Raw genomic sequence first — 72,089 nt, 5'->3', positions numbered from 1 at the left:
ACCTGACATGACTGTCCTACCCCCAACCCGCAATATGTCCGAAATTTTAGATGGGGGGAAAGTTTGTAACTTTCCCCAAATTTCAAACAAGCGCGTCTCAAACCGAAACATTGTTCCTCCTTAGTTCCCTGCCTCCCTCCGTTTCCCCATTCATACTCCGTGGGCGCGAAAACGCCCTCTCCACCAGCCACGAAACCCCAGCCTCCTCCGTCCTCCACCCTATAGTGGCCAATCCACCGCCGCCCTCCTCCATCACACCGGATCCGGTACCCCGACGTCGTCGTCCAACGCAACTGCAACCGCAACACCCGCAGAGCTGCCTCCACGACGCCGACGCCGACGTGCGCCGTATCAGAACCCCTCCGACCACGCTGTCCTGCGCCTCACTGCTGCGGCTCCACTATCGCAACCGTCCACCGCACCGGAGATGTTCCCGCTATGCCATCGTTCGCTGCCTCGGATCTGCTTCCCCGCCGCCGACAGACGGCCACCGCACCACACTCAATAACTTGGCCATGGGTTCGTCCAAGGCTGCACCGTCCTCCACAACTTCTGGTTTCCGGCAAACAACAAGAAGATCATCGGAAAAACAGAAGGAGGATACAACACTGCCAGCAGAAAGAGGTACTCCTCTTCCCTTATTCGTGCAAATCTTATGTCTCCGCTCACCCCGTATTCATCCCGAAAGAAACTAGTTGAGCACTTCTTACTACATCTTCTTTGTGATACTAAATGCACAAGGTTTCCTCCCTTTTACTATTTCACCTTTGCTAGAGGTCAGTAGCCCACCTGGATTTCAATTCAGGGTCAGTCAAACCGCAATTAAAAGAAGAAGCACCCGGTTAGGCACGCGGAGCACCTAGTCCGCCTGTTCCTCGGGGAAGTGGCGCATCGGTGTCTATCATAGGGGTGTGGGGCGCAGGAGCTGCTTGCGCCCGATCTGGAGGTCGGCGGGGCTTGAATGGATGGCCAGGGGGGCAGTGCCAAGCACGGCGGTGCGGTGAGGTCGAGGGGAGGGCGCAGGCAGGGGAGGAATACTGGGCTAGTGGTCGCTGGCATTTCGAGGAAGATCGTCAACACTAACTCGCTGGAGGTAGATGAAGGCGATCTGCCCGTTCTTTGTACATCGGACGGTGCAGAAAAAATGGACTGACCTATTTTCTTTCAATCGACTGTTATTTTCATAGAATCCTGTAGTAATTTAGTGTGCCATGCATGTTGTAGAGCTATCATATGTCTCCCTTCATTTATTTCTCACCGACCTGCTATCTGCTACGTTTACACTGTACTAATTGTGCACACATTTCACCCATCACACTATTGTTTTTTTATGCATGGGTATTTCAGACTCTAACGCAGTGTTGATGAATGCAGAAAAGAAAAGACAGAAGTCGCTCCAGTGTAATTCGAAGATAAGCACTAAGCATTCCAGCGCTCTAACGGGTGCAGTGCCAGCAGTTGGAGACAGTAACGTAGCTCTGCAGTTGATGGGCTCAATTTCCACACACAATCATCCCAGGGGCTTGCTTTAACTTCGCGATGTCAAATGTGGTTGCATGTTGCATACGGTGTCTAGCTTGTATTGCTTCCAATTTGGTTAAATTGCATCTGCTTACTTTACACATTATACCTTTGATAATGACATGCCTTCCTGTTTTTGATACATACTACATATGTCTATTAACCATGTTCGTACATCAAACTAATGCTCTTTTGTATCCCTCGTCAATCACTTATGATGAGACAGTCACCCGGGTGGGTTTCTGTGAGATGCCATACTCGTTTAAAGAGTGTAGTGTCATCCTCCCCACATGATTCTCAAGAAACAACAAGGCTAAATGAAGATAGTCAATGTAGCTCTCTAGTTGACCACCGCAATTCCCCCACACCACCATCGCAGGTGCTTGCTCTTACTTGGCAGTGTGATATGTAGTGTTCGTCTTACATGAAAGTAGTGTTCGTCAGTATCATGCATCAATGAGTTCTGAAGAGCAAATTTTATTCCTTTTTCTTGTGGGTTTGACTTGACAAGGCAAAATCAAGAAAGGGGAAGGAAAAGAGTAAGGAATGCGATGATGGTGGTCCTCTGCAGCAACGTAAACGGAGCATCTGTATCGATTCTCCTTGTACTGATAGTGCATTACAAGGTCCAAGTCTCCGGTCCCCTACTCCACCATCCAAGGTGCTTGCTCTAACTTGGCAGTGTGATATCTGGTTGCATGTTGCATATGGTGTCTAGCTCGTACTGCTCCTAATTAGTGTAAACTGAATCTACTTAGCTTACACATGATACATGTGAATATGACACGCTTTCCTGTTTTTGGTACATAATATATCTTATGATAAGGCGCCTTTAAGTCGCCACTGTGATGTTGGTTGTGTCTCGCATATGATTTCTAGCATGTACTGCTTCTAATTTGTTGAAACACCATACAGTTTGAACTTGGCAGAGTGATATTGGTTGCATCTTTCATATGGTGTCTAGCTTGGAGTGAAATGCCTTCTGCTTAGTTACCACATCATCGGTGTGAATATGTCACACCATCCTGTTTTTCATACATATTCCATCCTCGCATCATGTGTTTGCCTTTCATCCGAGTAGAGTTCATCAGTATCATGCATGAATGAGTTCTGAAGAGCGAATTTCATTCCTTTTTCTTATCGGTTTGACTTCACAATGCAAAATCTTTACAACTGAAGGAAATTAGTCCGGCAGTGGATTATGGTGGTCCTTCGGATCAACTCAAACAGGGGGTCTCTATAGATTCTACTCCGCCATCCTCCCAACAAGATTCGCAAGACAACACAAGGCTGGACAGTCAACGTAGCTGTGTAGATGATGAGCACATCTCCCCTACTCCACCATCACAGGTGCTTGCTCTAACTTGACACTATTATATGTGGTTGCATGTTGTGTATGATGTCTAGCTTGTATTGCTTCTAACTTGAATTGCATCTGCTTACTTTACACATAATGCCTGTGAATATGACACGTGTTCCTGTTTCTAGAACATACATGTACATGATGAGCACATCTCCCCTACTCCACCATCAGGTGCTTGCTCTTACTTGGAACTGTTATACGTGGTTGCGTTTTCCGTATGATGTCTAGTTTGTATTGCTTCTGATTATGTTGAATTGCATCTGCGTAGCTTACAACTTATACCTGCAACGATCACTTACCCATAAGACACATTTAACTTGGGCCTGTGATGTAGGTTGCATCTTGCATTGTCTTCTAGCTTGTACTGCTTATAATTTCTTGAAATGGCACTTACGATGAGACACTTTTTACCTGATAGAGTGATATTTGTTGCATGTTCATATGGTGCCTAGCTTTCATTTATTCTAATTTTGTTGAAATGCCTTCCGCTTACTGTTTTTTCATACATATTCCATCCTCCTATCGTATGTGTGAATATGAAACACTGTCTTTTTTTGTATATATTCCATCCTCCTATCCTGCGCTTGCCTTACATCAAAGTAGTGTTCGTCTGTATCATGCATCAACCAGTTATGCAGAGCTAATTTTATTCATCTTCTTGTGGTTTTGACTTCATAAGGCAATATCAGAAAATAGGAAGGAAAAGAGTAAGTTAGGGGATGTTGGTGGTCCTCCGCATCGACGCAAACAGAGACTCTCTAGATTTGCCACAGCTACTGCTAATGAAGTTGAAGTCCCAAGTCTACATGATGAGTTCATCTCCCGTACTCCACCATCGCAGGTGCTTGCTCTAAGTTGACATTGTGATAATTGGTTTCATGTTGCATATGTTGTCTAGCCTGTATTTCTTCTATTTTGATTAAATTGCACCTGCTAAGTTTATACGTTATACACGTGCATATGACATGGCTTTTTGTGTCTAGAATACACTTCATCTATCTATCATACCATGTTCTTACATCAAAGTACTTCTGTTGTGTATCCCGCATCAGTCACTCATGATTGGACGCTTTTAACATGGCAGTTTGATAGTGGTTGCATCTTGCATTGATTTCTACGTTGTACTGCTTCTAATTTTTCGAATTGCCACTTATAATAAGACACTTTTAACTTGGCAGAGTAATATTGGTTGTATCTTTCATATGGTGTCTAGCTTGCATTACTTCTATTTTCTTGAAAATCATTCTGCTTAGTTTGCACATCGTAGCTGTGAATATGTCATGCCATCCTGTTTTTCTTACATATTCCATCCTCATACGGTTGTCTTACATCAAAGTATTGCTTTTCTGTATCATGCATCAATGAGTTCTAAAGAGTGATTTTATTCTTTTGTGTTGTGGGTACAACTTGACATGGCAAAGTCAAAAAAGAGCAAGGAAAATAATATAGTAGGGAGTGTTGTTACTCGTCGGGTGAAATGGAAAATGTTCTGCCATCGAGATTCTGCTGGTACTTATAGTGTAGTAGAAGGTCCAGGTCCACTGGCTAAATCTACAAACACAGTATCACTTGCTCCACCAGCTGCAGCATCCGCTTCAATTGTACCAACATCTCAACCAGTTACTCGTTCGTTTGCTCCCGAACTGGCGAGTTCCCAAGGTGCCTTCACACCTAACACTACTTTCGAAGCACTGCTGACACAACAGGACTTGGCAAGATCAGATGAACCTCATGAGCATCAACACCAAGACGGTACCTGACCGAGTCAAGTTGTAGTTGCATGCTCCTTTATATGTACTCTCACAGTTTGATGTACACTCACACTTTCCATATTCGTTGTTGACCTAGCACCACGGCGCAAGCCGAAGCAGACATCAGGGATAATGCTTGACAGATTAACAAAATCTAAAGGAGGAAGAATGGAGATCCATTTTGAGGCAGGTTTAAAAAGGCCACGTGATGCTACAGAGTCAGCCAAGTTAGTATCAGAGGCAGCCGTTGTCGTTAGGTGTCATGCACGTATCCTCCCAACGTGGATCCAGTACAGGAATGAGAAAGACAATACCCAGTTTAACACCTTCCTTGACCATTTATCCGTTAGTAATGTTATTCATCGCAATTAGTAATATTGTCTTCCTTTGTCCCATACTTTCTAGCTTCCCCTAATAAGACTCACATTCTTTTTTCAATAGATGAGGTTCAAGTTGGATCCGAAAGATGATGCAACTAGACAAGCATGCACTCATGTTTTTCCGTCTGCTCTGTGACAGTATTGGTACCACCTTAGAAAATCTCACTTTGAAGGCAAGGCTAATAATGAAATCGCCCAAACATCTCCAGTGGAATATATTACAGATGAGGACTGGACAACCCTCGTTAAACACTGGTCTGATCCAAAGTATCAGGTAGGCTATATGTATTTGATCAGACCACATATTGAACTTGTATTTATGTATGTGCCTTACAAGTGTATCTTCTTCAAGCCTAACTGTTTGAAGAACAAAACCAACCATTATAAAGTGAAATTCCAACAGACCACAAGATCTCATAGCTATATTGCACACTGCGAGGCTGTTGTAAATAGCTGCTACTTCGTTCTTTTTTGTGCCATATTATCGTATCTAGATTGAATTGTTCCAAATACATAGGAAATCTCATGCGGACCAAAAAGAACCTGAACCGAATGCAGTGCAAATCTTCAAGGATTGCCACACCAGCAAGTTGAAGGGCATGAGCACACCAGTTCAAGCCGATGTTGTAAGTCCTTACTCCTCCTTCCTTGAACTGATTGGTATTGTGATGTGTTCATTTAACTACTTGGTTTTGCAGCCAATGTCAGTTACTCTGTTCACTTTTATTCATAGTTGTCTTAACGTATCATTTCACCTTACATGGTTTAAAAGAGATGAATGATATTCATAGTTGCCTGTTTGTTTTATATCTGTTTGCCCATGATACGAATGATGTCATACTATGTTCATCCTACTTTAAACCATGTCTCTTTATCCTTAGATGTCAACGAATGTGAGGAAATAGACAATACAGTAGGCATGCTACATGGACATATGTTCCGAAAGTGATTTTATTATGTAGTTGGCACTACAATACATGCTAATGTATTACAGTAGTTCACCAAAATAAGTTATGTATAAACGTTTAACCTATGTTGTTTGTTTTTGTCTCATTAGTAACTTATCTGGTACACTAATCTACAAGTTCAAACTTTCAGGAAGCTATGGAACAAATGATTGAACAACCACAACCACCTGAAGGTGACGAGGCTACTACAGTCACAATGTCACCTCTTACTAAAGTGCGTCAGTATCTCTCCACTAACAGTGCAAAAAGCACCTTCCTGCGCAATTTTGGGTTGGTTGTCAAGGTAACCTCGTCGAAATCGCCTACTGAACAAAATCTTCCTGCTAGACAGAGTGATATATCTGTGCTCCAGACACAAGTCCAATCCCTAATGGGCGTTGTTTCGGAAACAAGAATAGTGGTTGATAAATGTCGTCAAGATATGAATGGTTTTGAAACCAGACTATCAGACATTCGCTTCGTTGTTCAAGAGCAATGGCAGAAAAAAGGTGGAGATCGTGCTGCTCCATCAGATTCTACAGCCTGAAACATTAGCACTCAGGTCAAATGATCTATGCTTCTATACATCTTATGGTGCTTTTATCTGGAAGGACTGTAAAATTTATGCCAACAGGCCTTTTGTTGTATGGTTGGAATTTATTTTGTTGTGATCCAACATTTATGATGCTGCCTCAGGCTGCAGTAATTACGACGCTATTTTTGTATAGTGTAGGTTTATCTTAGTAATGTTTTCGGCCGAAAGCTTCATAGGAGCCCAATATGCCAACATTTGTCGGGCCCATTCCAATTGGGCTAAAAACGATTACGGGCCAAAATTGGCATGTAGCCCACTAAAAATATCTGGGCCTAAATCAGCATAAGCTTTCATATTTTTCTGGTAGGCCTGTGCCCATAGTGGGCCTTTAATAGGCCTAAGCATAATTTGGGCCCTTAGTAAAAATAGGCCGTTTACAGGTGTAAATATCTCGAGCCCATAAAATACATGGGCCTTTAATAGACCGAAAGTGAGATTGGGCCCTGATTGTGCCAAATAACCCACTGGACTTTAACAGGCCGAAATTCGGACGGGCCGTAAATGCGCTGACCTAATACACGGGCCTTTAACAGGCCGGAACTTCGGTCGGGCTAGATTATTGTCATTTTCATATGGGCCGTTAATGGGCCCGATATGACGTTTGGCCACATATGGCCCATGGTTTACGTCCGGCGTTAACAGGCCGAAAATGACAACAGACCGAAAGTGGCCCAAAGCTATAGTGGGCCTCTAACAGGCCGATTGTCAGACATGGCCGAATATGACCCAAATCTTTCATGGTCGTTTATGGGCCGAAAGTTTTGATGGCCTGTAAATGGGCCCAAATGAAGCGGGACCTTTAACAGGCCGGAAATACACCGGGCCATAATTCGGCCCAATTACTTAGCGGACTGTTAACGGGCTAGAAGTGACCATGGGCCGCGTTGATGACAAGTTTAGGACAGGCCGTTGACAGAGAATGTTGGGCCTTTAGCTGGGTCGACCCATTATGGTCGGCAGAATCTTGTGGGCCTTTAGCTAGGCCGGCCCATTGTGGTATGCAAAATCTTGTGGGCCTTTAGCTGGGCCGGCCCATTATGTTCTGCAAAATCGTGTGGGCCTTTAGCTGGGCCGGCCCATTATGGTCCGCTAAATTTTGTGGGCCTTTAGCTGGGCCGGCCCATTATGGTCGGCTAAATCTTATGGGCCTTCGGTTGGGCCGGACCATTTAATCTTTGTGGGCCACTTTTGGGCAGGTCCACGTGTCAACATATCATAGGCCCATCTCGACCGTTGGATGAGTGACAACTGTGCCAACGCAGAGCTGACGCGTGGATCCGTCAGCCAATGAGAATTTTACACGTGGATAATCGGCATTGGTCATGGATATTAACGGGTTATCGGATCCAAAGTCTGACCCGATAGCTTAACGGCGTTCCGTTATGGTGGATGCCACGTGTCGGTCACCCTTGATGAAAGCACTTCTGTGACGCGCGATTTATCGTCGTGGAAGTGGATACTTCCGTGATGATAATTTTGGCAATGTCATGGAACACTTATATGACAGCACAGGTATGACTATCTTGATTCTGTCATAAATTTGTCATGGATGTACATGCATGACAGAAAACGTGACCTACTGTGACAAACATGTATCATCACGGAAGTGTATTTTTTTGTAGTGATGACAGTATATTCATAAGAACCATAGGTTTTTCTGAATGCTGTCTTGGGGATATCTTGCTCACGAATGCGAATCTGATGATAACCCATACAGAGGTCAAGCTTGGAGAATACTTTGGCCCCCTTTCAGTTGCTCGAATAGCTCATTGATGTTGGGAAGTGGATACTTGTTCTTTATTGTCTTCTTGTTCAATGGGCGGTAGTCGACACAAAGTCGGTTCATGCCATCCTTCTTCTGGACAAAAAGAACACCACAACCCCATGGAGATGAACTCAATCTGATCAGACCCAGACGCTCGTGTTCATCAAGTTGTTTCTTCAATTCCTTCAATTCCTTTGGTCCAACCTTGTAAGGAAGCTTGCAAACAGGTTCCGTGCCAGGATCAAGATCAATAACGAATTCAACTGGCCGGTGAGGAGGCATTCCCGGAAGCTCTTCTGGAAAGACGTCTTGATATTCACAAACGACTAGAATCTGAGAGATGGCATCCAACTCGCCCTTCTCATTGAGAGAAAATAGTCAAATGGTTTCGTCCCGAGTGGCATAGATGATCAACTCCTCAGAAGAGTGTGTCAATTGAATTTCTCTGGCAGCACAATCAAGCAGAGCCTTGTGCTTAGAAAGCCAGTCCATGCCAAGAATTAGCTCAATATCTGAGTCACCAAGAACAATTGGAGAAGCCAGAAATTTATAGTCGCCCATCTCGATACTGACATTCGGAACCATCATGCTAGAGCTCAAACGCTTAGCCGGAGAAACAACTTGCAATGATTTAGGTAATGCCTTAGTGCCAAAATTGTGATTCGATGCAAAAGGATATGACATGAAAGAATGCGATGCACCGGTATCAAATAAGACTTTTGCAGGAATATCTTTAACTGGAATATTACCCATGATCACTTCTGAAGAATCCTCTGCCTGAGCTGCATTCATCATGTTCAGCTTAGCATGCTTGGGATTATGCTTGACCACTGTATTGCTGGTAGATCTCACAGGAGGAGGAGGCGGAAGGAGCCTTTGGTTGAAGCACTTGTTTGCATAGTGCCCTTTCTGCTGACACTTGTTAGAAGTAACCTCTGAGAGCGGACGGTGATAAGGAGCACTTGACCTTGGAGTCTGAGACTAAGCTTTGTTCTGATAGCCTAGGTTGGTTGGGTTGGAAGATCCATTGCCACCTTTGCTCTTCTACTGGTAGGGCTGATGAAATGGAGGAGGAGGAGGCAACCATAACTTCTGTTGCTTAGCTGCCACTTGTGATGAAGAAGAAGATTGAACTGCGTCCCTCACTCTCTTCTTAGATGCCTCACACTTGAGCTGAGCAGCTTCTTGCTTTACTGCCATGTTATACAATTGATCGAACTAGGTCGACTCAAGAAGCACGAGAGCTAACTTCAGATCCTCTCTGAGGCCACCTCTGAATTGATAGATCATACTCTTTTCATCAGGAACATCTTGTTTAGTGAAGCGAGCAAGTTTCTGAAACTGGATATTGTATTGATACACCGACGTGCTACCTTGCTTGAGATTGTGGAACTCCTCACGCTTGCTCTCAGCTACACTTGGAAGAATGTGATGAGATTTCAAGTCTCAACAGAAATCATCCCAAGTAATCACACGACCTCCTTTGGAATCTCTGTATTGTTGATACCACTCAGCAGCTTGGTCCTTGAGTTGAAATGAAGCAAACTTGACAAAGTCCTCAGGCCTGACATTGCTACATTCGAAATGTTTGCAGATATCCACGAGCCAGTCGTCGGTGTCTGTGGCCTCAACATAGTTGCTGAAGGACTTTGGCTAGTGTCGTGGGTTTGTCACGGCAGATGTCCTCGTGAAAGGACTTAGTCGTGGAGCCATCGCAACGGGTTAGCTTAAAGGGGTTAAACCGGACAAGGGGACACGAGAGTTTATACTAGTTTGGCCCCTTCGATGAAGGAAAAAGCCTATGTCTAGTTGTGATTGGTATTGCTAGGGTTTCGAAGGCCAAGGAGAGAATCCGCTTTGTCTGGCTCTCGAGTTGTTGTTGTCTGTCCCTAAACCGCGGCTAGGTCGTCCCTTTATATACATAGGTTGACACCCGCCGGGCTACAGAGTCCCGAGGCCGGTTTATAAACGTATCTGGTTCGGCCTCTCTCTTTCTATATTACTATACAAGTTACATGACTAGGCCGGTTTACATTTACATACTGTAACTCGCCTTTGGGCGCTCCGTAAAGCGCCAGCATCTTTACATCTTCATGGGCTTCTAATCTTCAAAGAGTCAACCCAGCTACAGGAGGCCGGTTTACCTCTAGTAGTAATATCCCCAACATTAGGCCCCAGATTGGTTCGAACTTGTTCATGTCAATCTTCCACACTTTAGAAAAATCTTCTCTCTTGTCTTCATTTTTGATCTTGTAAACCGTTGTGACGTCATACTTCAAAATTACGATAAACCGTCCTGACGTCATCCATCCGCTGATATCGGAGATTTCCTTCATTTAATATATATCCAGTTATCAAGGCGACACCTTTATTAACTTATCCATTTTTTGGACTCCTCGATTCCCGCACTTGCCATTTTTCACTTCGCCTTATAAATAGGACCAAGGGGTTATTTTCACCGTTTCCCCCGGTGCCTCTTCGCATCGTCTTCCTCGCGCCGCTCAGCCTCTAGAACTCCGCCGCCACCATCGACCATCGTCTCTGCTCCGACCTCGGCCGCTGCATCGCCCTGAACGCACCAGAGAACTACGGCGCCCTTCCGCTTCCTCACCAACTCCGGTAAGTTCTCTTCTTTTTTCACCAAGATCTGTTCTAGGGTTTCAATATTCCTCGCAGTTCTTCCGAAGTTCATCAGTGCTATTCTTCCCTATTCTTCCTTTAATAGATGAACACTTCATGCTTGATGCATCTCTTACCGTAGCTTACCTACCATGGTCCTCACAAATCTTTAGGTGCAAATAACTGATCTATCTGTCAATAATTGCTTCAGTTCTGCACCCCTTCAAGATCCAGTTATTTTTGCTTTTCTGTCTTATGTCTATATCCAAAAGTTTTATACATCACTGTGAGATCTGTTTCTCCTCGCACCAACACCTGCGATTTGACATTGGATAAATAGTCTATGCCATTAGCCCTTTGATAAACTGGAAGAGCATATTACCTTCATAATTACGCTCCGGTTTAACAGTGTCTGATCAATCCTGCGCTAGCATTACCTTTCTTTCTCATTATACTAGTCTCCGGGTTGTACCATTTATTATATCAGTATGTTTCGTAGTCCCTTGTCTCTTGTGTATGATCATGCATAATTTATAAATCGGCTTTTCATTTTCAGTTTGTTCGCTTTGCAATGGCCAAACAATTCATTGCCTGCAACTGGGCTCGTTCCCGGGTTACTGAGGCTCAACTGGATGAGATGGTTAGCATCGGCTCTCTTCCTAATAAAACTGAGATCAAATGGCGAGCTCCAGGAACTGAGAATCCTCCAACCCTAAGACAAGGCGAAGTGGTAATCTTTGTTGACCATATAAGCCATGGTTTCAAACCGCCAGGGTCAAAATTTTATCGAGATTAGCTTCCAGCTTCCAACTGCATCCACAAGATATTGGTCCCAACTCAGTCTCCAACTTATGCGATTTCCAAGTCTTTTGTGAAGTCTATTTACAAGAAGAACCAACTGCAGAACTGTTCCGGGATTTCTTTCACTTAAACCGGCGCACAGAGTTTGTGAATGGCCCAAACACAGAGCTTGGTGGTGTCTCGATTCAAAAGCGGAAAGAAGTAGAATTTCCTCATGCCAAACATCATAGCCACCCAAAGGAATGGAATCAAACATGGTTCTATTGCAGAGACACTTCACCTGAGGATGAAAATCCCCTCCCCGGCTTCCGTGATCATAGATTATCCAATACTCACCCAATGCCACAACGCCTGAGCTCTTCAGAAAGGGAAAAATACGCTCCTCAAATAGTCAAGCTCCGGGCCTTTATGGCAAATGGTTTAACATGTGTGGATTTTGTGCGTTGTTGGGTATCCTGGAGTATCTTGCCGCTAAGCCAGCGTCCCAGTTTGATGTGCGAATATAACGATGAAGTTGACGATCATCAACGCCACTGCAACATCCAGTTATCTGAGGAAGAAGTTACTAAAGGGGTGAAGAAAATTCTGAATGAATCGGAACTGGTCTGTAGTCAAACCGGCCTGAATCCCTTCTACACCAAGAACAAACCGCCTGCTGTAAGCATTATACTTCCTCTTCATCTCTAATATCTTTGACTTATACAAGCTGTAACCCTTCTTCTTTATATGTATAGGGTGATGACCCTTTCTGGAAACGAAAATCCATAGAGAAAGCGGCAAAGACAACTGGAGATAAAGTGGTCAAACCAACCCGCCCGAAGACCAAAGCCGTAAAATGGACATCAAAGCGGAAAACAGCTGACCGGATCACTATGGAACTTGATGATGATACTGATGACCCGGAAGTTGAGGTAGAACTTGACTCACTTGGCTCTCTTTTTATGCATCTTGTTAACAATGATCTTCCTCAGGAGGAGGCAAAAGCTAGTTAGGCTGAGGACGTAGAGGTAATTACCCTTTCCTCCGGTTCAGACTCTATGCCAGCACAAAAAACTCGCCAAACAATCCGGAAAGTAAGCTTTTCTCATCCTCTTGCTCACTTGGATCCAACATTTATTTTGAAGACTCAACAGCATGAAGCTCACCGGACTACCCGGCACAGTGGCCAACAGGTCACCTCTACCGGTTTACCTGATACTCCGGTTCGGAAGCGCCGGTCTGAGGTCTCTCCTACTTCTGACCATTCTTACCCCAAGGCAGGTTATTTCAGACAGCCTCTTAATCTGTCCGATTCAAATTATCAGGTGACACCTCCTTCCTCTTCTGGTGAATCGATAGCAACTCAACTCCCCCCTTTGAAAACTGTGGCCGGGTGAGTTACGAGAAACCTTTCATTTCAATGCGCCCTATATATTTTGAACAGGGTATTAATCCTTTTTATTCTATTTGCAGGGCCAAAGCCAGACCCAGCAAGAAAGCTCGGGTCACCAATCCGCCAGAAGACCCTGTTGCCGAAGAAGAAGCACCAAGAGGTGAACCGGAGCAAACTAGTGAATCGAAAGACCTCCATCCCGAAACAACTTTTGATAATCCGCCTCTTGACGGCCAACATACTGACGAACCAACAGATGTTGTGCCTGCCGCCCCTGATACTGATCCAGCAGAACAAAACCGGGCTAATCCAGTGAAAGACACTGCAATTCCGTCATCATCCACCAAAAATCCTGAAGGCCAAGGTGATGACATTATTATTACTGGAGCAGGCCCTAGCTCTCCTGGTCATCCCGTCATTTTGGCTCAGCATAGTGCCAAAGAAGAGCAAATTGACAGGGATAAAGGTAATGGAGCAGCGACTTATCAAACTATGCTCATCTTAACGCCGATGAACTTCATTCCAGCTTCTTGAACCGTCTGCACTCAAACAGGGATTACGAAGCAGGTTTGGTGAATTTGATGAAAGAACGATATGAGGTAAACTCTTCTCACTTGCACATTGATTTACAGCTGAAATACTATTCCAAGTAGCCCCCAAGAGTTGTTTTATGATTATCAATCATAAACTGGGTCTTTGCAACACTCTAAATATCCCCTCATTAATCCGTGCCAAGGCGTGTCCTCAATCATAGAGAAGACTCATGTTTGAAAAATTAGATAACGTTCTGCAGCATAGTCCCCAAAGGCCAGTTTAACATGGCAAGTTAATCTGGTTTTTAATCCACACCGCTGGTTTAGAACAGACGTACATTAGCCCCCAAGTGTCTAGGATAATGCTTGCATTGTTCTGGACACTTGCATACAGGGTAGTATTTGAGAGCAAATAGGCATTAGCCCCCAAGTATGAAGTGGATAACTTGTTATATGTTTTATACTTAGTGCATAAATATGTTGTTTTGTTGAATATACCTTCAATGTTGTAGGCTGAACCGAGAAGCAAAGATACCCAAAACTCTGACTTGCAAGAAAATGTGAAGTCTCAACAGGCCAAAGCTGCAAAGGCCAAAGAGGAGCTGACCCAGGCCCTGGCCGGAATGGAAAAATTGAAAGAATCCTTCAATCAAGCTCGTGCTGACTGGGAAACCGAAAAAGCCGGTTTGGCCAAAAGAGTTGTAGATGCCGAGGAAGCCCTGAAACCGGTGGCTGAAGAACTAGCCAGTTTGAAGCGCCAAATCAATGCTATCACCTCTGCTATTTTTGGTAAGTATCTGCTTATGTATGTTGCACCAGTCAATGAATCTTAAAACTGACCAAGATGTTGATAAAATCTTTGAAGGAACTCGGATCACTCATCTTGGTGCAGATATGCGGATGAAGCTCAAAGCGGCATATACATTGGTTGAGCAGCTATACTCTGGATCTCAGCGAGCCATTAGTACAGCGGCTTATAACAAACCGGCGCCAACGTTGATTAAGGAAACCCTTGAGAAACTGGGCATGTTACCGGCGCGTATTGCCGAGTTGAAAAGAGCCGCTGCGAGGGCAGGAGCATTAACCGCCCTTATTCGAGCCAAGGCCTGGATTCCAGACCTTGAAGTGGAGGATATCATTAAAGGATATCCAGGTGTTAAAGAAGACACTTCAAACTTTGACAATGATGATCTTCGGCGGCTAACCAAACAAATGCGGCCAGCGGCTAGCAAATTGGCTAAGGACACCGATTTGTCCCATTTTCAACCGTTTTATGATGCGGAAGGGAAAAGACAGCCGACCGATATCCATGAAGTCGAAGAACTTGTGCCTCCGATTCGTAAGCACACTTATGCCCCTGATATTAACCCTTCTGATCTTATCCATGAGGGGGCAGTGTTCCAAGCTTTAACCGGAATCGACTGGTCAACATCTGATTTCCAGCGGCTGGGGAGGGATGAAGAAGTGCCAACACCAACTGATCCGCAACCGTCAAACCGTCGTGATGAAGAGTCTTGATCCGGTCGCCGGTTTATATGGCTACTGTTAAAAACAATGGCACTGTTTGAACCGCTTTGAAGCTTCATGTAATAGGATAGCTAAAACTTTGTTTATCTGTCATGCCATCGAGCATGTTTCATAACGCTTTGTGACAATCTATGCCGCCCTTCAGGGTATATTTTATGCATAGTCTATGATGACTTGCCTTCCTGGGTACAAAAAACTTAAAAGTGTCTAGCGTTTTAACGGTAAACATGTCATAATATCCAAGAAGTATATAGTACTTGAGCTGAATAATCAAGTGTTTGTACCAAAAATAATGTACAGAACATACCTCATTGAGTGAGCAAACGTATATAGCAAAGGTGTTTAACACCAACCCGATACGTTTGATAATCTCATCTTCATAATGCTCGTCTATCTATTAAACCGGACCGGTACATATACCTATCGGATTTTCATCATAACACTGGTGATTTAGTCAAACCAGACCGGGTCAGTGACCACCGGTTTATAATTGATCATGAGCCAACAACTGGTGTTTGGAAATCAAACCAGATCAAGGATGCCGGTTTATCAAAAAATACTTATGATTGTCAACAAACAAAATTCAAATAGGAAAATATGCGAGGCTTTTTACGAGCTGCCAGGCTCCAAATCAAGGCTTTTCATGGGCTGCCAGGCCTCTGAGTTAAACCATTTAACAAAGCCTTTTAAGATGGGCCTCCAATTAACCAATCACCGTTTTAACTATGACATGTTCAGGGTCTGTAAAAGATTGGCTTGTCAAACGTTCGATGGGTCATACCAGGATTACCTGGATAGGAGTGGCTTACTTGATGAAGGAAGGTTAACCCGGGGTTTTAGGTGAATACACCAGGCTTCCAAGCTGTGGCTTGATAGCCAATTACGAGGGTCCTTTCAAACTCTTTGTTGCTTTGCAAAAAAGAGCCCCCAAGTAACTTTGTGAGCGATGCTCAGCGTGTGCCTATGTTTGAGTTTGTACGGTGTACAATACTCTCTTTGGCTCCACAAATTTTTCCTTGTGTGGCTGAAATGCCTATCAAGAGGTGTAGCTGTGGTTCAAACATGACCAAGCCCCCTAGTGATTTTCTTTATCTTTATGCAGCTGCTAAATCCGGTTTAACAAAGACTCCGCTTTGACCGTTAACTTGTAAAAGCACACATATGATATAAAAAAGAACAGATACCCCACTTATAACGGAGGCTCCGGTTTATTATATGGTATATACACTGTCATAAATATGTACAGGTGAAAAAGCCTATGGCTTCAAGTATAGTAAGGCCGAAGGAGAGCTATGTTCCATGGCTGCTTTGTCTCCTCCTTCGATTGACGTGAGTCTTCATGCTCTCGAACATCAATGAGGTATTAGGATCCATTGTGCAGATTTTTGCTGACCACAAAGGGTCCTTCCCAAGGGGGGTATAACTTGTGCATATCAGTCTGATCCTGGATGAGTCAGAGCACCAAACCACCTTCTTGAAAGGTTCTGGTTTTAACCCGGCGGCTGTGATAACGTCGAAGATCTTGTTGATAAATTGCCGAACACGCTGCTGCAAGATCCCTCTCTTCATCCAACAGGTCCAGAGAATCCTGACATGCCTTCTCATTATCGGCTTCAACATAAGCTGCCACACGGGGCGAATCGTGACGGATGTCACTAGGAAGAACCGCCTCTGCTCCATAAATCATGAAGAAAGGCGTGTAACCCGTCGACCTATTGGTGTGGTGTTGATGCTCCATAACACAGAAGGTAGCTCCTCCACCCAACAACCCGGCGCCCGCTTTAAGGGAACCATAAGCCTTGGTTTGATACCCCGTAGAATTTCTTGATTCGCCCTTTCCGCTTGACCGTTAGATTTGGGGTGAGCCACTGATGCTAGATCAAGCCGGATGTGCTCACGTTGACAGAATTCTTCCATCTCTCCCTTTGACAAGTTAGTGCCATTATCTGTTATAATGCTATGTGGAAAGCCAAACCGGAATATCACCTTTTTGATGAATTGAACCGTGGCTGCATCACACTTGCTGACTGGCTCTGCCTCTACCCATTTAGTGAATTTATCAACTGCCACTAATAGATGGGTCTTCTTGTCCTTGGAGCGCTTGAAGGGCCCAACCATATCCAGCCCCCAAGTGGCCAATGGCCACGTAATTGGGATCATCCACAACTCTTGAGCCGGAACGTGCACACGGAGGGCAAACTTTTGACATCCATCACATCTTTTGACTAAATCCTCCGCATCAGTATGCGCCATAAACCAGTAAAAACCGTGGCGAAAGGCTTTAGCAACCAACGACTTTGAACTGGCGTGGTGACTGCAATCCCCTTCATGAATTTCTCGCAAAATCTCACAACCTTCTTGAGGAGAAACGCATCATTGAATTGCTCCTGAAACACTGTAACGATGTAACTCCCCGTTGAGTATGGTCATGGACTTGGAACGCTGGATTATCTGTCGAGCCAATGTTTCCTCAGCTGGTAACTCGCCCCAGTTCATGTAATCCAGATATGGGATCGTCCAATCCGGTATGGCATGCAGAGCTGCCACCAACTGAGCCTCCGGATCAGGAACAGCCAAATCCTCTTTGGTTGGTATTTTGACTAACGGATTGTGCAACACATCAAGAAAGACATTGTGCGGAACCGGTTTACGTTGGGAACCAAGACGACTTAAAGCGTCCTCCGCTTCATTCTTCCGCCGGTCTATATGGTCCACCTGATAACCTTTAAAGTGACCAGCCACTATGTCCACCTCTCGCCGATATGCATCCATGAGTGGGTCCTTAGAATCCCAAGTGCCAGACACTTGCTGAGCCACTAGGTTTGAATCGCCGAAGCACTTAACCCGGCTCAAATTCATCTCTTTAGCCATCCGAAGACCATGGAGTAAAGCCTCATATTCAGCTGCATTGTTAGTACAAGGGAATATTAAACGGAGGACATAACAAAACTTATCACCTCGTGGGGAAGTTAATACAACTCTAGCCCCCGAACCCACTAGCTGTCTGGACCCATCAAAATGAATAGTCCAATATGTATTATCTGGTTTCTCCTCAGGTGCCTGTAACTCCGTCCAATTGTTGATGAAATCTACGAGTGCCTAGGACTTGATCGCCGTGCGGGGTATATATTTGAGACCGTGGGGTCCAAGCTCAATAGCCCACTTGGCAATCCGGTCGGTTGCCTCTCTGTTTTGAATGATGTCGCCCAGAGGATCTGAACTGACTACTATGATAGGATGGCCCTGAAAATAGTGTTTGAGCTTCCGGCTTGCCATAAACACCCCATACACCAGTTTCTGTCAATGTGGATACCTCTGTTTTGACTCAATGAGCACCTCACTGATATAATAAACCGGCCGTTGAACTAGATACTCTTTGCCAGGCTCCTTGCGCTCTACCACAATGGCTACGCTGATAGCCCGGGCATTAGCAGCCACATATAATAATAATGGCTCTTTATCGATCGGTGCTGCCAGCACAGGCGGTTCCACGAGCTGTTTCTTCAGATCTTCAAACGCCTTATCAGCTGCTTCACTCCAGACAAAATTATCCGTTTTCTTGAGCATCTGATATAAGGGGATGGCCTTCTCTCCAAGGCGGCTGATAAACCGGCTCAAGGCTGTAATCCGGCCGGCTATACGTTGCACATCGTTAATACACGCCGGTTTAGCCAAGGACGTAATCGCTGCAATCTTTTCCGGATTAGCCTCAATGCCTCTGTTTGAAACCAGAAAGCCTAAGAGCTTGCCTGCCGGGACACCGAAAACACACTTCTCCGGATTGAGCATCATCTTGTAAACCCGGAGATTGTCAAAGGTTTCCTGTAGATCATTTATCAAAGTCTCCTCCTTTCTGGATTTGACCACAATATCATCTACATACGCATGAACATTGCGCCCAATTTTATTATGAAGGCAATTCTGAACACATCGCTGGTAAGTTGCCTGGGCGCTCTTGAGTCCAAAGGGCATGGAAACATAGCAGAAGGTTCCAAAGGGAGTTATAAAGGATGTCTTCTCCTGGTCCTTAACTGCCATTTTGATCTGATGATAACCAGAGTAAGCATCCAAAAAACACAAACGGTCACAATCCATCGTAGCATCAATTATCTGATCAATGCGAGGGAGAGCAAAGGGGTCTGCAGGGCAAGCCTTGTTTAAATCTTTGTAGTCCACACACATGTGCCAAGTGCCGTTTTTCTTAAGAACCAGCACCGGATTGGCTAACCAGTCTGGATGAAAAACTTCAACAATAAACCCGGCAGCCAACAAACAGGCGACCTCTTCACCTATAGCCTTGCGCCTTTCCTCGTTGAAGCAGCGGAGGAACTGTCGGATCGGTTTGAATTTCGGATCAATGTTGAGTGTGTGCTCAGCGAGTTCTCTCGGTACACCTGGCATGTCAGAAGGTTTCCATGCAAAGATGTCCCGATTCTCACGGATGAACTCGATGAGCGCGCTTTCCTATTTGGGATCCAGGTTAGCGCTGATGCTGAACTGTTTGGATGAATCGCCAGGGACAAAGTCAACCATCTTAGTGTCTGTAGCTGATTTGAACTTCAATGCTGGATCATGTCCGTGGTTGGCTTTTTTAAGGAGGTCATATCTGCCGGATCAACTTGCTCCTTATAGAATTTTAACTCCTCCGTGGCACAAACCGACTCAGCATAAGCCACATCGCCTTCTTCACACTCCAAAGCAATCTTTCTACTTCCATGTACTGTGATAGTCCCCTTATGACCTGGCATTTTAAGCTGCAGGTAAACATAACATGGCCTTGCCATAAACTTAGCATAAACCGGCCGCCCAAACAAGGCGTGGTACGGACTTTTGATCTTCACCACCTCAAATGTCACTGTTTCTAACCTTGAATTGTAGTCATCTCCAAAAGCTACCTCCAAAGCTATCTTACCAACATGATATGCAGACTTACCAGGCACCACACCATGAAATACCGTATTCGACGGTTTAAGATCCTTATCTATCAACCCCATGCGGCGGAATGTATCATAATACAAAATATTGATACTACTTCCCCCATCCATGAGCACTTTAGTGAACTTGTATCCCCCAACTTGAGGGGCTACCACCAGGGCCAAATGACCTAGATTATCAACCCGGGGCGGGTGATCCTCTCTCCTCCACAGAATAGGTTGGTCCGACCAGCGTAAATATTGAGGTACTGCCGGCTCAACAGAGTTGACTACCCTTTTGTGAAGCTTCTGATCACGTTTGCACAAAATAGTAGTGAAGACATGATATTGCCCGTTGTTCAGCTGTTTGGGATTGCTCTGATAACCCGACTGCTGCTGCTGACTCCCCTGATGGTTGTAACCTCCCTGGTTGCCTTGGTGTCCTTGATTGACGTGTCCGGTTTGATTGCCTGGAAACCCTGAACCGGAACCACCGCCTCCGTAACCCGGCCCGTGGAAACGTCCTCCTGAACCGCCGGGCGGGCTGTTGTCATATGGGAACATATTGGAATTCTTGAAGTCCCGCATGATATAACAATCTTTCCAAAGATGTGATGCCGGTTTCTCCTTCGATCCATGCTTTGGACAGGGCTGATTTAACAAATGCTCCAAATTGTTGCCTGGACCTCCACCCCTCTGGGGCTGCTTGCCTTTACGGCGCTGGCCATTCTCCTGCGCGTTGGTATTTGTGACAAAGTCCAAACCACTGTCGGCCTTGCGCTTACCAGCGTTTCCATGGCCTGCCGGATTGTGTTGTTGGACTTTGGCATTGCCGGTCTTCTTACCCTTCTCCGGTTTGTCCTCCTCTGAATCCGGATCCTTGGTATTATCTGAATCGGCGTATTTAACCAAAGCGGCCATGAGTGTTGACATGTCGTTGAAGTGACGTTTGAGCCTTCCCAACTTTTGTTTCAACGGTTTGAAACGGCAATTACCCTCTAATGTTAACACTGCGGTGTCTACGTTGATATGATCTGACGAATGCAAAATCGCCGAGACCCGTTTGACCCAATGGGTCGTGGATTCCCCTTCCTCTTGGACACAAGCGGCCAGATCTACAATTGACATCGGCTTCTTACACGTATCCTTGAAGTTCTGGATAAACCGGTGCTTCAGTTCGTCCCATGATCCAATAGAGTTGGTCGGCAAGCTCTTCAACCAAGTACGAGCTGTTCCTTCCAACATCATGGTGAAATATTTAGCACACACCGCCTCGTCCACATCTAACATATCCATTGCCATCTCATAGCTCTCCACCCATGCCTCTCGCTGCAAATCGGCGGTATAATTTGGTACCTTACGAGGTCCCTTGAAATCCTTGGGTACTCACACATTACGCAAAGCAGGAGATAAGCACGGTACCCCTAAGGAACTAAACATCGCCCCTGGCTCCACGGAGGCAGTGGGGTGAACCGGAGTATGCTGTCGTGCCTCGTGTCGAGCTGTCAGCTCGGCCTCTCGACGTGCGCGGACATGGTCCACAACATCTTGCACATTAGCACCTCCCCCGGACAGGTTGTTCCCTCGTGGCGAATTTCGGTGGCGTGCACTACTGGACACGGTCGGTTCGTCTTCCACGTGTCTGCTATAACTCCGGCTTGGACGGGGAGTGGAGTGAATCCTTTCACGGCTGTGTGAATATGCTTGCTGTTGATTTAGTGCTGTCTGAAGGAGATCCCTGGCCTGACGTGCCTCCACTGCAACTGGTGACTCGCTGTCGGTTGGGAGGGCCGCCAGGTGTGACGCGGCGGCCACAATGTTGTCCAACGGGTTGGAACAATGCCCGGGCAGCATTGATGGTACAATGTTGTTCTGGCGAGGCAGGTCCGTTGTGCGTGGCTGAACCGGCGCTCCTGCTCCCGGCGCCCCTGCCTGGTTTAGTGTGGGTTGGTTACCAGCTCTTGCACCTGGCGTGTTGAAAAGATTCTGCGGCTCATAAACCAACGGGAGACGTGATCGGTACCTTCTTCTCGTGACTTCCTCTAAAGCATTCTGATCTCGTCTAATCCGGTAAGCCTGTGCTTCCAACTTGGCCCGCTCCGTAGCCATCCTGGCATTCTCTGCTGCTAGGTCCACTTTTGTAACACCCTCGATGCGACTATAGCTCCCACGTGTCGAGGCACGACTTAGAGATATAATCGCATTGAAGGCATATGTCGCAAGTTAGGCAATCTTGACAAACATCCCATGTAATATGATAATAAAAGGGGAGAAACATAGTTGTCTTACACTCGCCACGTCAATCAAGTACATAAATAACATTACATCATTCAAACACTCATGGCCCGACTACGGCGCCAAAATGAATGAGAACCCAACATGCGACACGGTCCCAATCACCCCCAACTGGGCACCACTACTGATCATCGGGAAAGGAAACATAGTATCATTGAGAGTCTTCGTCGAACTCCCACTTGAGCTCATACGCGTCTCCTGGAGCGGAATCATCAGGCCCTGCATCTGGTGTAATAGTAATCTGTGAGCCACAGGGACTCAGCAATCTCGCACCCTCGCGATCAAGACTATTCAAGCTTATAGGGATGGCAAGGTAAAATATGAGTGGAGCTGCAGCAAGCGACTAGCAAGTGTGGTGGCTAACTTATTCGCAAAATAGAGCGAGAAGAGGAGGCAAAGCACGAGCGAGAAACTAGAGAGCAACCTGCGCAAACATTACTCCAACACCGTGTCCACTTCCCGGACTCCGCCGAGAAGAGGCCATCACGGTAACACACTCGGTTGATTCATTTTAATTAAGTTAAGGTTCAAGTTATCTACAACCGGACATTAACAAATTCCCATCTGCCCATAACCGCGGGCACGGCTTTCGAAAGTTCAATCCCTGCAGGGGAGTCCCAACTTAGCCCATGACAAGCTCTCACGGTCAACGAAGGAATAGACCTCCTCCCAAGACATTCCGATCAGACTCGGTATCTCGGTAATTCAAGACACTTCGACAGGTTAAAACAAGACCAGCAACACCGCCCGAATGTGCCGACAAATCCCGATAGGAGCTGCACATATCTCGTTCTCAGGGCACACTCAGATAGGTCAAGCTACGAGTAAAACCAACCCTCAAGTTTCCCCGAGGTGGCCCCGTAGGCTGCCCGGTTCGGACCAACACTCAGAGGGAGCACTGGCCCGGGGGGGTTAAAATAAGATGACCCTTGGGCTCCGGTAACCCAAGGGAAAAAGAGGCTACGTGGCGAATGGTAAAACCAAGGTTGGGCATTGCTGGTAAAGCTTTAATCAAGGCGAACTATCAAGGGGTTCCCATTATAACCCAACCGCGTAAGGAACGCAAAATCCGGGAACATAACACCGATATGACGGAAACTAGGGTGGCAAGAGTGGAACAAAACACTAGGCGAGAGGCCGAGCCTTCCACCCTTTACCAAGTATATAGATGCATTAAGATAACATGGCAACATAATGATATCCCAACAAGTAAATAAAAGATGTTCCAACAAGGAACGGCCTCCAATCTTCACCTGCAACTAGCAACGCTATAAGAGGGGCTGAGCAAAGCGGTAACATAGCCAATCAACGATTTGCTAGGACAATGGTGGGTTAGAGGTTTGACATGGCAATTTGGGAGGCTTGTAAGCAAGTGGTAGGCATCGTAGCAGTGGCATAGCAAAAGTGCGAGCAAACTAGCATAGCAAAGATAGTAGTGATTTCAAGGGTATGATCATCTTGCCTGCACAGTTGTCAAAGTTGACTGGATCCTCAAGAGCAAACTCAATGGGCTCCTCATTAGCGAACTCGTCTCCCGGCTCTACCCAAACAAGACAAACAAGCAACAAGGATATAATCAACCACATGCAAACTCCAAAAACACAATGCAAAGATGATATGCTATGCAGGATGCGATGCGGGATGCCAAATGCAAGATATCACAGGTAACGCATGAAGTTGGCCTCAACTTGGAACTCCAAGGATGCCCCTAGTAAGATGAGATGAAATCGCTTGAAAACGATATAAAGAACGCCGGAATCGGATTTACGGTTTGGAAATGGCAAGCGATTCAAAAATGACACCGGTCTGTGATTTACAGCAAGTAGGCATCTAAATGCAATGAGATGAACGTGCTACAGCACCCAAACATGACAAAAAAATACATGGCAGGGATGCAGACAAGATGCTTAACAAAAGTCTAGCACTGAGCTATGGCCAAATCATCCATTAACAGGTTCAAACAAGCATGGCAAAAACGCAAATGGTAAATAGATTTCAGACTTAGTGAAATTAACACTTGTCTGGAATTTCAGATCATATAGCCCTCTTTGGAGCAACAAAACAACATGCTACAGGACCTGAACATGACAAAGAAATACATGGCATGGAGCTACTCAACAAGCTTAACAAAAGTCCCTTAGTGACCTTGAGCCAAAAGGGATCACAAAATATAATAACAAGCACACGAACATAGCAAAAACATAATCAGTTTTCAGACTTAGTGAAAACTGGGACATGCTGAAACATAACTCACGGAGGCATGTTTACGAGCTCGATGCACTCACCACGGTGCAAGTCATGGCAAGACAATCATACACCCATAAAGAAGGCACAAAATACAAGCTATACATGGCAAGAACAATAGCATAGCATGCACGGATCAACTACTATAACATCGGCAAAATCGCAAACAAGTTGACGATCTGCCCAGATTCACAACGAAGCAAAAGTAGAGCTCGATTGACTCAAGCTAGCTTGCTCCATAATTGCAAGTAAAGGCGTGGATGGATAGATAATAACAAGATTAACAAAACTCCTTTACTGATCATCCTCAAAAGAGGCACGGATCACTAGGAAATAGCATGAACATATGGCATCATGAACTAAATAATCCCAGACTTAGTGAAAACTACTAAGTCCCTGAAAACAGATTTACCGGGTGCCTCACTTTGCAAGCTTGCACAAGTCACCACACACATCACAAAAATGCATGGGTTGCACCTCTGGAAATATAACAAAATCCTTAACAAAACATATGAAGGACTCATAGGCATATCATGCACACAATAATCATGGCAAAAATGACAAAAGTCTAAGATGAACTAGCAGATCTGACAATTAACTCACGAAACCTCCTTCTAACAGCATTTCGGGCATCAAGATGAGCTCAACTGAAAACGATGCAATGGAATGAAATGATGTACTCTCTGAGATGAACATTTTGATATGCTATATGCATGAATCAGAGCTACGGATGCAAAGTTACGGGGCCTCGAACAGGAGCATATGAAGTAAAAATTCTGGGACTTACTGAAAAAAAAACTACCCCGGATCAGATCAAGGGTTTCGGGGCACTGTAGCTCCGGATCGGGCACTGTAGCTGTCCGAGGACCGCCGGAAGAAAAGAGCCGTGGCGGCCGGAGCTCTCGCCGGAGAGGCCGCCGGCGACGAGGAGGCGGGGCAGCGGAGCTCACGGAGGCGGGGCGGCGGCCGCGGGGCCCGGGGCGGCCCGGCGACGATCTTGGCGACGGGGTGGCGAGTGGCGAGGCGGCGGTCGCCGGCCAGTGCGGCGGGATGCGGCGGGCGGCACGCGGCGGCGGCTGGAGGCGGCGGGCGGCGCACGGTGGCGCTGGGCGGCGTGGGAGGCGGCGGGCGTGGGCCGGGGAGGCAGGCGGCGGCGGAGGCCTTCGGGCCGCGGGGGCCTGCCCCGGGCCGCGCGGGCTTCGGCGGGAGGCGGCGGCTGCGTGCCACGTGGCGGCGTGGGAGTGGCGGCGGCGGTGCTTCCGGCCCGGGCGGACAATGTCCGGCGCGCGGAGCTGCAGTTTTTAGGGTTTCGGGGAGGAAGAAGATCCGAAAACGGAGGGGGTGTATATATAGGCCTAGAGGGAGCTAGGAGAGTCCAAATGAGGTGCGGTTTTCGGCCACACGATCGTGATTGAACGCTCTAGGACATGGAGCAGAGTTAGGTGGGTTTTGGGCCAAATTGGAGGGGTGTTGGGCTGCAACACACACGAGGCCTTTTCGGTCCCTCGGTTAACCGTTGGAGTACCAAACGAAGTCCAAATGGTACGAAACTTGACAGGCGGTCTACCGGTAGTAAACCAAGGCCGCTTGGAAAGTCTCGGTCCAATCCGGAAATGTTTAATCCCCACACACGAAAGAAAGCTAGAAATGACCACCGGAGGAGAACAAAGCGCCGGAAAGCAAAACGGACAACGGGGAAAATGCTCGAATGCATGAGACGAACACGTATGCACATGCAATGCACATGATGACATGATATGATATGCATGACAACGATAACAACACACGGAGACATAGACCCGAACCCGAGAAAATAAATATAACTTAACGCCGGAAACGGCAAGAGTTGGAGTACAAATAGGGAAAGTTACATCCGGGGTGTTACAGCTTTGGCCTGGGTTATCTGATCTTTCACCTTTGCAATATCCGCATCGTGTTGATCCCTGGCTGCTGCGTCTACCTCCGTGGACATCAATGTTGCCAGAGCGTCAAACAAATCAGACAAGACTTGGGCCGAAGGTGGCGCCGAGCTTCCTGCCCCTGCTGGTGTGGCCGTCGTTGAACCGGGGAGCATCGCTGTGGCGGTAGATGAATGAGGCGCCGATTGTGTTCCGGCCATGAAGATGGCGGCCCGGTTTGGCAGACCAAGGGAATCCGGAATACTGTTGCCCTCGGATCCTCCCTCAATCTGGCCGTCCTGCAACTGGTAAAGCGATTCGGTTTCTCCAGAAGACTCGTCATCAGAGCAGACTACAGTTTCTCCATCGGACACCGGTCCGTCCTCGTACCCTGATCCATGGGCGACACCTATGAAAACATGCCTGGCCTCGGGCTGAACCGGCGAAGAACTTGCACGCCGAGCCGTTTCGATGATGTCGGTGCAGATGTCCGGCTCAGGGGCCGGTTCGCCGATCTTGCCGATGAAGACGTGAATCCCACCAAAGGGGACCCAGTACCCGTATTCAATTGAATCGGCCTTGGGACCCCATCCTGCATTGTCGATGTAAAGCTTGCCACGGCGACTCTTCATCATCCGGCCCACAGCGTATCCCTTGAGTCCATCGAAGCTACCCTTCAAGAACTCAAAACCATCGTGCGGTAGCCCCACGGTGGGCGCCAACTGTCGTGGGTTTGTCACGGCAGATGTCCTCGTGAAAGGACTTAGTCGTGGAGCCATCGCAACGGGTTAGCTTAAAGGGGTTAAACTGGACAAGGGGACACGGGAGTTTATACTAGTTCGGCCCCTTCGATGAAGGTAAAAGCCTACGTCTAGTTGTGATTGGTATTGCTAGGGTTTCGAAGGCCAGGGAGCGAATCCGCTTTGTCTGGCTCTCGAGTTGTTGTTGTCTGTCCCTAAACCGCGGCCGGGTCGTCCCTTTATATACATAGGTTGACGCCCACCGAGCTACAGAGTCCCGAAGCCGGTTTATAAACGTATCCGGTTCGGCCTCTCTCTTTCTATCTTACTATACAAGTTACATGACTAGGCCGGTTTACATTTACATACTGTAACTCGCCTTTGGGCCCTCCGTAAAGCGCCAGCATCTTTACATCTTCATGGGCTTCTAATCTTCAAAGAGTCAACCCGGCTATAGGAGGCCGGTTTACCTCCAGTAGTAATATTCCCAACAGCTGGTTTGCGAGGAACTGGTTGAGGGTAGCAAACTGAGGCTGATTGTTGCCTTGGCCTTGATTTCCTTGGTTGTCTTGCCCTTGGTTGCGCTCTTGCGAGAGTTGCAAAAGCATCTGAGTGTTGGTGCTGGTGGCTGCCATGACAGCTTGCCATGCCTCCGGAGGTGGAGGTGGTGGCGGAGGGTTCGACTGATCCCCATCATTGCGTTCCGGATTCTGGCGTGTCGGAGGAGCCATCCTGAAGAGGGTGACATCCGTTAGAATTTGTGAAAGACATAAATTCAAGCTGAATCAATGGATCGAAATTGCAACATAAATTCTCACAATAAACATTCGAACAAGGATGAACGAATGAATTCCAAAGTAAATCATTACACGTCCATACAGTTGAGAAGCCACTTAGATAAAGGTAGATGAATAAAGCAACAAGGTACGGATATGAACAAATAAGTGGTAAGGATTACCCAATCACAAACCAAATATCTGTGAGAAGAAATACTAGAGCTACTTGAATTCCGACCTATAAAACTCCTGAAATTTTCTGGTTATGCAATCAGGTGTTGGGGATACAGGGGAAGCATAATATCTCACCCAAAACTAGCAATTCCTACATCCAGCTGTATCCATCCTTCAACACATAACCAAGAAACCTTCGGAAATCATGTACCTCAACCTTCGAAAAGCATCCGTTATATGAGTTATGGCAATACTCCCAAACTCCCTCCCCAGTACTGGGTGGCGTCGAGGTTATCTCACCAACAACTGCATAAAAGAGTTTTGTGATGTCGGCGAACTCAGGTATTCCAAAACTGCAACGACAAAATTGTGACGACAACACCTCGGAGCTCAACTCCCCGGGACACTGCTACAACCCCTAAATGTCAAGAGGCACCAAGAACAATGTTCTCATCACAAGACTATCGGAATGATTCCAAGATACCCGCGTGATCCTAAATTTTTTTCATGAAATTTGAGGAGAGAAGAGTCAAAACTTCTACATCAGGAGGCCTCACCAGAGCGACGAAGGGACTGGGGACTAAAAAGAATCCTACTCTCTGATATATATAGTCCTAAGACTCCAAACATTTTGTTCTAGACTCAACAACGTCAGCGATTCGATCAAGCAGGGGGCTCCTAAGTCGGGGAAGGCTCTGATTACCAACTTGTAACACCCACAATGCTGCCATATCTCCCACGTGCTGGGGCATGACTTAGAGGCATAGCCGCATGGTAGGCTTGTCGCTAGAGGGGTAATCTTTACACATCCCACGTACTGAATAAGAAAGGGATAAAGAGTTGGCTTACAATCGCCACTTCACACAATACATAAATAATCCATACATCATCCAAAGTACAATCAAAGGTCCGACTACGAAACCAAAATAAAGAAAGATAACCCCAAATGCTAGATCCCCGATCGTCCCAAATGGGCTCCTCTACTGATCATCCGGAAAAGACACATAGTAACGGCCCGAATCCTCGTCGAACTTCCACTTGAGTTCGGCAGCATCGCTTGCACTGGTATCCTCGGCACCTGCAACTGTTTGGAAGTATCCGTGAGTCACAAGGACTCAGCAATCTCATACCCGCGAGATCATGACTATTTAAGCTTACGGGTAGGAAAGAGGTAGTGGAGTGGAACTGCAGCAAGCACTAAGCATGTATGGTGGCTAACATACGCAAATAAGAGCGAGAATAGAAGCAACGCACGGTCGAGAAGCTATAAGTGATCAAGAAGTGATCCTGAAGCTACTTACGTTCAAGCATAACACGAGACCATATTCTCTTCCCGGACTCCTCCGAAAAGAGACCATCACGGCCACACACGCGGCTGATTCATTTTAATTAAGTTAAGTGTCAAGTTCTCTACAACCGGATATTAACAAATTCCCATCTGCCACAAAACTGCGGGCACGACTCTTGAAAGTTTATAGCATCCAGGGGTGTCCCAACTTAGCCCATCACAAGCTCTCATAGTCAACGAAGGATATTCCTTCTCCCGGGAAGACCAGATCAGTCTCGTAATCCCGGTTACAAGACATTTCAACAATGGTAAAACAAGACCAGCAAAGCCGCCCGATTTGCCGACAAATCCCGATAGGAGTCGCACGTATCTCGTTCTCAGGGCAACACCGGATGATACTAGCTACGAGTAAAACCAACCCTCAAGTTTCCCTGAGGTGGCCCCGCAGGCATCTTGGTTCAGACCAACACTCAGAGGAGCACTGGCCCAGGGGGGTTAAAATAAAGATGACCCTTGAGTCTGCAGAACCCAAGGGAAAGGTATATGGTGGTAGGTAGGCAAATGGTAAAACCAAGGTTGGGCCTTGCTGGCTGAGTTTTATTCAAGGCGAACTGTCAAGGAGTTCCCATAACACCCAACCGCATAAGGAACACAAAATCAAGGAACATAACACCGGTATGATGGAAACTAGGGTGGCAAGAGTGGAACAAAACACCAGGCATAAGGCCGAGCCTTCCAACCTTTACCAAGTATATAGATGCATTAAAGTAGATAAGATATAATAATGATATCCCTACAATATCCATGTTCCAACATGGAACAAACTTCATCTTCACCTGCAACTAGCAACGCCATAAGAGGGGCTGAGCAAAAGTGGTAACATAGCCAAACAACAGTTTGCTAGGAAAGGTGGTTTAGAGGCTTGACATGGCAATATGGGAGGCATGATATAGCAAGTGGTAGGTAGCGCGACATAACAATAGAGCGAACAACTAGCAAGCAAAGATAGAAGTGATTTCGAGGTTATGGTCATCTTGCCTGCAGAGTTCTCAGAGTTTTCGAATGCTTGATCCTCGTTAGAGTACTCAACAGGTTCCTCGGTCACGTACTCGTCTCCCGGCTCTACCCAAAGCAAGAACACAAGGAAAGGACCAACAATCAATCACGATGCAATGCACAAGCAACACGATGCAATACATGGCATGATATGCAATACATGATATGCAATGCATATGCGTGCTCCGGAAGGAAAATAATGATCAAGGCATCAACTTGGCAAAGCAAGTATCCCGCTGGAAATATGAGATGATTTCAGTTGAAATCGATATAAAGATCACCGAAAACGGATGTACGGTTTGCAAATGGCAAGCAAAACAAGGATGGTGCTATTCTGTGATTAACAGCACGATGCCAACTAGAATGCAACAAGAAACTAAGCTACTGCACTCGAACATAACAACAAAGCATATGGCAGTGATGTACAAAAGATGCTTGACAAATCATGAACACTGAGCTACGGCTAAATCACACAAAAGCAGGTTCAAACAAGCATGGCAAAAGTGCAAAAGATATCAGCTTCACAAACTTAGAGAAATTACTAACATGTCAAAAACAACATCAGGAAGCAACGTTTAGAGCAAGAAAACAACATGCTAGAGGAACATATCAGAGCAAAAAAAGGCATGGCATGATTCAACTACAAGAATAGATCAAATGTCCCTCAATTATCATGAGCCAAAAAGGCACAGAAGATATGATGGCACCCATGTAAACATAGAAAGTTTTATTAACAGTTTCAGACTCGGCAGAAAAAACAGAGCATGGCATAAACAGAATTATGATAGCAACTTGGCGATCTCAAATCACTTAACACAAAGCATTGCATGACAAAACAAGCATACCTACAGCAATATAACATGTTCATGAAGCTAACAATGGCAATAGCAAGTTCATAGGATGCATGGATCACTAGCAACAACCATGGCAAAATTGATTAACATGTTAACATTCTGCCAGGAACATTTTATAGCAAAAGTAGAGCAAGAACAAGACATGCTAGACAACTCCATAATTGCAAACAGGGGCATCGATGGATAGAGCATGACCACATGTTCAAAACATCCTTACTGAAGTATCTGAAAATAAGCATGGATATTACTGTAGCCTCAAGTTTACATGGCATCAAAAATAACAGCAGGAAATGACTTAGCAAAATCCTAAGTCCCTAAAAACAGCAACATTGCGGAGTCTACTTTGCATTCTTGTCCTAGTCACCACATAGATCACGGAAATACAAGACAAGCACCTCTATAAAGATGGCATGATGTAGCTCAAAACTCATGTAGACCTCAAGCTCATACGATGCACACAACAAATGCAACAAAAATGACAAAACCTCATAAACTGATAAGTACCAGTAGTTAATATTTTATAGCACTATTGCATCAATGCAAATGGCATCAAAATTAACATGAACATGCATCAAAATACTTCTATCATGGAGAGCTCAATGAGGTGAACAATTTGATATATCATATGCATGATTCGGAGCAACGAGCGCGGAGATACGACATGTGGAAGAGGGCATAAAAATTACAAGGGGGTTCTGGATTAAGTGCAAATTACCCTCTGAAATCCCAGATCTAGGGTTCGGGCACGCGAACCGAGGTTGATCGGGGAGCTCGCCGGAGTGGAGGAAGAAGGCCGACCGGAGCTCGAGGATGAGGTGAGGCGCGAAGGTGGCGGGGTCGCCGGAGACCGAAGGAAGTGGAGGAGGCGCGTGGCCTCGGGCGGCGCGGCCCCGCTTGGGTGGCGGCGGTGGGAGGCGACGGCCGGCCGGGAGCTTGGCGGCGGCGCGGGGAGTGCTTGGACGGCGCTGCGGCGGTGATGGGCCTGGCGGGCCCGCCTCAGGCTGGCCGGATGACACATGGCACGCCCTGGTTGGCGCGGGGTGGCGGCGGCGACTTGTCCGGTGGGATCTGGACACGTCCGGCGGCAGTGAGGAGCAGGGCTAGGGTTTTGGACCCGGAATTTCGGAGGAGCTCACATATTTATAGGTAGAGGGAGTTTGGAGTGTCCAAATGAGGTGCATTTTTCGCCCACACGATCGTGATCCGACGACGGAGGGAATGGAAATGGTATAAGTGGCTTATTGAGCTGTTTTGGAGGGGTGTTGGGCTGCAACACACAAGAGGCCTTTGCGGTTACCGGGTTAACCGTTGGAGCATCAAACGGCCTCCAAATGGAACGAAATTTGACAGGCGGCTACCGGTGGTGTACCAAGGCCACTTGGCAAATATCGGTCCATTCCGAGAACATTTAACAACCGCTCACGAAAAGAGACAAGAGGGGTGCGCCGGTGCATGTAGGAGTGTCGGATTGCGAAACGGACAACAGGGAAAATGCTCGGATGCATGAGACGAACACATATGAAAATGCGATGCACATGATGACATGATATGAAATGCATGAGATGAACAAAATGCAAAACAAAGACAAAAACCCAACCACGAAGGGAATCTCATAACTTAAAGCCGAAAATGGCAAGAGTCGGAGTTACAAATATGGCAAGTTACATCCGAGGTGTTACAACACTCCACCACTACAAGAGGATCTCGTCCCGAGATCTAGGACTAAAAGAACTCTGAATATTTGGAACGGAGGTGGTCCTTGCATTCTCAGGTGGCTTCTCGGTCGGAATGGTGTGACCACTTCACTTTCAGGAATTTGATTGACTTGTTGCGAGTCTTGCGCTCAGTTTCTTCAAGAATAGCAATGGGATGCTCATGATAAGACAAATCTTCTTGGAGATCAATCTCTTTGAAGTTGATGGTGCGCTCAGGAGTCTTGAAGCACTTGTGAAGCTGTGACATGTGAAACACATCGTGCACATTTGCGAAGTTGGACGGAAGCTCAAGTTGATAGGCGAGGTCGCCTCTTTTGCCAATGATCTTGAAAGGACCCACGTATCTAGGGAAAAGCTTCCCTTTGATACCGAAGCGACGAGTGCCTTTCATTGGAGAGACGTGGAGGTAGACATGGTCTCTGTCAGCTGAGCTCCTGTGATAGATTCTTTGATTGGAAGGAAATGAGCCACTTTAGTAAGCTTGTTGATGACAACGAAGATAGCATCATTTCCACGCTTGGACTTGGGAAATCCAGTAACGAAGTCCATCTCGATATGGTCAAACATCCATTCTGGAATAGCAAGAGGTTGGAGGAGACCAGCTGGTCGTTGGTGTTCTGCTTTCACCCTTCTGCAGACATCACATTCATTCATGAATTGAGCAATTTCTCGCTTCATTCGAGTCCACCAATACGACTGCTTGAGGTCATGGTACATCTTCATACTTCCAGGATGAATGGATAGAAGGGAATTATGCGCCTCGTTCATAATGACTTTCCTTAGATCACCTTTAGGAACCACAATCCGGTCCTCGAAGAATAGAGTGTCTTTGTCATCAATGCGATAGCACTTGTATTTGGGTTGGCCCTTGGCAATCCCATGTTTCACCTTCTCCACCATGGAATCCAGGAATTTGATCTTCCAAAGTAGGAGAGACTTGGAGATTGGCAAGAAAGCCTTGAGGAACAACTTGGAGATTCAGTTTGCGGAAAGCTTCACAAAGGTCTGGTTGGAAGGGCTTGAGAATTAAGCTATTGCAGTAAGCATTCCTGCTCAAAGCATCTGCAATGACATTGGCCTTACCTGGAGTATACTCGGATTGTATTCTTGAATCATTTTGACCCAACGAGTCTGCCTGAGGTTGAGGTTGGGTTGAGTGAAGATGTACTTGAGGCTCTTATGATCTGTGAATATGTCCACTTTCCTTCCCAACAAGAGATGTCTCCACGTTAATAATGCATGGACAACTGCCGCCAACTCAAGGTCATGAGTGGTGTAGTTCCTTTCGTTGGGCTTCAACTGATGAGAGGTATAAGCCACAACTTTCTTTTCTTGCATTAACACATCATCAAGACCTTGTCAGGAGGCATCACAAAAAACTTCAAATGGCTTGGATTTGTTAGGAGGAGTTAAGATAGGAGCTGCGACCAGCTTCTCTCTCAGGGTGTTGAAAGCAACGTCACATTCAGGCGTCCATACATACTTGACATGCTTCTAGAGGAGGTTGGAAAGAGGCTTTGCAATCTTAGAGAAATTCTCAACGAATCTTCGACAATAGCTTGCAAGCCCAAGAAAATTGCGGAGCTGCTTGACATTCAGAGGAGGCTCCCAATTCACAATTGCAGACACCTTCTCGGGATTAACAGCGATGCCCTTGGCGGAGATGATATGACCAAGGTAAAGAACTTCGTCAAGCTAGAAGTCACACTTGGAAAAACTTCGCATAGAATTGATGCTCTCTGAGTTTGTCGAGTACCAATCTCAAATGCTTGGCATGATCCTCCTTATTCTTGGAAAAGACCAAGCTATCATCGAGATACACCAAGATGAAATCATTTGTCGAAGGGTTGAAGATGAAGTTCATCATGCGAGAGAACGTTGGAGGAGCATTGACAAGGCCGAAAGACATGACAGTATATTCATAAGAACCTTAGCTTGTTCTAAATGCTATCTTGGGGATATCTTGCTCACGAATGCGAATCTGATGATAACCCATACATAGGTCAAGCTTGTAGAATACTTTGGCCCCTTTCAGTTGCTCGAATAGCTCATTGATGTTGGGAAGTGGATACTTGTTCTTTATTGTCTTCTTGTTCAATGGGCGGTAGTCGACACAAAGTCGGTCCATGCCATCCTTCTTCTAGAGAAAAAGAACACCACAACCTCATGGAGATGAACTCGGTCTGATCAGACCCAGACGCTCTTGTTCATCGAGCTGTTTCTTCAATTCCTTCAATTCCTTTGGTCCAAGCTTGTAAGGATGCTTGCAAACGGGTTCCGTGCCAGGCTCAAGATCGATAACGAATTCAACTGGTCAGTGAGGAGTCATTCCTGGAAGCTCTTCTAGAAAGATGTCTTGATATTCACAAATGACTGGAATCTGAGAGATGGCATCCAACTCGCCCTTCTCATTGAGAGAAAACAGTCGAATGGTTTCGTCCCGAGCGACATAGATGATCACCTCCTTAGAAGAGTGTGCCAATTGAATTTCTTTGGCAGCACAATCAAGCAGAGCCTTGTGCTTAGAAAGCCAGTCCATGCCGAGAATTAGATCAATATCCGAGTCACCAAGAACAATTGGAGAAGCCAGAAATTTATAGTCGCCCATCTCGATACTGACATTCGGAACCATCATGCTAGAGCTCAAACGCTTAGCCAGAGAAACAAGTTGCAATGCTTTAGGTAATGCCTTAGTTCCAAAATTGTGCGTCGATGCAAAAGGATATGACATGAAAGAATGCGATGCACCAGTATCAAATAAGAATTTTGCAGGAATATCATTAACTGGAAGATTACCCATGATCACTTCTGAATAGTCCTCTGACTGAGCTGCATTCATCATGTTCACCTTAGCATGCTTGGGATTATGATTGACCACTGCATTGCTGGAAGATCTCACAGGAGGAGGAGGTGGAAGAAGCCTTTGGTTGAAGCACTTGTTTGCATAGTGCCCTTTCTGCTGACACTTGTTGCAAGTAACCTCTGAGAGCGGACAGTGATAAGGAGCACTTGACCTTGGAGCCTGAGACTGAGCTTTGTTCTGATAGCCTGGGTTGGGTGGTGTCGGATCACGGGTTCCGGCAAATCCTTGAGGTTCGAACACTGGGGTGCGCGCAAAGGTTTTCTTCCTATCGATCCACGCCCTAGCTCTCTAAGATCTCGTAGATGAACTCAACTAACTCACAACACAGAAAGACACAAGATTTATACTGGTTCGGGCCACCATTCTGGTGTAATACCCTACTCCGGTGTGGTGGTGGTGGATTGCCTCTTGGGCTGATGAAGAACATTTACAAGGGGAATAACAGCCTCCTGAGGTTGAGGTGTCCTTGTGCTCGGTGAACTACGATGGGTGAGATGATCTTGGATCTGCTCAGGTCCTTCCTCTCTCGTCCTCTCTCTCTCTCTCGACTCTCCCTTCTTTCTCCGTCTCTACTGTGATGGCTGGTTCTACTTATATAGGCCCTGGTCCTCTCCCCAAATATTGAGCGGGAAGGGAGCCAACAACGGCCAATTCAAAAGGGGACAACTAGTACTAGTTATCCTAACCAAAGGTGGTGTTCGCTTGCCAAAGGCTCTGGTGATGACGCCGTCTTGGGCTCCATGGTGACCTCCATCCTGCGGTCCTTCTAGTCTTGGTCTCGTTGCACCAATATGAAAACCTTTGTTGATGCCTCCGTACTCCATACCTGCACTTTCCCCCTTGGCACCAAAGAGGAAACAAGGACACTGCGCGCACTGGCGCCCACCTGGTCTCGATCGTCATGGCTCACATCACGAGGACCTCACAAGGTTTGCCCTGCCTTGATCTCTCCGCCCCTCGTGAGCCTGCCTGGCTAGGCCACTCCTAAGGAGGTCTTGCGTTGTCCGCCTCGCGGGCTTGGCCCCTCGTGAGGGTCTTGAATGCCTTGTCGATGAAGATGGGCCGTACAGACCTGCTAGCACGCCGTGGGACGCAGGCAGACAAGTCTGGGGACCCCCGTTCCCAGGACACTGACAGTAGCCCCCGGGCCCAAGGCGCGCTCGGGCTTGGCTTCGAGCTGAAGCCAAAGGGTCAAGCGTGGAGTGCTGCGGGCCCCCAAAGCCTGTGGCCTCGGTTGACGCGTGGTGGTTGATTGGACGTGGGCGTCTCCGATTCCCCATGTTGCCTTTGAATCTGCCTGGCTACGCGGCCTTCACATCCTACACAGTTATTCTCCCATTGCCCACGCCTTGCTTCCACAGTCCTTCTACTTCCTCGAGACTCTGCCCCTCCTCTCCGATCTGACCTGCACTCCGCCCGCTTCATCGCCATGGCACCGAAACAAGCTGACAAGGGGAAGAAACCGTTGTCACCGCCAAATGCGCCTCCGGCTGCCAAGCCTGCCGTCGGCCGATCCTTGGTGCTCAAGGACAAGGCCATGGACAAGGTGCGTCCCATCTCGCCACCAGTTTCAACGAGTGGGGGGAGACGGTGCCCTGGCCTGCGTCTCGCGCTCGCATCGCTCGGACGGTCACCGAGGTCCCAATCTTCATCGATTCCCCCTTTATCTGCCTTCTTCGATGCGGTGCTTGAACACTACCAGATCCATATGCTGCATCTCGACCCCCAATCCGTGACTCTCCTTACCGTCTTCGCCTTTGTGTGTGAGGCCATGGTCGGCATCGCTCCTCCTGTGGCCCTTCTCCACCATTTCTTCTCATTGCATCTAACCGATCCCCAGCAAAGCTCGGGGTGCATGAGCTTCCAGGTCATGGTTGCTACGGCAGGCACGGGAATCGACTTCGAGCTTCCTCCATCTAAGAGCGAGTTTCGGACACGGTGGGTATTTGTCGACGCTGGTGTGCTCAGCCCCCTGCTCCACGCCCCGTCAGCCCCTGTGTTGCTCATGTCTATTTCCGGCTAAGGATGCTGAAGGACCGCGGTGTGACCGCTCCGATGGTGGTGAGGGATTTTATCAGGCACCAGGTTGCTCCGCTTCAACACCATTCTCGCCCGATGTGGACCTTGCTCAGCAGTTAGGACCATATGAGGTTTCAGCAGTCCGGGAACCCCCTTGGGGTGCGGCAAATGGTGCTCAAGGTCCTGATAGGTGTCCCTTCGATGGATGACTTGCCCGGGAAGAACTGTCTGTTGTATCACTGCGGGAACAAGGCTAAATTTGTGGGGAGCATGCCTTCCTTTGACGAGTGGGGGCTGCGTCCGGACGGCCTGGTGGGGTCTCGCGAGAACCCTGCCAGTGTGGTTCCCCTCTTTGTTGTTGGCGCTGATCTCGCCCTAAATGTGGGTGTAGGGGGACGAGCGCCGCTGGAGGCTGGCGGCACAAGTGCTTATGTGCTGACGCCGCCTGGGGCTCCCGAGGCGTCGTCCTCATGATCCCGTGATTCTTGGACGCCGGTTGCTAAGGCGAGGCAGCACGCGGCTCCCGAGGCCGAAACTCCAGAGGCCTCGGGAGGTCGCGGTGAGATGGCGCCCGACTGTTCTCCGCAGCCAGGCACCCCTCTCCGGCTTCACCCCGCACAGGCCGCCACATTCAGCGCTTCAGTCGGCTTTGCATGGACTTTGAGGAGCTCCGCAAGAGGAAAGAATCTTCGAGCGGCAGTGGTATATTCGGGCCATTGAAGCGACGAAAGTACATTGTCGTCGATGAGTAAGTACCTTATTTTTGTGATCTTCTATGAGCCATCTTCCCTTCCTGACAGTTGTTCCCTCAGGACCCCTTCTACCGAGGCTGTGTAGTCTCCTGAGAAGCTGCTCCCTCTTGTCCCATCGCACCCGCCAAGCTCCGGCGCCGCAGGTTCGGGCCCCGCCCATGATGTGGGGTCAGCCGTTGGAGTTGGCCCGTCATCAAGGCGCCCCGAGCTCGCGCCTTCGCCGTCCTTTCTTCGCGGCCTCGCTCGGAGCGCAGTAGGCATGCCAAGGGCATCTCCCTGGTCACGGTCGCTAGCTGGCTAGCCTTGGCCCTAGGGTATTCTTCAAGCAGCGGGCCTTATTCGGCTCGGTGCCCTCGTGAGGGCCGGCTGGCGCCTGAGGTCACGCAAGCCCCTATTCCCCTACTGTAGGGGGGCGCGCCGCTCCAGACGTCACCCACAACCCCCGTGGTGGAAGGCGAGATTGGCCGTGTGCTCGAGTTCGAGCGCGGGCGGAGCGTCGTTCGTCATGAGCTCTTCCAGGAGGCGACGGATGCGATGAACCGACTCGGCGAAGAACTTGAGGGTGTTGACGCACGGCTTGAGGCCAAGGGTCTTCGGTTGGCGGAGGAGTGGCACAAGCTGAAAGTGGCCATTAACCTCAGGCGCCACCAGCGCGAGCTAGAAAATATGAAGGCCAAGGCCTCCCTCGCGGCCTCCTGTGAGGCCTGCTCCTGGGCTGTGGAGGAGGCTCGTGAAGCTAACCGCTGTCGCGAGGCTGCAGAGAAGCGCGCGTGGGAACTCCACGCCTGGAGTGCGTCCCTTGAGCAGCAAGTGGGGGCGCGCAAAGCCGCCCTCGCGTCACTAAGGGGGACGCTTTCCGAGGAAGATGAGGTCTGGAAGCGCGAGGAGGTGTTGGCTCTGGAAGCCGTGGAGCGCAGCCTCGAGCTTGAGCAACTGGAGACGAGGGAGCGTCAAGTTACCCAAGCGGAGGATGCCATCGGGGCTCGTGAGGCCCGAGTCCAGGAGGAAGTCGACTACCGGGTGGCCGAGGTTCACGCGGATCTTGAATGCCAACACGTCTTGAAGTTGAAGCTTGCGGGAACTGAGGCAGCGGGGAGGACCGCCGCTCTCCAGCCCAGGTCGGATGAGGTGGAGAGGCGTGAGGAGGCGACAACCACCGCCATGGTCACGGCGCAGGCGGACTTGGCCTCCGCCCGCGCCGAGCTGCTTTCTCTTCAGAGGCGGGTTGATGACGTTGAGGCCGTCGCGCGGCAAAACAGGGAGGAAGTGCTACAACGGCGGACGCTGGAGCGCGGGCACGCCCCCATGCTTCAGGGTCTTCGGAGCAGGGCTAGTGCCGCCCTGGGCTTCATCTGTGACGAAAATGCACCGCCTCCCCACTCGAATGACTACGCCAGTCACCTGACCTTCTTGACCAACGTGGTGACGCGCCTGGAAGCCCGGTCTAATAGGGCTCGCCAGCTTGTGGAGGAGAGAAGTCACAGTCTGCTTGGGCGCGCGTTCTCCCGCGTCTTCAGACACCTCCGGAACATTGATCTCGACTTGGATTTTGACGCCGCTATCGCTCCCGTGCCGGAAGCCATCCGGGGCGACTTGGCGCAGTGGGTTGAAGACCACGTGGACACGCTGGTCAAGGCCTTCGCTTCTGACGATGACGGGGTTGTGGTTGCGGCGGATGCAGGCGACGTGGTAGATGACGGCATCATCCATGCCGGCAAAGGTGGAGGCAACGCCAACGATGGTGACAGCAACGCCAACGGCGCGTCTGAAGATGACATGGGGGATGCGGCAAGCGACGTATGCATCTGATTCCTTGTTTCCCTGTTATTTATCCTATAAAAACTTGGGTGTGGCCCTAGAAGACTGTAAGAGCATTTTGAGAGGGGGAGCCCCTCATGTAAACAATCGCAACTTTTATCCTTTCGTGCTAAATTGAGTTCGTGTCTTCATGAGCTTTAGCATGCCGGGGCAGGGGTGTCGTTGCAGTTTTACCTTAGCTTGGACAAGCCCAAAACTGGCCCAAGAGATTGCGGATTTTTGAGGAGCTCCTGGTGAATTCGTCGCCACGCCCGAGAGGGATGTGTGATAAGCGAGCGGCCGCCATAGTTCGACACGTGTGTGGCTCGTGTGCTTCATGCCTAGCCCGGCTCACGAGGGGCCCGCAAGGGGGGAGCGATTGGCGCGAACTCTGAAATAAGGCAAGAACGAGACTGCGAGAAATAACTAGAACGAGAAAAGGCATCCCCCCGCGCGCATCAAATGAAAATCCGACTTTAACTTAAATCCAAACTTAGAAGGCAGGGTTACAGAAAAGAGATCCAAAGCAAATGGCCGCGTCCGGCACCTAGTCTAGTCTTCGACGTCTTCTCACCAGCACGGAGCTAAGTGCTGCCACTAGGCGTGGGAGGGAGCCCCCGAGGCCCGAGGGTGGCTCTCTCGAGACTCTGGGCATGTATAACCCCACTCATTATTACGTGAGAGTGTCACGGGCGGTGATCTTCACATGCACTGGGCCTTGCTTCACAGGTACCGGCCTTGCTTCATATCGCCAAGCGAGGGCCCCGCCTTGCGCCACCCCCTACCACCGCTGGGACAACCGGAATCCGGGACAGCCCAACGAGGGCAGGGGGACGCCAGCGGCGCCCTCGGCGACCATGGTGGATTTTTGTTCTTGAAGGGCAACTTCGAAGGGCTCAAGGGATACGTTGTGGGCCGGATGACCAAGAGTCGTCGCATCAAGCTCTACATCGACGGAAGGCTGGGGCCCCGACGCCGGCTCAATTGAGTACGGGTACCGGGTCCCTTCGGCGGAATCCACGTCTTCATAGGCCGGATCGGTGAGCCGGGCCCTGAGTCGGACGCTGCACCGACCTCATCGAGATGGCTCAGCATTCGAGACCCGCCCGGACTCAGCCCGCCGTGAAGCGTGCCTTCGTGGGTTGCCTCCATGGAGGGGAGTTCTCTGAAGGATCTGTGGATGGCGGTGAGACGGCCATCTATTCTGACGGCGAGTCGTCCACACACGAGACGGATTCGTTGTATCAACTACCATATGGCGGGCTTGGGGGCTGTTCCGATGGCAGCAGTATTCCCGACCCCTTTGTGCCGCCGAACAAAGTGGGGGTCTTCATGACTGGTACACAGCCTGCACAAAACTCTACAGTTGCGGCAGCAATAACCTCCTGGACGGCCGCGACCGGGTCAGGAGACCCTGCACGCTCGCCGGCTCAGGTGCTGATGGATCTTATGGATAAGATGACGGCCCTGTTAACCGCCGTGGTTGAGCCGGCGGATAAAGCTCAGCATGATGTGGAGGTGGCATGGTTACGCGAGGAGATAGCTCAAGCCAAGGGGAACTTGGCGGCAGAGGACGTCTGGATGGCTGCGGAATGGGCGGCTTTGGACGCCCGGGCTCAACAGATTCAATCGGAGGCTTTCTAGCTTTCAATGAATCTAAACACGTCAAACGAGGTCATGAGGAGAAGGCACCAGAAGACTCAATCACTTATGCCCCTAACTTATGATCCTAGGAATCTCTTCCACACACCTGGGGCTGGGCCCAGTAACCCGTCGGAGACCAACCGGATTGCAATACCCGGGGCTGGAGCGCTGGGTCAGCCTCGAGCTATGGAAACCCCTCGGGTGAATACGGCTCCGCCTCGTCATACACCAACACCGCTGGGTCTTTTTTCCAACCCTTTGGAGAACCTAATTGCTGCATCAGTGTGCCTGGCGGCTTTCCCAATGGAAGGTGATTCCCCGACAGCGATCGAAACGCGAAGAGTCAGAGATCTTCTTCAGACAGCTTTGGCACACCAGGAGTCATACTGTTATAGTCGAGATAGGATCCATTCAACCCCTCGCCCGAGCCGGAGCCCAAGCTATAGAAGGCATATGGATTCAGCAGCCATGTCAAGCAATGCTCAGCGCCATAACCAGCCACGCGGATATAACCCGGCGCAGGATGGAGCCCTTAACTTGGTGGATTAGGAGAGGATCCGTCAAGAGGCCGAGTGGGCGGTTCAACAGGCGGCTGAGCTGGTGGCTCACTAGGATTTTTTGGTTTATCCAGCAACTTCTGTTGAAGCAGGTGTGGCCACAAGGACAGCAGGTGTCCCTTGTCTAGTGTCGGCTCTGCGTAATGAGCGGTTACCAAAAGACTTTAAGGGGCTCGCAAGGTGCCTAATTACACAGTAGATTTGCAGCCCAGGGCGTGGATTGAAAGTTATGAGATGGCAATGGAGTTACTAGAGGTCAGTGATGCAACAATGACCAAGTACTTCACTATGATGTTGGATGGAACGGCACACACCTGGTTGAAAGGATTGCCACCCAACTCCATCGGCTCATGGGCGGAGTTGAAAGCCCGGTTCATTCAGAACTTCAAAGATACATGTAAGCAACCTATGTCGATTGTGGACTTGACTAACTATAAGCAAGAGGAAGGTGAATCTACAACCCATTGGGTGCGCCGGGTCAAGGAAATAATACATTTGTCTGATAAAATGGATGCCGGCTCCGCGGTCTTAATGTTGGAGAAAAATTACCGTTTTGAACCTCTGAAACAGAAGCTGGGGCGGCTCAAGCGTGATTGTAATGACATGGGTCAGCTGATGGCGGCTCTGGTCAAGTACGCCGATTCTGATAGTACCAAAGATCCAGCATCTGACAAAGAGAAGACAATGAAGGGAAAGGAGAACGATAATGGCAAAGGTCACCAGCACAACCCGACAAACCAAGGAGGCAATAAACCTAAGGCCGATGGTAGTCAGGAGTTCGTAGCTAACACCAGTGCACAGTGCAACAATCAACGGCGCAAGTGGAGGCCACCTCCTCGGTCTGGCGGGTCGGGTCCCACCCTTGAGCAGCTGCTGAATGAACCCTGTCCAAGACACGGCACCCGGGAGAAGCCAACTACCCATCTATGGAAGGATTGTATGATCATGAAGGCTTTTGAGAATTCCAACATGTCTGATGACAACCACGGGCCTGGCAGCGGTTCAGGCGGTGGCGGCTTTCATGGCCCGGGCGCCGGCTCAGGCAGTGGCGGTTTTCACGGCCATCAAGGTAGTCAGGGCGGCTATAATCAGCAATCCGGCCAGGGCAGTTAGCAGCAGCAGTCCGGGTATTAGAGTAACCCAAAGCAGCTGAACTGTGGGCAGTATCACGTGTTCACCACCAGTTTGTGTAGGAGGGACCAGAAACTTCATAAGAGGGCTATAAATGCTGTTGAGTCGGTGGTTCCACGTTATTTGAGATTGTCTGAACAACCTATTGTATGGAGTAGGGAACATCATCCTCCCCTGGTCGATAATCCGGGTCATCTGGCTTTGGTGGTGGCGCATCGGGTTGATGGATATAAGTTCACTAAAGTACTCATGGACGGAGGTAGTAGCATCAACATCTTATATTATGAGACGTTCCGTCAGATGTGGTTGACTGATAAGAGTCTTAAAACATCCAATACTATTTTTCATGGAGTTGTTCCTGGTAAGTCGGCATACCCAGTTGGTAAGATTGAGCTGGAAGTAGCCTTTGGGGATGAGTATGATTCTAGGGCTGAGAAGTTAACTTTTGAAGTGGTTAAAATCAAAAGACCGTATCACGCTCTGTTTGGACAGCCGGCTTATGCTAAGTTCATGGCACGGTCGTTTTATGTTTATCTGCAACTCAAGATGCTGGGTTATAAGGGCACCATCACAGTGCATGGAAGCCGGAAGATAGCCCTGGAATGTGAGGAAGGCAATGCTGCTTACGCCGAGTCTGTTTGTGCAACAGAGGAATTGAAGTTTTTTAAGGATAATGTTTACCCGGCGGATATGACATCTTTGAAGAAGCCAACTACGGAGCATGAGCCGGCGTTGAAATTTAAGTCAGCTGATGATACTAAGATGATTGATTTTGTGCCTGGCGACTCATCCAAACAGTTCATTATCAGTGCCAATTTGGATCCAAAATAGGAAAGCGCGCTCATCGAGTTCATCCGTGAGAACCGGGACATCTTTGCATGGAAGCCTTCTGACATGCCGGGCACACTCTCAACATTGATCCAAAGTTTAAGCCGGTCAGACAGTTTCTTCGGCTGATCCTTTTGCCCTCCCTCGTAGTGATCAAATAATTGATGCTATGGCGGGATGTGAGCGTTTGAGTTTTTTGGATGCTTATTCTGGTTATCATCAGATCAAGATGGCAGTTAAGGACCAGGAGAAGACATCTTTCATCACTCCGTTTGGAGCCTTCTGCTATATGTCTATGCCTTTTGGGCTTAAGAGCGCCCAGGCGACTTATCAGCGATGTGTGCAAAACTGTCTTCATGACCAGATTGGGCGTAATGTTCATGCTTATGTGGATGATATAGTGGTTAAATCCAGAGCAAAGGAAACTCTGGTATATGATCTGAAGGAAACTTTTGATAACCTCCGGGTCTACAAGATGATGCTTAACCCGGCAAAATGTGTGTTTGGAGTCCCCGTCGGCAAGCTTTTGGGTTTTTTGGTGTCTAACAGAGGCATTGAGGCTAACCCGAAGAAAATTAAAGCGATAACATCTTTGGCTAAACCGGCGTGTATCAATGATGTTCAAAGGCTGGTGGTTGGGTGGCAACTTTAATACGGTTCGGTGATAAGGCTATGCCATTGTATCAGATGATGAAAAAGACGGATGAATTTGTCTGGAGTGATGCTGCTGATTCTGCCTTTGAAGATCTGAAGAGGCAGCTCGCTGAGCCGCCGGTTCTGGCTGCTCCCATTGAGAAAGAGCCGATGTTGTTATATGTGGCTGCTAACTCACGTGCTGTCAGTGTGGCTATTGTGGTGGAGCGCAAGGAGATTGGCAAGGAACATCCAGTTCAGCGGCCGGTTTACTACGTCAGTGAGGTGCTCATTGAATCTAAGCAAAGGTATCCACATTGGCATAATCTTGTTTATGAGGTGTTCATGGCAAGCCGGGAGCTCAAGCATTACTTTCAGGGTCACCCTATGACTGTGGTTAGCTCTGCTCCATTAGGAGATATTATTCAAAATAGAGAAGCCACATGACGAGTCGCCAAGTGGGCCATTGAGCTTGGGTCTCATGCTTTAAAGTATGTGCCACGTACTGCGATCTAATCTCAAGCGCTGGTTGATTTCATTAACGATTGGACGGAGTTGCAGACACCTGAAGAAAAGCCAGACAACACATATTGGACGATTCATTTTGATGGGTCCAGACAGTTGGAAGGCTCGGGGGCTGGAGTTGTTTTAACTTCTCCTTGAGGTGACAAGTTTTGTTACGTGTTGCGATTGATGTTTCCTTGTACTAACAACGCAGCAGAATATGAGGCTTTGCTCCATGGTCTTCGAATGGCTAAGGAAATCAGTTTAAACCGGGTACGATGCCTTGGCGACTCAGATTTAGTGGTTCAACAAGTATCAGGGAAGTGGGATTCCAAGGATCCTCTCATGGCGGCTTATTGTCGTGAGGTTGACGCTGTGGCTGGACACTTCAAGGGGTATTAGGTGGAACATATTGATCGCAGAAAGAACGAAGCGGCGGATGCCTTAAGCCGGTTGGGATCTCTGCGTAAGCCGGTGCTACCTAACACCTTTTTAGATGTTCTGCATAACCCTTCTGTCAAGTTACCTACATAAGAAGACTTGGTCATTCCTGACCCGGAGGCACAACTGGTGGCAGCTCTTCATGTCATTCCAGATTGGACAGTGCCATATTTGGCTTACATGACCCAGGGGGAGTTGCCAGAGGATGAGATCTTGGCAAGACAGATAACCCGGCGGTCTAAGTCAATGACAATTTCCAATGGTGAATTATATCATCATAGTGTCACTGGAGCATTTCAGTGATGTGTCTCTCCTGAAGAAGGTTAAGAGATTCTTTGTGAGATCCATGAAGGAGATTGTGGCCATCATGCCGGCTCAAAATCTCTTATGGCCAAAGCTTTTTGTCATGGCTTTTACTGGCTAACGGCTCATGCTGATGCGGAGGATCTGGTCAGTAGGTGCGATGGATGTCAAAAGTTCGCACAACGAGCACATGTTCCAGCTCAAGAATTACGGATGATTCCAATCACTTGGCCGTTTGCGGTTTGGGGGCTTGATATGGTTGGACCTTTCAAAAGATCCAAGGATAAAAAGACACATCTTTTGGTGGCCGTTGACAAATTCAAAAAATGGGTTGAGGCAGAGCCGGTTAGCAAGTGTGATGCAGCCACGACAGTTCAGTTCATGAAAAAGGTGGTCTTTCATTTTGGCTTTCCACACAGCATTATAACTGACAATGGTACTAATCTATCCAAAGGTGCTATGGAGGAGCTTTGTCAACGTGAGCATATCCGGCTTGATGCTTCGTCAATAGCTCACCCCCAATCCAATGGTCAAGCTGAGAGAGCAAATCAGGAAATCCTAAAAGGTCTCAAGCCCCGACTTATGGTTCCTTTACAATGGACGCCGGGTTGTTGGGTAGAGGAATTACCCTCGGTGCTGTGGAGTATCAATACCACTCCAAACAGGTCTACAGGTTATACACCTTTCTTCATGGTTTACGGAGCAGAAGCAGTCCTGCCTAGTGACATCCTCATGACCCGCCTCGTGTGGTGGCTTACATTGAAGCTGATAATGAGCAAGCCCGACAGGATGCACTTGACTTGTTAGATGAGGAGAGAGATTTGGCAGCGGCTCGATCAGCAATTTACCAACAGGACCTGCGCCGTTATCACAGCCGCCGGGTTAAGTCCAGAACCTTTCAAGAAAGTGGCCTGGTGCTCCGACTCATCTAGGATCTGTCTGATGCACACAAGCTATCCCCGCCTTGGGAAGGACCCTTTGTGGTCAGCAAGAACTTAAACAACGGGTCATATTACATCATTGACGTTCGAGAGCACAAAGACTCACGTAAGTCGGAGGAGGAGACCCGCCGGCCGTGGAATATTGCTCAGCTTCGGCCATGCTATACTTAAGCCACCGGCTCTCATCATGTACATACTTTGATGTTGTATATATTACGATAAGTAATAAAGTAGGACCTCTGTCCTTTTCCTCCTCAATGATCATATATCTTTATTATTCTCATTATTTAAAACGACCATTAGGGGGATGATCGTATCCGAATCTAGCTTAACCCTATTGATCCGGCTCATGATCGTATTCGAATCTAGCCGTAAACCTCATGGTCACTTGGGGGCTTCCTGTTCAAACATAGGTCGTATTCGAACCAAAGAGAACATAGCTGTCATAACCCTCTTGATCGGCTCAAAGCCAAACTCACTAGGGGGCTTCTTGACCGTATCCGAATCATAGCTTCACCCCTTTTGGGTCCGACTTGGATCGTATTCGAATAAGGGTCGTTAAAAACCACTCAAGGTCATTTGGGGGCTTCCTGTTCAAACATAGGTCATATTCGAACCAAAGAGAACATAGTTGTCGGTACCCTCTTGATCGGCACAACGCCAAAACCACTGGGGTCTACATGATCGTATTCGAATCCTAGCTTAACCCCTTTGGTCCGGTTTACTAATCGTATTCGAATCAGAAGCCTCCAAATTAATCTTAATGCTTGATATACATCATTTTGAAACATCCTATTTTGTTTTACTGGTTTTTTGTTGTCTCAAAGCTAAACTACACGTATGGTTTCAATTTGAACCGGCTCGGTTATTTGACAATGAGCTGTCAAGGGATAACAATCATCAGGCATATCAAGGTATTGGCTTCTACAAACATTATGGTCGTCAACCTTATGGTCCGGGTCATATAAGTCAGCAATTCGGAGTCAAGGAACATATGTATTGTTGTTTATAAACATACTTATCTGTATCTTTTCATTAATCAAAGGTTTTTTCAGCCTTGTGTATCTTACATCTGGTCCTATTTTTTGCACTACGATGATTTCATAGTTATGTATCAGATATTTTTGACCCGTCCAGCGATCAACTACCAGGACAGATTTATCTTTTGCATACAGGAACAGATTCAAACACTGCAGATGCGACCACAGATATAATGCATATATTGACATCACGGGCAAAAGGTCATATGCAACATCCTATGCACGATGGCATAGGCAAAATATATAGTTTTCAAGCTAACCTATTACAAGGCATTGAGAGCCCAAAAGGTTAGACTGTTTTCTCTCTTAAGCAGGTCTTAAGCTAAAAGCTAGATTATTCAGATGGTTATGACTCCTCCCTGGCCGGCTCACCTGCCTCCACTGGTTGGAAGCTGGGATTGGACCAGTCAAAGCCGTTCAGAGCAATGAACTCAGCTTAATCGTCAATTAGGCTGGCCGGGTCAATTTCCGAGGCAAAAGTGTGTTGACGAACCGTCGGGATAAGATCTGTCACTTTATAAGAGGGAGTCGTCATCTTTTTATTCTCCATATAAAAACCCGGCTGATATTTGTCGATGTTGGTCTCCTCGCCAAGAATGGTACCTTGAGTACGAACTCCCCTCACACAGGCAATAAAGTCATCTTGCTTAAACGGAGTCCCGTCTTCCTTCACGGTAGGGTACCCCTTAGCCTTGTCCACCGGGTCTAAATCCGGCACCCAGGCTTTGGAGCGGCTCACGGAAGTCAGGGCTCCGGCTCTGGCACAGGATCATTTGACCTCTGGAAATCTGGCGGGTAAGATCGATAACTTCTTCAAAACATCACTCAAATGGTTGGGTCCTTGGTTGGCAGGGGAGATAGTAGCAAGTGCTCGTTGAGCACCAGTGTACAGTTGCTCCACCAAGGTATAAACCGCCTTCACTTTTGTCACACTATCTTTACTCGGATTTTTACTTCGTGAACCTGTGAGTGTTTTTAACAAAGGTTCGGCAGGCAGCTTATATTCCTGGTCAAAATAAAGTGTAAGTGACTAATGCAAATGACTCACCAAAGATTGCGGAGACCATTTGAGACACACGGTTTTTAAGTAGGTGAGCTCTGTGGTAACCACCTCGAGAGCCGCCTCTACTGTCTCAGCACGTTGTGTCACCAGGGCCTTCTCATCGGCCCAGGATTTCTTCTTTGCATCCAAACTAGTCTTCAGTTTTTCAGCTTCAGAGAGGCTCAGTTGAAGTTTAGAGTCAGCGGTCTTTATCTCCGCTTCTTGATCCGCCAGCCGGGTCTTTGCATCCGTCAATTGAGAGCCCAATTCAGTTGGGGAGGTCTACAAACATACACAGGTGTGTCGAAATTTAAATAAAAGTTATAATGATTAAAGTCCCAAGTGCTTTGCAAACGGAACACCACTTGGCACTTGGGGGCTAATGTCTGCCAAAGAAGTTCCTTTTTTTAGGTTTAAAGTCCCAAGTATTTTACAAGTAACAACACTTGGCACTTGGGGGCTAATGCATGATCTTATGAAAGTTTTTTTCATATTGAGCCGGATCACACTATTTGTTTCGACTGATTCAAGACAGTTATGAAGTTTAAGTACCGGCTCATTTGTGATAAATTGAGCCGGCCCTTGGGGACTATATGTGAAAAGTAAACTGGATTTAAGGAAAAACTACGACAGAGCATCAACCTATATCATAAGTCTACTGATCATTCAAATTCATCATAATCCGGAGACTTGGGGGCTGGAGTTGCATATATAACATGGGGAAAGTCGGCGAACATACCTCATATTTCAGCTGAAATTGCTTGACCATCTCAATTTCTGAGTCACGGCTAGAATGCACATGACTGAGGTAGCCAGACAGCATGTCACTAACGTTCAGATGAGCGTAATGAGAGACATCAAACCGCACCTTCTGCCTCTCTAAAGCTTCTTGCTTAGCAGAGTGTCGGGCCAGTACAGTGGGGTTGCCCGGCTCAACAAACCGAGTACCAGTAATTAAGACATCAGTGTCAGAAGTTGGCGGCGGGTTGGCAGAGCTAGATGGTTCAGTGATAGCCGGATCAAGAGTGGTTTCATCAGCTGACGGCTCAGGAGGGTCCGATTGAACATGGATAGCCGGGTCTTCTGGCGCTTCAGATTGATCAAGAGGAGTTGGTACTGCCGGTTCAGGTGCAAGATCTTTCGGGTTTTCTGCCGGCTTAGTCACCTTAGCTTTCTTGGCCTTTGCTTGACCGCTAAGAAAGATTTTTATGAGACAGTTAGTATAATAATGCAGTTTTTAAAGATGCAGAAGAAAGATGATTGTCCTTACCCAGGGGCAGTCTTGAAAGCTGGAAATAGATTTTGCGACTAGTTGCCAGAAGAGCGAGAAACCTCCTGCCAAGGTGAAACAAAGTTAGTGATGTAAGGAAATAGATCCATTGATAAAAGAAAAAGACAAAGATGAAAGAAACCTCATTCTGGCGTTTTCGAGGAGTTTTTTGTAAGTCGGAAGGCGGTTCATCGTCGTCATTAGTCCGGGCCTGACGGCGGCTTTCATGTTGCCGCTTTTTCAAAAGAAAATGAGGGTCCAAATAAGCCAAAGGGTGCGAAAACCTTACTTTCCGGGTTACAAGACGAAGTTTCTGTCTTGGCAAAGGGGCTGAGTCGGAGAAAATAGTTACCTCATCTACCATGGCCTGGTTGGCCCTCGTGTCATCCTGGCAATAGTCAGTGTCAATAAGGTAGTTAAAAAACTGGCCAAGGGAGTCAAGGGCTACCTCTGACTCAGAAGCATCATCCAACTGGAATAGGTCAGATGCAGTCTTCTTCTTCTTGGGCTTCCAAGTCATTTTCCTGGCGGCTATGGAAGTAGCTCTAGCCTTCTTGGCAGCTTCATGATCATACTTGGCCTTTCAGAAATCAGATCTGGCATGTACGCAAATAAACAGGGTAAAAAGCCATGCAAGTATTTAACTACCGAGGGAAACAAAAAAGGAGGTCAAGGGGGTTTACCTCTGGTGCCGGGTTAAGTTTGCAGAAGGGGTTTAACCCAACCTTACTGCAGTCCTCGTATTTGCCATTCACGAGGATGGTTGACATTGCAACAATGTATTCTTCAGTTAATTGTACACAGCTATGACGCAGAGAATCATTTGGGCCTCCGCCATATTTATACATCAACTTGGATCGGCGGCTTACAGGGATGACCCGCCACGAGATCCAGCAACGGATCAGGTCAACTCTGGTTAACCCATTTCCTAATAAAGCTTGAATCCTTTTGATATATGGGATAAGCTTCTTGCGTTCAGCAGTAGTAAGCTTGTCAGGTAGCACAAACTTGGAATCAAGACGCTACGCGCGATAACCCGGCAGTGGTTTTTCATTAGCTGGTGATATATCTTGGCAGTAGAACCAGGTTTGGTTCCAATCTTTGGGATGGCTTGGTAAGACCAATAAAGGAAAAACAGCACCATGTCGGCGTTGAATTGAGTTTCCGCCAAGCTCCAAGCTAGGGCCGTTGATGCACTCATTCTTGCGGTTCAAATAAAAGTACTCACTGAAGATCTCCACAGTCGGCTCTTCTTGAAGATATACCTCACAAAGAACTTGAAAATTGCAGATATTGGATATAGAGTTGGGTCCAAGATCTTGTGGATAAAGCTTGAAGAAATGCAGAATGTCTCGGAAGAACTTTGAGCCAGGTGGTGATCAGTGAAAACGATAATTTCCCCGTCTTTGGGCTGAGGTCGTTCTTCATTCGGGCCAGGAGCACGATAAGACATAGTGTTTTTCTCTGGCAAAAATCGAGTGGTGACAAATTCTTTCAAGGTATCCTCAGTAACTGGGGAAAGGACCCACTTGCAGACTGTTGGCGGTTTTGACAGCATGATGGAAAAGGGCAAGCTGAAAAGAAAATAATTTGCCGGTTCAATTTATTGGTGGAGTTACATGTTCATGATTATAGTACAGATGAGTAATGGCGGCTTAAGTAAGGGCTAATGATATATAAAGGAAAAATGAGCCATAGTCATAAGCCGCCATGACTAAAAATATTCAAAGGCTGCCTGAGTCAGAATTGACTAAGTACTGAGAAAAACAGGTTTCACAAGTGGTTGCTATTATTTTGGATCAAAATGTCTCAAAAAGGGGAAATAAATCTAGACCTAAAAACCAGCAGAGAGGAGTTCATCGATTCTAAGGAGACCTTTGTACAAGAAGAAAGGGATTTGTTAGCCTCTGAAATGGATGTAAAACAACTGCCGCATAGATTCTATATTCTTTTAGAGCAAAGGAAGGTGTACTGGAGAAGCTGCAAGGAATCTACGACGAACAGCAAAGAACGCAAGAAAGAAACCTCATGAACACTAATGCAGATCTATGGGGTGAGAAGGCAAGATCTTACGAATGCAGAGCTACTGCAAAGGATCGCTGCCATTCTATGCACAGGCTCAGGGTGATGCAGCAACCGGATTTGAGGACGACGATGCGCTACGGCGCGGCGGAGCTCGAGCGGCACAGAAGTTGTGACAGGAAGAAGAAAGAGGAAGGACCAGCTGTGCCTATTTATAAGGGGATAAGTGAAAGGGCAGGCGTGAAAATCGAGGAAGACCGAAGTAATGATTACCCAGCTAAATGGACGCCTCTATTTTCGAAAAACATTAAGATAAGGATCCGTTGAAGATGACATCATGGCGGTTTGCCAAATTTTCTGAAGATGATGTCATGGCGGGTTACAGAGCCTCTACAAAATAGCAGAAGATGGATTTCGTCTAAGTGTTGGGGATTGACAAGAAAAAAGTTCAAATCAACCTGGGCCCTAATTTTGGGAATATGACTACCAAGTATGACCCGCCCAGGAGGGGCCGGGTCAATATTCATGGCGAGTTATTAAACAAAGCCCAGTGAATATACAAGGCGACGGATTATTATAAGACTTGTAGTAGGCCCAAGCCCAGAGGCGGCTTAAGGCCCGTAATGGTAAACCACCATGTATAATTAAGACTTGTAAAGAAAGGCATGTAAAAGAAGTCACTGAGCTGGACACGTTGTATGAGCCGGCCAGGACTCTGTAGGCCGCCAGGCATCTACCCGTGTACATAAGGGGGTGACCCGGCAGCGGCTTAGGGCAAGAAACAACAGATCGAGAGCCAAGCTAGCGTATTTCGCTCCTTGGTCATCGAAACCTAGCAATACCACAACAACTGGACTAGGCTTTACCTTCACCGCAAGGGGAAGAACTAGTATAAACCTCTCGTGTCCGTTGTCTCGATTAACCCCTTTAAGCTTCCTAGTTGCGATGGCTCCACGACTAAGTCCTTTCACTAGGACATCTGTCGTGAAAATTCCCCGACAGGTCCTCTACTGGGGGAAAGGTCGCGGCTGCCACCCCGACAAAGGGCCTACGTCTGGGTGTTGCCTTGCTCCCCTCGACACGGGGAGGGGCCTTACTCCTGGCCCCTTCCGCGCAGCCCCCAGCGGGTCTCTCCTGTCGGGGCGGGCATCGCTGTGCCGGATCCACCGTTCGGCGCCGTGGCCTAGTTCATTTGTGACTCATGGTTAGCGTAAGCTTGCTCCTGAGGGATTAGTGGTACCATGTATCTGTTGTCGATGGCGCAGTTGGCGGGTTTCTCCGACAGCTCTTGGAAGGCTTCGGCTCCCAACGCCTCCTCCTCCCAACCTGGCCCGAGAAACGAGCCAGGGTCGTCCTGCGGCATGTACTCCTAGTCCATCATGCGGGGCACATAGGCTTCCGGGGCTGTCACCCCAAACACCTCGCCGTAGTGCCCCACGCCCCACGTCGCCCGACCCAGCATGGTGTCCTGAGGGTGATAGCGCGACGCCTCGCTGGGGCCATGGGGGGCAACACTCGTGCCCATGCTCATCAGAGGCGGCGCGGGGCCAACGGGGCCCCCGGCACCGCCGGCCGTCCTGGTATTGGTGAAGCCCCCGGGCGCACCCGAGGGTACTCGGCTGCGGTGTGGCCCGTCATGAGGTCCAGTTGCGGCTCGGGAAGGAACCAGATAGCAAAAAGGCGGCGCTCCTGACGCCGCCGCATCCAGCAGCTCGGCGACACATTCCAGCAATGCGTCGCGTCCGCTCTCCATCAGCCAGCACCGCAGCAACTCCCGTGCCACCGTGAGCGCGGCCCGCATGTTCTCCAGCTCCCACCGGGTGTGTGGCGCCGTTACCGCGCGTGGCTTGCAAACCTTGCAGCGGCTCGCGCTTATCATGGAGTGGGGGTGGATGATGCCTGGCCGCGCCGACCGTGCCCCGCAGTGTTAGGCGGCACTCGCGCCGTATGGAGCACGGGGTTGGGGTCTTCATGGGCATGTAGCGCCGCCTGGGCTGACCAAGCTGCCCATCGGTCGGAGTCGGCCCTTGGGTCGCTAGACATCGGGGCCACGGAGCATTGACGGGTCGATTGGTGGGGAAGAGACTCTGCTGCACCCCTACCTAGCGCGCCAAATGTCGGATCACGGGTTCTGGCAAACCCTTGAGGTTCGAACACTGGGGTGCGCATGAAGGTTTTCTTCCTATCGATCTGCGCCCTAGCTCTCTAAGATCTTGCAAATGAACTCAACTAACTCACAACACAGAAAGACACAAGATTTATACTGGTTCGGGCCACCGTTCTGGTGTAATACCCTACTCCAGTGTGGTTGTGGTGGATTGCCTCTTGGGCTGATGAAGAACAGTTGCAAGGGGAAGAACAGCCTCCTAAGGTTGAGGTGTCCTTGTGCTCGGTGAACTAGTGTGGGTGAGATGATCTTGGATCTGCTCAGGTCCTTCCTCTCTCGTCCTCTCTCTCTCTCGACTCTCCCTTCTTTCTCCGTCCATACTGTGATGGCTAGTTCTACTAGTATAGGCCCTGGTCCTCTCCCCAAATATTGAGTGGGAAGGGAGCCAACAACGGCCAATTCGAAAGGGGACAACTAGTAGAAGTTATCCTGACAAAAGGTGGTCTTCGCCTGCCAAAGGCTCTGGTGATGACGCCGTCTTGGGCTCCACGGTGACCTCCATCCTGCCGTCCTTCTGGTCTTGGTCTCGTTGCACCAATATGGAAACCTTTGCTTGATGCCTCGGTACTCCGCGCCTGCGCTTCCCCCCTTGTCACCAAAGAGGAAACAAGGACACTGCGCTCTGGCGCCCACCTGGCGCCCGCCTGGTCTCGATCATCATGGCTCACGTCACGAGGACCTCGTGAGGTTTGCCCTGCGTTGATCTCTCCACCCCTCGTGAGCCTGCCTGGCGAGGCCGCTCCTGAGGAGGTCTTGCGTCGTCCGCCTCACGAGGCTTGGCCCCTCGCGATGGTCTTGAATGCCTTGTAAATGAATATTGGCCGTACAGACCTGCCAGCCCAGCCACGCCATGGGCCGTAGGCAGGCAAGTCTGGGGACCCCCGTTCTTAGGACGCCGGCAGGTGGGTGGGAAGATCCATTGCCACCTTTTCTCTTCTACTGGTAGGGCTGACGAAACAGAGGAGGAGGAGGCAACTAGAACTTCTATTGCTTAGCAGTACTTGTGATGAAGAAGAAGATTGAGCTTCGTCCCTGACTCTCTTATTAGATGCCTCACACTTGAGCTGAGCAGCTTCTTGCTTTAGTGCCATGTTATAGAATTGATCGAACTTCGTCGGCTCAAGAAGCACGAGAGCTAACTGTAGATTCTCTCTGAGGCCACCTCTGAATTGATAGATCATACTCTTTTCATCAGGAACGTCTTGTTTAGCGAAGCAAGCATGTTTCTGAAACTGGATATTGTATTGATACACGGACATGCTGCCTTGCTTGAGATTGCGGAACTCCTCATGCTTGCTCTCAGCTACACTTGGAGGAATGTGATGAGCTTTGATGTCTTGGCGGAAATCATCCCAGGTAGTCACACGACCTCCTCTGGAATCTCTGTATTGTTGATACCACTCAGCAGCTTGGTCCTTGAGTTGAAACGAAGCAAACTTGACAAAGTCCTCAGGCCTGACATTGCTACATTCAAAATGTTTACAAATATCCACGAGCCGGTCGTCCGCATCTGTGGCCTCGACACAGTTGCTGAAGGACTTCGGCTGGTTTGCGAGGAACTGGTTGAGGGTAGCAAACTGAGGCTGATTGTTGCCTTAGCCTTGATTTCCTTGGTTGCCTTGCCCTTGGTTGCGCTCTTGTAAGAGTTGCAAAGGCATCTGAGTGTTGGCGTTGGTGGCTGCCATGACAGCTTGCCATGCCTCCGGAGGTGGAGGTGGTGGCAGAGGGTTTGACTGATCCCCATCATTGCGGTTTGAATTCTGGCGCGTCGGAGGAGCCATCCTGAAGAGGGTGACATCCATTAGAATTTTTGAAAGACAGATATTCAAGATGAATCAATGGATCGAAATTGCAACATAAAGTCTCACAATAAACATTCGAACAAGGATGAACGAATGAATTCCAAAGTAAATCATCACACGTCCATACGGTTGAGAAGCCAGTTAGATAAAGGTAGATGAATAAAGCAACAAGGTACGGAAATGAACAAATAAGTGGTAAGGATTACCCAATGACAAACCAAATATTTGCGGGAAGAAATACTAGAGCTACTTGAATTCCCACCTATAAAACTCCCAAAATTTTCTGGTTATGCAATAAGGTGTTGGGGAAGCAGTGGAAGCATCATATCTCACCCAAAACTAGCAATTCCTACATCCAGCAGTATCCATCCTTCAACACATAACCAAGAAACCTTTGGAAATCATGTACCTCAACCTTTTAAAAGCATCCGTTATACGAGTTATGGTAATACTTCTGAACTCCCGCCCCAGTACTGGGTGGCGTCAAGCTTATCTCACCAACAACTGCATAAAAGAGATTTTCAATGTCGGCGAACTCAGGTATTCCAGAACTGCAACGATAAAATTGTGACGACAACACCTCGGAGCTCAACTCCCTGGGAAACCGCCAAAACCCCTAAATGTCAGGAGGCACCAAGAACAATGTTCTCGTCACAAGACCATTGGAACGATTCCAAGATACCCGCGTGATCCTAATTTTTTTCGGGAAATTTTAGGAGAGAAGAGTCAAAACTTCTACGTTAGGAGGCCTCACCAGAGCGACGAAGGGACTGAGGACTAAAAAGAATCCTACTCTCCAATATATATATATATATAATCCTAAGACCTAAAACATTTTGTTCTAGACTCAACAACGTCAGCGATTCGATCAAGCAGGGGGCTCCTAAGTCGGGGAAGGCTTTGATTACCAACTTGTAACACCCACAATGCGGCTATATCTCCCACGTGTCGGGGCACGACTTAGAGGCATAGCCGCATGGTAGGTTTGTCGCTAGAGGGGTAATCTTTACACATCCCATGTACTGAATAACAAAGGGATAAAGAGTTGTCTTACATTTGCCACTTCATACAATACATAAATAATCCATACATCATCCAAAGTACAATAAAAGGTCCGACTATGGAACCAAAATAAAGAAAGACAACCCCAAATGCTAGATCCCCAATCGTCCCAACTGGGCTCCTCCATTGATCATCCGGAAAAGACACATAGTAACGGCCCGAATCCTCATCGAACTTCCACTTGAGTTCGGTAGCATCGCTTGCTCTGGTATCCTCGGCACCTGCAACTATTTGGAAGTATCCGTGAGTCATGAGGACTGAGCAATCTCACACCCACGAGATCAAGACTATTTAAGCTTAAGGGTAGGAAAGGGGTAGTGGGGTGGAACTGCAGCAAGCACTAAGCATGTATGGTGGCTAACATATGCAAATAAGAGCGAGAAGAGAAGCAAGGCATAGTCGAGAAGCTATAAGTGATCAAGAAGTTATCCTGAAGCTACTTACATTCAAGCATAACATGAGACCATGTTATCTTCCCGGACTCCGCCGAAAAGAGACCATCATGGCTACACACGCGGTTGATTCATTTTAGTTAAGTTAAGTGTCAAGTTCTCTACAACCAGATATTAACAAATTCCCATCTGCCACATAACCACGGGCACGGCTCTCGAAAGTTTATACCCTGCAGGGGTGTCCCAACTTAGCCCTTCACAATCTCTCATGGTCAACGAAGGATATTCCTTCTCCCGGGAAGACCCAATCAGTCTCGGAATCCTGGTTACAAGACATTTCGACAATGGTAAAACAAGACCAGAAAAGCCGCCCGATGTGCCGAAAAATCCCGATAGGATTCGCACGTATCTCGTTCTCAGGGCAACACCGGATGAGACTATCTACGAGTAAAACCAACCCTCAACTTTCCCCGAGGTGGCCCCGCAGGCAGCTCGGTTCGGACCAACAATCAGAGAAGCACTGGCCCGGGGGGTTTAAAATAAAGATGACCCTTGAGTCTACAGAACCCAAGGGAAAGGTATATGGTGGTAGGTAGGTAAATGGTAAAACCAAGGTTGGGCCTTGCTGGAGGAGTTTTATTCAAGGTGAACTGTCAAGGGGTTCCCATAACACCCAACCGCACAAGGAACGCAAAATCAAGGAACATAACACCGGTATGATGGAAACTAGGGCGGCAAGAGTGGAACAAAACACCAGGCATAAGGCCGAGCCTTCCACCCTTTACCAAGTATATAGATGCATTAAAGTAAATAAGATATTAATAATGATATCCAAAAAATATTGATGTTCCAACATGGAACAAACTTCATCTTCACCTGCAACTAGCAACGCTATAAGAGGGGATGAGCAAAAGCGGTAACATAGCCAAACAACAGTTTGCTAGGAAAGGTGGTTTAGAGGCTTGACGTGGCAATATGGGTGGCATGATATAGCGAGTGGTAGGTAGCGCAACATAGCAATAGAGCGAACAACTAGCAAGCAAAGATAGAAGTGATTTCGAGGGTATGGTCATCTTGCCTGCAAAGTTCTCAGAGTTGTCGAAATCTTTATCCTTGTTAGCGTACTCAGCAGGTTCCTCGGCCACGTACTCGTCTCCTGGCTCTACCCAAAGCAAGAACACAAACAAAGGACCAACAATCAATCAAGGTGCAATGCACAAGCAACATGATGCAATACATGGCATGATATGCAAGACATGATATGAAATGCATACGCGTGCTTCGAAAGGAAAAGAATGATCAGGGCATCAACTTGGCAAACGAAGTATGCCGCTGGAAATATGAGATGATTTCAGTTGAAATCGATATAAAGATCACCAGAAATGGATGTTCGGTTTGCAAATGGCAAGCAAAACAAGGATGGTGCTATTCTGTGATTAACAGCATGGTGCCAACTAGAATGCAACAAGAAACTAAGCTACTGCACTCCAACATAACAACAAAGCATATGGCAGTGATGTACAAGAGATGCTTGACAAAACATGAACATTAAGCTACAGCTAAATCACACAAAAGCAGGTTCAAACAAGCATGGCAAAAGTGCAAAAGATATCAGCTTCACAGACTTAGAGAAATTACTAACATGTCAAAAACAACATCAGGAAGCAAGGTTTAGAGCAATCAAACAACTTTCTACAGGAACATATCATAGCAAAAAAAGGCATGGCATGATTCTACGAAAAGCATAGATCAAAAGTCCCTTATTGAGCATGAGCCAAAAAGGCATAGAAGATATGATGGTACCCATGTAAACATAGCAAGTTTTATTAACAGTTTCAGACTTAGCAGAAAAACAGAGCATGGCATAAACAGGATTATGATAGCAACTTGGCAAGCTCAAATCACTCACCACAAAGCATTGTATGACAAAACAAGCATACCAACAGCAAGACGACATGTTCATGAAGCTAACCATGGCAAGAGCAAGTTAATATGATGCATAGATCACTAGCAACAACCATGGCAAAATTGATTAACATGTTAACATTCTGCTAGGAACATTTTATAGCAAAAGTAGAGCAAGAACAAGACATGCTAGACAACTCCATAATTGCAAAAAGGGGCATGGATGGATAGAGCATGACCACCTATTCAAAACATCCTTACTGAAGTATCTCTAAATAAGCATGGATATCACTGTAGCCTCAAGTTTACATGGCATCAAAAATAACAGCAGGAAATGACAGCAAAATCCTAAGTCCATAAAAACAACAACATTGTGGAGGCTACTCTGCATGCTTGTCCTAGTCATCACATAGATCAAAAAAATACAATACAAGCACCTCCGTAAAGATGGAATGATGTATCTCACTACTTATGTAGACCTCAAGCTCATACTATGTACACAAGAAATGCAACAAAAATAACAAAACCTCATAAACTGATATGTACCAGCAGTTAACAATTTATAGCAATTTTGCATCAATGAAAATGGCAACAAAATGAACATGAACATGCTTGTAAATGCTTCTATAATGGAAAGCTCAACGAGACGAACAATTTGATATATCATATGCATGATTTGGAGCAACGAGCGCGGAGATACGACATGTGGAACATGGCATAAAAATTATAGGGGGTTCGGGACTTGGTGGAAATTACCCTCCGAAATCCCAGATCAAGGGTTCGGGCACGCGAACCGAGGTTGACCGGGGAGCTCGCCGGAGTGTAGAGGTTAGTCGCCGGAGTGGAGGAAGAACGCCGGCCGGAGCTCGAGGATGAGGTGAGGCGCGAAGGTGGCGGCGGTGGATGGCGACCAGCGACGGCGGGAGGCGGTGGCCGGCCGGGAGCTTGGCGGCGGCGCGGAGAAGCTTGGCGGTGGCGCGGGGAGTGCTCGTGCGGCACGCGGGCGAAGGGTGGTGCGCCGGCGGCGATGGGCCTAGCGGGCCCTCCTCGGGCTCGCCGGGCCACGGCGGCGGTGCTGGCCGGGCGACACATGGCACGCCCTGGTTGGCGCGGGGCGGTGGCGGCGACTTGTCCAGTGGGATCTGGACACGTCCGGCGGCGGAGAGGAGCGGGGCTAGGGTTTTGGACCCAGAATTTCGGAGGAGATCACATATTTATAGGTAGAGGGAGTTTGGAGTGTCCAAATGAGGTGTAGTTTTCACCCACACGATCGTGACCGATGATGGAGGACATGGAAGTGTTATAAGTGGGTTATTGGGCTGTTTTGGAGTGGTGTTGGGCTGCAACACACAAGAGGCCTTTGCGGTTACCCGGTTAACCGTTGGAGCATCAAACGGCCTCCAAATGGAACGAAATTTGACAGGCGGTCTACCGGTGGTGTACCAAGGCCACTTGGAAAATCTCGGTCCATTCTGAGAACTTTTAACAACCGCTCACGAAAAGAGACAAGAGGGGTGCGCCGGTGCATGTGGGAGTGTCAGATTGCGAAACGGACAACGGGGAAAATGCTCGGATGCATGAGACGAACATGTATGCAAATGTGATGCACATGATGACATGATATGAAATGCATGACATGAACAAAATGCAAAATGAAGACAAAAACACAACCATGAAGGGAATCTCATAACTTTAAGCCGAAAATGGCAAGAGTCAGAGTTACAAATATGGCAAGTTACATCCAGGGTGTTACAGGTGCGGTGACCGTCTGTCGGCAGCGGGGAACCAGATCCGAGGCGGCGAATAACAGTGTAGCGGGAACAGCTCCGGTGCGGTGGACGGTTGCGACAGTGGAGCGGCAGCGGTGAGGCACGGGACGGCGGGGTCGAAGTGGTTCTAGTATGGCGCACGTCGACTTCAGCGTCGTGGAGGCAGCTCTACCTCAGCTTGAGCTGCTAAGTCCTTGAGGGTGTTGCGGTTGCGTTGGACGATGATGTCGGGGTACCAGCTCTGGCGTGATGGAGGAGGGCGGCTACGGGTTGGGCACGATGGGGTGGAGGACGGAGGAGGCTAGGGTTTCGCGGCTAGTGGAGAGGGCGTTTTGGCGCCCATGGAGTATGAATGGGGAAACGGAGGGAGGGGGAACTAAGGGTGAATAATGTTTCGGTTTGGGACGCGCTTGTTTAAAATTTGGGGAAAGTTACTAACTTTGCCCCCATCTAAAATTTCGGACATATTATGGGTTGGGGGTAGGACAGTAATCTCAGGTGTCCCAAATGGTGGGCGGGATAGATTTCGGCCGAGCGCATGGCTGTTTAGGCGCCCACGGCGTATGAATGCTTCTCGGAGGCGGTTGAGACTGGCGTCTTGGTGAAATTACAAACCTACCCTAGTTTAGACCTTTGGACATCGGGCCGATAGGCTACACGTGCCAGAGTCAGGACAGTAATTTCCTACCACCAAACATTAGTCTCGAGCGGTTTCGTGTGACCAGAGGCTTATTTGGCCCTTCGTTCAATATTTGGGAGCAGAAGCATTATTGTACACGAGTATATATTAAAAAATATGCAACTTACCTCAATTCATGCATGGTTCCAGATATAATCTCTTTGGTTGCAAAAAAAATAGTTAGACATGCGTATGAATATATAACATGTTCAAACGCACAACAAAGATTGGTGCCCCCTTTTAGATCTGATTTACAAATGCCATTATCTCGGGTTCAAATAGATAATGCACTTCCTATGAATTCGAATCTTCGAAACCCCCTTGATGTTGAATTCAACATGTATTCTATTTCGTAGTTAGCAATTTGGAATGTATCCATGTAAGTGACAAATGTATGAAGTGCTTCACACTAACAACATGGAGTGCACTAATTAATGTTCATATATGAATTGCAAAAGCAATGGATTCCCTGTATTTTAAACCACTCTCACTCTATGGATCGATAATATGAAATAAACACATGCGCATGTTAGAATGGGTGTCTGATAGACCTATTTTCGTTCATACGCAAATTGCAAAATTCATGACCTCATACAAAAATAATAATGCCATATATATTTTAATTTAATGCGTAGAACCACCTTTTACATGTAGATGCACTATGCCTCGGCCCGTTCTCACAAACGTGCTATATATCTCTCTATCTAACGCATAAGTGCACACACGTTATATACATCGGCATTTCTCTTTCACACATGCTCACAATCTCTCTCAGGGTGTCGGGGTGTCTCACGCACACACTCTCTTTGTATCTCTCTCTCTCTCTCTCGCTGACAACTATGTACCACTCTTTTCACTAATCTCAGTTGGAAAACACTATTTCTCTCACATGCATATATACACACATGGTCTCTACTAGCCCTCTATACGCACATATATGTGCCTACGTGTCTCCTGCATGCACATTATCTTCAGGCCTCTCTCGCACGCATTGCCCCCCCACAGACACACCTCTCTCTTAGTAGTTGGCAGATATGATTCCATTAGATCATTCAGTACAATATCCCTGACTATTAGGCTGGATGGTAATACAAGGAAAAGTTTTACCCAAGTTTGGACCCTTGCAATTGAGGAAAAAGCCCACTCCTGGTACCGTATATTAGTGATAAGGGTGTGTACAAAGTACATGTGAATACCAGGCATTGTGCATGTGTGTATACTATCGAAGAACTAGCCCCCAGGCTTCCATAACATACTCGAGGCCTAGGGTTACAAATCATATATAGTCGGCTTATCACCAGTGGGGATAGAGTCCTCCACGACTCTGGTAGCTTCGTGTTGTACGCTGAGTCCTCCACATGGGTCTTCATATAATGCGTCTCGGTCCAACCTATGTGGCGCAGGGTGGAACAAACCCATGAGTCCTCATGTTGACCCACCACAACTAGAAATATTGTGCCCACCCCAACTAGAAATGATGTGCCCACCACACCACACGCAATCGACCACTACGAAAATAAGCATATACAATAGTACAATGTTATACATGAAAGTTAATTGCATGGTGCATCCAAAAATATTTGTTCTGCATTGTGAATGTTTATATTTTCTCCTAAAACATTAGTCACGGGAAAGAAAGACAAAGGGCATATCTCTCCTTGTCTCCACCGGACACCCCCTCTTTCTACACCACTTTCACGTACGCATGCAAACTATCTCTCGGCCCTCTAAAAGTATGCATGCCCATGACACATTCACGCGTGACAGTCACTGTATTTCAAGCGAAAGCACTATATGGTCAGTGGACTTCAGAATATGCTCATTACGGTCACCATATACATTCTCGAGGTGATCATATGATATCTAGCTCACGATACGTTTTCGTATTTTGTTGATGACACTGACGGACATTGTATTTGATGCTTGCTCCGTATTTTGTTGACGACGCTAACGGTCATTGTATTTGAAGCGAAAGCATGATATGGTCATTGTTCTTCAGAATAAGCTTATCACGGTTAGCACATACATTTTGTGGTGCTAACCAACCTGTGGTTGGATGGTTAGGAGGACAGTGGTTTCTCGAGCCCACTAGGGTTAAAGTCCTGGTGCTCGCATTTATCCCGGGTTAATTATAGTATTTTTCCGGCGATGTGCGTTCAGTGGGAGATGTTCCACTCAACTATGAGGCACCTATGGCAACTTCGTAAAATCTCAAGATCATATGCTGGCTCACTCTCTCGAAGGTGCTCATAGGGGTAGGGTCTGCGTGTGTGCGCTTATAGCGATGAGTGCTTGCGCGTATATATGAGCTCTTGCGTTTGTACCATGTTAAAAAAATACATGTCGTGATTGTACGGTCACTGGCTCACTCGTACAACTCCGTATTTTGTTGATGACACAATCAATTGACCATTCAAACATTCCACGTGGCGCAACTAGTGTTGCACCATTGGGGCGCGTAACCGTGGGGCCCACCTATCAGCGCGTATATGGAAAAAAGAAATGGTAGTTTGAGTATGTAATGTGTTAATAAAATACACTTTAGGGTGATCATACGGTCACTGGCTCACCATACAGCTCCGTAATTTGTTGATGACACGATCAATTGACCATCCAAACGGTCCACATTCAGCAGCGCACATTACCATAGGGCCCACCCGTCAGCGCGTATATGAAGGACAGAAATAGTAATAAATTAGTGGTCGGTGGGGATTCGAAGTCGTGAGACCTCTGGTTGGCAGTCGCCGGTGGTGGGGGCGGTGATTGGGCGGTGGCGTCGGGATCGCCGGAGAAAAAGCTCGGCGTGGGGGCGGCAGCGGACCGGCGTTGTGGAGTGGTTTCGGGTCGGGCGGGGCGTCATGGCCGCGCGGGCCGGCCGCGGGCGGCGGCGGCGGCCGGCGATTCAGCCGACGGTGGCTAGCGGCTCAGGGGGTGGAGGTTGAAGATAAACTGCAGGCCCTTGATTTCGTATCCAACGGTTGGAAAATCTACTGACCAGAGATGAAAAAGTCAGTCGACTGACATGTAGCCTCACCCCGCACGTACACATGCACGCACGCAACACTCGCACGAACACACGCAAGCATGCAGGCATGCAACACTGCCACGTACACATAACAAACACACGCATGCATGCAGGCGTGCAACACTGACACGAACACACGCACATATGCACAAATGCATGCAACACTGAAACGTACACAAGCACGCATGCAACACTCGCACGCCTGCATGCACACCGCACACGACGCAAGACACACGCTCAACCTATACGTGCATGCACCCTTTGTTAAGAACATGGATTGTTATGGGTATTAATCAATCTTATCTTTTTTGCAAGGTTTAATCAATCTTATCTGTGATAAGCAGAACATTGATGTTTGCAGCGGTCTTTATGAATCACAACGTATCGAAAGGGCTATCAACGTATATATGAAAAATTTAGAATTCTCTTACATTATATAGTAGGCTTATCTATATGAAATAGATGACATCACACTCAATGAACAATCATCGGTTTATGAAATGCCCGCTTCTGACCACCCTGGCCCACCAAAAGTTCCTCTGATGTCCGCTGCCAGCGTTGGGTCACTAACATGCATGCCATGTACCCAAAGAGCCACACGTCAGTGGAAGAACGACGCGGTGTCGTACGTCAGAGTCGAGGGCGCCACTCGATGCATGATACGTCCATTTTGCATCATGCTTTTATATCAATATTTCTTGCATGATGGGTTGTTATTACACATTATGTCACAATACTTATGCCTATTTTCTCTTATTTAACAAGGTTTACATAAAGAGGAAGAATCCAGACAGCTATGATTTTGGGATGGAAAAGGAGCAAATATTAGAGACCTATTCTGCACAGCTCCAAAAGTCCTAAAACTTCACAGAAGTCATTTTCAGTATATATGGAGTCTTACCCTGCCCACGACGGTGGGGGGCACGCCCTACCCCCCTGGGCGCGGCCCCTGCCTCGTGGGCCCCATGGTGGCCCTCCGATGCCCATCTTCTGCTATATGGAGTCTTTTGATCAGGAAAAATCATAAGCCAGCTTTCGGGACGAGACTCCGCCGCCACAAGGCGGAACCTTGGCGGAACCAATCTAGGGCTGTGGCGGAGCTGTTCTGCCGGGGAAACTTCCCTCCGGGAGGGGGAAACCATCTCCATCGTCATCACCAATGACCCTCTCCTCAGGAGGGGGTCAATCTCCATCAAAATATTCACCAGCATCATCTCCTCTCAAACTCTAGTTCATCTCTAGTATCCAATTCTTGTCTCCAAGTCTGGGATTGGTACCTGTGGGTTGCTAGTAGTGTTAATTACTCCTTGTAGTTGATGCTAGTTAGTTTATTTGGTGGAAGATCATATGTTCAGATCCTATATGCATATTAATACCCCTCTGATTATGAACATGAATATGCTTTGTGAGTAGTTACGTTTGTTCCTGAGGACATGGGAGAAGTCTTGCTATTAGTAGTCATGTGAATTTGGTATTCGTTCGATATTGTGATGAGATGTATGTTGTCTCTCCTCTAGTGGTGTTATGTGAACATCGACTACATGACACTTCACCATTATTTGGACCTAGAGGAAGGCATTCGGAAGTAATAAGTAGATGATGGGTTGCTACAGTGACAGAAGCTTAAACCCTAGTTTATGCTTTGCTTCGTAAGGGGCTGATTTGGATCCATATGTTTCATGCTATGGTTAGGTTTACCTTAATACTTTTGTTGTAGTTGCGGATGCTTGCAATAGGGGTTAATCATAAGTGGGATGCTTGTCCAAGTAAGGACAGTACCTAAGGGAGTCTTGGATTAGGGGGTATCCGGACAACCGGATTATATCCTTTGCCCGGACTATTGGACCATGAAGATACAGGATTGAAGACTTCGTCTTGTGTCCGGATGGGACTCTACTTGGCGTGGAAGGCAAGCTAGGCAATACGGATATGTATATCTCCTCCTTTGTAACTGACCTTGTGTAATCCTAGCCCCCTCCAGTGTCTATATAAACCGGAGGGTTTTAGTCCGTAGGACAACATACAATCATACCATAGGCTAGCTTCTAGGGTTTAGTCTCTCTGATCTCGTGGTAGATCAACTCTTGTAATACTCATATCATCAAGAATAAATCAAGCAGGACGTAGGGTTTTACCTCCATCAAGAGGGCCCGAACCTGGGTAAAACATCGTGTCCCCTGGCTCCTGTTACCATCCGCCTTAGACGCACAGTTCGGGACCACCTACCCGAGATCTGCCTGTTTTGATACCGACATTGGTGCTTTCATTGAGAGTTCCTCTGTGTCGTCGCCATAAGCAAGGATGCCTCGTCATGTTGTGAAAAGCAACATTACCGCCGGGGGAGCTTTGGTTGTCGGCCAAACTCTCCGGCTAGGCAGTTTCGTCGTGACTGCCTGTTCGGCCGCTACACCGACGATGACTTCTCGGGTTATCAAAAATAGCCTCCACGTCAGCTCGGAAGTCGCCGAGCAGATGGATCCAATGGAGCTCTCTTACCTAAACAAACTCTTGGATCGCATCGCCTCCTTGGGAGTCACTACGAACTATGATCGGATTGGCCTTAAACCCAATCAAAGGGAGATTAACTCTCCATCGGTCACCCATCACGTTGCGGTGGTGGAGGAACAATGCGGCAACTCTTCCTCTATTTTGAGGACTAACTATGTCCGGATTCTCGAGCTCTCCGAGCCGGATACCCGCTTACGGGAGGACATCACCCAAGCTCTGAACCTAGAATCAGGCAGCGGGCCAGACTTATCGGGTAACACTCCGGAACCCAAACTTCCAAGATTGGAAACTCCTCGGCCCCTGGGTCTCAGATCGGGTAGGGGTTCGGACTCAAATCCACCCACCCACCCGGACATAAACGATCTTTCCCACATCAGGCAAGAGCCCCATGAAACAATACATCATTATTGGGCCAGATTCCTCCTTGTGATGAACAAGGTTAAGGACTGTCACGAGGAAGATGCAGTATCACTTTTCTGCAATAATTGCACGGACAAGGGAATCCTTAACGCCTTAAGTCGCCGTGACATATCACGCTTCGCTGACTTGGCGTCCATAGTATGAAAGTACTGTGCGATGGAAAACGCCTGGAAAACCGAAACAAAATTTTGGGATAATCCGGCTCCGAATACACACCCAGTCCAAAGTAAAAGGGTGCACTATTGTAAGACACCCAAACTAGTGGCAAAGAAACAAAAACCCTCTACAGGGCATGGAAACGTACTGGAGGGATGTCTTAACGGACCCTGCAAAATTCATAGTACAGCGGATACAGTACCAACGCACAGCCTTAGAGCATGTTGGATACTCCGGCAGGTGGCCAAAAGTGGTGAGGATCTTCTTATCCCAAACGCCACAGAGCACCATCCCGTGGATAACAATACAGTGTTAATAGTCTTCAAGACCTTTGCGTCAAATAATAGGCACAAGCGAACACTACGCAGCATGGCCGAAATCTGCCACATTGCAGCAATAAATCCATGGAGTGACACGGCTATTACCTTCAATGCCAGTGATGAACCTAAATTCCAAACAGCCCGAGCACCAGCCGCACTGGTCCTCAGTCCAATTGTGGATGGCTTTCGACTCACCAAACTACTCATGGACGGCGGCAGCGGATTAAACCTCATCTATGAGGAAACTCTTCAAAAAATGGAAATAGACTGGAACCGCATTGAGCAAAGTAGCACAACCTTCAGGGGGATCATACCCAGTCGGGAGGCACGATGCGCTGGTAAAATCACACTAGATGTGGTATTCGGTACGCCAGAGAATTATAGGTCCGAAGAAATTACATTTCAAGTGGCCACGTTCAGCAGTGGATACCACGCCCTTTTAGGACGTGAGGCGTTCACGATCTTCCAAGCCATACCCCATTATGGGTACATGAAGCTCAAAATGCCCGGGCCCAACGGAATTATCACCCTTGCTAGTGATCCGGACACAGCACTCCACGCCGAAAACAAAACAGCCGCACTGGCCCTCGAGGCATTATCCCAAGCCCTCTCGGCCGGGGAATTATCCACGCTATGCTCCACAGTGGACAGGGACAACGTGATACTCGATAAGAGACCCAAGTCCACCTTTTTTAAACCAGCGGATGAAATAGTCAAATTCCAAGTCCACCCAACAGACCCTACAAAAACAGCCTCCATCAAGGCACAGTTAAACCCCATTGTGGACACCGCACTATGAGAGTTCCTGCACGAGAATTGGGACATATTTGCCTGGCACCCCTCAGACATGCCAGGAATCCCACGCAGGCTGGCTGAGCATAGCCTCAATATCCTAAAGGGATTCAAGCCGGTCAAGCAAGCTCTTCGGCGTTTCTCCGAACCTAAAAGACAGGCCATGGGAGAGGAACTAGCCAAGTTATTGGAGGCCGGATTCATCAGAGAAATAAAACACCTGGACTGGCTAGCAAACCTCGTGATGGTACCAAAGAAGGATAAATCCTGGCGCCTTTGTGTCGATTTCAAGGACCTCAATAAAGCTTGCCCAAAGGACCCATTCCCCCTCCCCCGCATCGATCAAATTATCGATGCTACCATAGGACACGAGTCATTGTGTTTCCTCGACGCATACTCCGGTTACCACCAAATCAAGATGGCGGAGTCCGACCAAGCCGCAACGGCATTCATCACACCATAAGGTCCCTTCTGTTTTAACACAATACCTTTGGGGCTCAAAAACGCCGGTGCAACATATCAGCGCATGATTCAGACATGTCTGGAGAAACAAATCGGCAAAACAGTAGAGGCATACATAGACGATGTGGTCGTCAAAACCAAACACGTCGACTCTTCGATAGACGACTTGAGGCTCACATTCGACAACCTCCGAACATACGACATCAAGCTCAATCCGGAAAAATGCGTTTTCGGCGTACCAGCCGGAAAGCTCCTGGGTTTCATTGTCTCCAGTAGAGGTATTGAAGCTAATCCGGCCAAAATCCGAGCATTTTCAGAGTTAGCCACCCCAACAGACCTCAAACAAATCCAGAAGTTAACATGATGCGTGGTGGCTCTAAGCCTCTTTATCTCCCGCTTAGGAGAAAAGGCTTTACCCCTTTATCGCCTCCTACGACGCACCGAACACTTTGAGTGGACGGATGCTGCCACAGCCGGATTGGAAGAAATAAAGGCCATTTTGGCAACCAACCCAATCCTGGCCGCGCCAAACATTGGCGAACCAGTGATGTTGTACATTGCGGCAACTCATCAAGTTGTAAGCGCCGTGCTCGTCGTCGAACGAGAAGCTGACGGACATAAATTCCCTCTTCAAAAGCCGGTATACTACGTATCCACTGTCCTCACTCCATGCAAATCACGGTACCCACATTATCAAAAGATAGCCTATGCGGTATTCATGGCATCCCGGAAGCTGCGACACTACTTTCAAGAGTGTTCGATTACAGTAGCCTTGGAAGTGCCACTTAATGATATTATAAACAACCGCGATGCTACGGGCCGGATTGCTAAATGGGACATTGAGCTCCTCCCGTTCGACCTAACATACAAACCTCGATGAGCTATTAAGTCGCAAGTATTGGCCGACTTTGTCGCCGAATGGACGGAGGCCGAACACCCTAAAGAGTACGGCGCATACTCCAATTGGATCATGCACTTTGACGGCTCTAAAATGCTGGCTGGTCTAGGGGCTAGCGTCGTCCTAACGTCCCCAACCGGAGATACCGTTCAGTACGTACTACAAATATTGTACACAGACTCCAACAACGCAGCCGAATACGAAGCTATCTTGCATGGTCTTCAGATGGCAGTCTCCATGGGCATTCAACGCCTTGAGGTGCGTGGGGATTCAAACCTCGCAATACCCCAAATAAATGGAGACTTTGACGCCAAGGATACGAAAATGGCGGCCTACCAAAACGCCGTCCTAAAAATGTCAGCTCGGTTCGAGGGGCTCGAATTTCACCATGTGACTCGGGAAAACAATCAGGCGGCGGATATCCTCGCCCGCATCGGCGCAAAACGCGATGCGCTCCCCCCCAACATCTTTCTGGAAAGGATGTTCAAGCCATCCGTAGTATGGGAAGGGGACACCGGTAACAATAGTCCGGACCCGGCCAAAATGCCCGATACCGAACACACTGACACAATCGGAGGCTCCGCCACCGAAATAACACCTTCAGCCCACATAATAATGGCCATCGTAGCCCCATGGACAGAACCATTCCTGGCCTACCTAACTAGGCAGGAACTTCTGGAGGACCAAAATGAGGCACGCTTCATAGTGCGGCGATCTAAGGCCTACAGGGTCCACGAGGGAGAATTGTATAAAAAAATCACTACCGGAGTCCTTCAAAGGTGCATCTCCGAAGAGGAGGGGTAGAACCTTTTGGCAGG

This window comes from Triticum urartu, chromosome 4A (assembly GCF_056163025.1).
Source record: "Triticum urartu cultivar PI428250 chromosome 4A, HENAU_Tu73, whole genome shotgun sequence".
Classification (NCBI taxonomy): Eukaryota; Viridiplantae; Streptophyta; class Magnoliopsida; order Poales; family Poaceae; genus Triticum; species Triticum urartu.
This window is presented reverse-complemented; position numbering follows the sequence as displayed.